Source organism: Leopardus geoffroyi, chromosome B1 (genome assembly GCF_018350155.1).
Source record: "Leopardus geoffroyi isolate Oge1 chromosome B1, O.geoffroyi_Oge1_pat1.0, whole genome shotgun sequence".
NCBI classification, from domain to species: Eukaryota; Metazoa; Chordata; class Mammalia; order Carnivora; family Felidae; genus Leopardus; species Leopardus geoffroyi.
In genome coordinates, this window is record NC_059327.1 from 79,806,714 (window position 1) to 79,878,802 (window position 72,089).

Here is a 72,089-nt window from a genome sequence, read left to right on the forward strand (position 1 = left end):
TCCTCTTGACAAAATATTATAGATGTTTGTTGTAGGGAACTTAGAACATTTGAGAAGATTCAAATTGAAAAATAATCTCCTTCACTCCAACCCCACCCCATGTTAACATTATGGGTTTCAATCTTTTACTTTATACATATATAGTAAATTTTACTAAACATTCATGAAAAGCTTCATACATTTAAGTCTGTTTTCTGATTCAATATATACACTAAAATTACATCAGTAGAATTTTTTTTTATAATTACCCTCCATAAAGCTATAACAATGTCCATTATTTCCAACTAGGTATGAGGGTACCTCTTTTCCTACATTTTTTTCATTGCAGGATATCATCAATTTAAAAAAAATGGAGGCTTTATAGGAGAAAAATGGTATTGCACTATAATTGCTATTTACTTGACCTTTGATTAGGTTGAATTTTAATCAGCCGTTTATTGGACATTTGTATTCCTTTGACCGTGTCTTATACTTATACCTCTAGTGGATAGCATAGTACCTGGAACTTAGTAGCTACAAAGTTAGATTAGTAGCTACTAAGTTAGATTAGTAGCTACTAATCTAATTCTGTCTTTATTGCTGTATTATTACTCTGACAAGAAGACTACTTACTCAGTTGGGAAGGTTTATTAATTTACTAAGGAGATCAAATTATCATTTGGAAAGGACTCAATATAGTTGTGTGTGAGGTGCAAGCAGAGGTTGAGAGAGGGGGAGGAGATGAGGTGAAGGCTAATACTTAAGCAAAGAGGAGAATTCAGCCAGGCAAAAGAGAAGTTGAAGGAATGAGGGAAAGTGTTTCAGTAAGAAGAAATTCCAAGTATAAGGTCCAAATAGTAATAGAGAATAGAGACTAGCTGAAGTGTATGGTTTGGGGTAGATGGGGATAGAGAGAATTTCAGCTGCACAGGGAAACAGAAACCAAATTATAATAGATTTTTTTTTTTTTTACTAAGGAGCTTGAACTTTATTTAGAGGACAACTTGGTAATAAGTATTAAAAGATAACAAACTGTGTGTTGCCTCAATTCAGGAATTCCACAATGAAGAATATATTACAAAGAAATAGAGATATAAATAATCATTGAATCATTAATTAGGACAGGGAAAAACTGCATGCAACTTAAATGTCCAATTGTAGAAGATAAGTGAAATAAATTATGCTCATTCTGTGAATTTTTATTGGGTATAAAATACATTTTGGAAAAATGTAATGGAAAAAAGTTTTTTTTTCCCCACATGCTCTTAAGGTAGCACATTATATGCAAAATATGATCCCAAAATTAAAAAAAAAACAACTATGTGGAATAGTTGGTAATTTAATATGTCATTTCTGAATAGTACAAAGAAATATAGCTTCTTCATTTTCTCTCAACTACTCTTAACTAATTTCATATTGCTCCTGGCCCCTTCATCTAGTTAGGCTCAGTGTAGCAGTGTGCATGTGTCTTACTTGATTGGCCTATTAAGTGTGATTTATTTTCTTCAGGTTAAAAAGAGGCTTTAAAAAAAACATTTATTGTTTATTTATTTATTTTTTGAGAGACAGAAGGAGCACATGTGAGTAGGGGATGGGTAGAGAAAGAAGGAGAGAGAGAGAATCCCAAGCAGGCTCCACACTGTCAGCATAGAGCCCAGTGGGGGGCTCAATCTCTTGAACCAAGAGGTCATGACCTGAGCTGAAATCAAGAGTGGGACACTCAACTGTTCAACCGACTGAGCTACCCAGGTGCTTCAGAGAGGTTTTTTATTTTAAAGACAGTCTTATTTGTGCAAATCTTTAACTTACCACAGTTCTTGCCCTTCCCCCTTCTCCTCAATGTATCTGGCCTCTAGGTGTATCTCCACAGATAAGACTTTTTGGCTAGAGAGGGTAGGCTTGGGTGTGTTTGCAGGGGTCTCTGGGTGGTCCTTTCAGTCACTTTTACCCTATTGTTGAGTGATGTTATGCCATTTTTCTTTGGCATTGGCTTCTTCTGATGAACCTGTTGCTGGTGTACTTGGTCCTGCCTGGTCATCAGGCCTGTGACCTGTCTGTTACTGTTGGTCATAAACTGTCCTTTGCCTCTGTTTTGAAGTCCTGGCCCTTGGAAATATCTATTTCCTGATTCTGGGTCTTTTCTGTGGCACCGGTCTTCCACCTTGGGTAGGAGTGTTAAAGAATATCTGCATTTCCTTCATACCACATACAACAGCAAAGAGATTTATCTATCCACTTCCCTCTGATGGTGCCGCACTACTGCTGTTGCACCATATTGGATGTGGTCCTAGGCTGAAGGCAGGACTTCTGAGAGAGTTTGCAGCCTCCCCTAGACAACACCTGGAAGAGTGGGCAGTAGCTTTGATGTTGTTACTCTTTGGTATTTATTTGAGTGTCTCTGTAGTTCATTTCCCATATCCCATGGAGGTTTGGAATTTGACCTCCTTGCTCTATTCCTTTCATGACTTCCTCTTTCTTCCAGAAGAAGAAGTATTTTCTTTTTCTCTTATTTTCCTTTCCAGTCTGGCTGAGAATTTCTCTGCATAATGTTATTTTTCAGGATGTTATGATGGGAAGCATGCAGAGAATCACGATTATTTATTTTATGTCTTTAGCTGCAAACTTTCGTGCAGGGGGCTCTTTTAAATACGTCACAAATATTACTTCATTTAGCCCTGATTGCAATTCCATGAGACAGATAATGTCATTAAGCCCATTTTACTACTGAACTGAGAGGCCCAGAGAAGTGCTGTAACCAGTCCATGTTTACATAGCTTGTAAGTGGTAGACAGTGTTGGAACTAAGGCACTCTGGGCTTGAGAGCCTCTACAACATCTACATCATGTTGCCTCACATTTGAAACAGTTTCATTTTAAGCTTCCTCATGTATAAAACTTCAAAAGTGACTATTTGCAAGATTATTCTCACATATAGGTATAAACACAGAGGAAAAAAAAAGACTGGAAGGATATAAATTAAAGATTTTAACAGCAGTTATCATTGAATATTGGGATTATTATAGCACAGGTGATTTTAATTTTACTTCTTGGTACTTCTGTAAATTTGTTGCAGTATGGATGACTTCCTGTATGTTCAGTAAAATAATACATTTATTAATAAGAATAAGATTATTTGTAAACATATTTATGCTGAAAAGACTAGGTTGATAAAAGGACTCTTTTTTTTTTTCATCAACTCATTCAATACTTACTGGAGGAATGTACTAGGGATTACACTATGACTAAGGTTGTGGAGGTGAAGAAAACATTGCACCTACTCCGAAAGAAATTATTTATAGTGAGGATTGAGAGGTAACAATAAGGAAAAATCTGTTGTAAGATGGCCGACAGGACTGATAGGGGAATCGCAGTCCCTGCCTGAAGACTCCCCTTCTGGGTTCTTCTTCCCACCCTGCTTGCTGCTGGCACCAAATTACTACTAATGAGGAATGCGAAGTAACAGACTATAAATTGTCCCCTCTGCTTATGACTGGGACTCAGACCTCTGGAGAATGATCTCCTCTGAGCCCACCGGTGTAAAATAAACCTGCCTTCCAAGATCTCCCAGTGCTGCTTGGTTCTTCTGCCGGGTGATCCAGACCAGTTTCTGTAACAATAAATGGACAGTTATGATACAGCATTCTAAGAACTACTACAAGCTTGAGCACAAAGTAAGAAATGTATATGAGACACAACCCAGTTTTGAGGAATTGGTGAATGTTGAAATCTGAGAGTGGAGGAATGTGGGGAGGGGAAAGGAAAGTGCATCTAGCTAGAAATACCAGCATGTGCCGAGGTCCTGATATATATGTGTGTGTGTGTGTGTGTGTGTACATATATATACATGTGTGTGTATACGTACATGTATATATATACATATATACATGTATATATACACACATATATACATATATATATACATATACATATATATGTACATATATACATATATGTGTATATATATATACATGTACGTATACACACACACACACACACACTCAAGGAATTGAATGCTACTGTTTGGCTAAAAATCAAATAAATTATTTGGAGTGGTCAGAGAAAAAACAGGAAAGCAGGTTTAATTGTAAGAATGTAACAGGTGATTTTGGCAAGAATGAATTCAGTAGAATTTGAAGGCAAATGAAACTTTGAAACATGATGTTATAGAGGAGGGAGTTTATCCATTTTAAAGGAGGATTTTGAGGGAAGGCCATGTGGCAATGGTGACAATTCAATGGCCATGTGGCAATTCAACAGTTTTTGAATCGGCATGAATATTCGCACAAAACAGATGTAGAAACTAAGATAATAAGACCAAAATCCCACAGGCAACATTTTCAACAAAACTAGATGACCAGAGAGCCCCAAACTCCAAAATATGGCAAAACAGGCTATGCTTAAAAGTGCAGAAGGAAACTGAGAGCTAGGAACTTTTGAAATCAATAACAAATGCTCACCCTTGAAAGAAAGGGGCTCCCCTCACAAGTGGTAGGGAACTCAGGCAATCTGGGAAAACCAGCTCAAACTGGGAGTTTGGGCTTTGTAAATCCCAATGTGTGTGTGAGATTAGGGAGACACAAAGACTTGACATTGCTGTCAGCCTGTGAAGGCTTGAAACCTGTCAAAGTTCCTTTCCAGAACAAAACCCTGTTGAAAAGGTGCTGTAGGAAGTAGAATCAAACTGACACTAAAGACAAAGGAAAAAAGATTCTGATGAGTGATCAAACTGATACTAAAGACAAAGAAAAAGACTCCGATGAGAGTAGGAAGAGAGAAAGGAAAGCAGATTTCAGAAAGTACTGTGGGCATATGTCGAATTATCAGTCTTAATGATAGAACTGTGGGCCCTGTAACCACAAAACTAAGAAAGCTTTTTTGGTTCACCCTACTCCCCTAATGAGGGGGCTCCCCCTGGGAGCTCAGGAATACTTATTGTGCTTAAACATGAACAACACAAAATGACTGTGGTGAAGTCCTACACAAACTACTGTAAGAGAAAAAAAGAGAATAATGAGTAGAGTAGTATTCCCAAGGACATTGTAGATAAAAACCGTATCTCTAATATTTAAAATAAAGTTAAAATAAAGTTCTACTTCTGGACGTGCTTTTCCCTATTCCTCCTGGTAAGTACAGCTAAAAATCTTGGACCTTATATATAAAACAAACATTAAAAGCCACTGAAAGATGGAGAGCAAAAGGCAGACTTACTTGGGAACTTGGGAATTGAGAATTGGGTCTGAAAAGCCAGCAACCTAGAAATGCTACTGAATGCAGACAGAGTCCCATAAAAGCAGTATCTTTCTATCCAAAAGTCCAGGAAAGGGGTCGTCTATGAAATCAGACAACTTGTAGACATTAACTGCTCTCTATTCCAGTCCAACACCATACAAAAACTATGGTTCCCTGCCGCCCACACCAGCAAAGGTGGAATGGGGGGAGCTTAGAGTTTCATCTTGACAAGGCTAGAACAAGGTAGCCCATCAATCCCACCGGAGTGATGTCAGAGAAGTAGGGACTTTTATCCTGTCAGACTTATGATAAAGCCCCGTGGTGTCAGTGGAGACCGCACAGAGAGCTGGAGCTCCCACCCTAGCAGCTGGTGATGAGGAGACTCTCCCCACTGCAGGTGTCAGTTGAGGCTAAGTGGAAACTTAGACTTCTGCCTCCACCTGGCAGAAATGCAGCAGTGCCAACTTTCCCTTGACCTTCCTGAGAAGTTTTAGAGGAAAAAAAATTACCTAAAACAGAAGATTTAATAAAATACAGTTCTAGGGGCACCTGGGGGCTCAGTTGGTTAAGTGTCCGTCTGACTTGAATCATGATCTCACGGGTTTGTGGTTTGAGCCCTGCATCGGGCTCTGTGTTGACAGCTTGGAGCCTGGAGCCTGCTTCAGATTCTGTGTCTTCCTCTCTCTCTTTGCTCCTTCCCTGCTTGCACTTTGGCTCTGTCTCTCTCAAAAAATAAATAGATAAATAAAAATATATATATACAAAATTTTATAACACAGTAGGAAAATGTTTAAGTTCTTAATTCAAAATCACCCATCATACCAAGAACTAGGAAGTTCTCAAACTGAATGAAAAAGACAATCAATAGATGTCAACACCAAGATGACAGAATGTTAGATTATCTAACAAAGATTTTAAAGCAGCTACAATAAAAATGCTAAAACAAGCAATTATGAACATTCTTGAAACCAGTGAAAAAGTGAAAAGCCTCAGTAAAGAACTAGAATGTCTCAGCAAAGAAATATAAGATATAAAGGAGAATCAAAGGGAAATTTAGAGCTGAAAAATACAATAACCAAAATAAAAAGTTCAGTGGATGGATTCAACAGCAGAATGGATGGGACAGAGGAAAGAATCTGTAAACTAGAAGAAAAAGAGAAATGGCCCAATGTAAACAACAGAGAAAAATGAAACTTAATTTTCCCAGCTTTATTGAGATATGATTGACAATTAAAAATTGAATATATTTAAGGTGTGCAATGTAGTGTGGTGTTTTGATATAAGTATGTCGTGTAATCATTACCACAATAGGTTGATTAACGTATTTATCATCTTACATAGTTAACTGTGTGTGTGTGTGTGTGTGTGTGTGTGTGTGTGTGTGGTAAGAACAAGTAAGATGTACGCTCAGTAAATTTCAAGTGTAGAATACATTATTATTAGCTGTGCTGCCATGATGTACATTGGATTTCTAGAACTTATTTCTCTTATAACTGAAAGGTTATACCCTTTGACCAATATCTCTTTCCCTCTCTTGCCCCCAGCCCCTGGCAACCACTATTTAACTGTTCTCTAAGTTTGACTTTTAAAACTTCCACATAAGTGATACCATGCAATATTTGTTTTTCTGTGTTTGGCTTATTTCACTTAGTAATACCCTCTAAATTCATCCACATTGTTGTAAATTGCAGACTTTCCTTCTTTTTTAGGAGGAATAACATTCAGTGTGTGTGTGTGTGTGTGTACCATGAATTCTTTATCCATTTATTCATTGATGGGTATTTAGTTTGTTTCTGTATATTAGCTATCATGAATAATGTTGCAATGAGCAAGGAGGTAGAAATATCTCCTTGAGATCCTGTTTTCATTTTTGATTTTTTTAATTAAAAATTTGTTTTAATGTTTATTTAGTTTTTAGAGAGGGAGAGACAGAGCCTGAGCAGGGGAGGGGCAGAGAGAGAGAGTGAGACACAGAATCAGAAGCATGCTCCAGGCTCTGAGTTGTCAGCACAGAGCCTGATGCGGGGCTTGAACTCACGAATGATGAGATCATGACCTGAGCTGAAGTCAGACGCTCAACCAGCTGAGCCACCCAGGCTATTGTTGCCTTTGCTTTTGATGTCATTTTTAAGAAATCACTGCCAAGACCAATGTCAAGGAGCTTATTCCCTGTTTTCTTTATCCTGCTTGATCAAGTTACTGTTGAAGCTCTTTGCTATGGTCCGGGTGTTTGGCATCCACCCCCCATTCATATGTTGAAATCTTAGTACCCAATGTAATGATATTATGAGGTAGGATCTTAAAAAGGTAAGTAGTAGGCCATGAGGGTGAAACCATTATGGATGGAATTAATGCCCTTATAAAAGAGGGTCCAGAGAGCTACCTTGCCCCTTCCACCATGTGAGGACACAGCAAGAAGTCAGCAGTCTGGAAAGAAGGCCTTCTCTAGAACCAACTATGTTGGCACTATAATCTTGGACTTTCAGCCTCCAGATATGTGAGAAATAAATTACTGTTATTAATAAGCTATCCAGTCTGTAATGTTTTGTTATAGTTGTCCAAACAGAATAAGACATTCTATATCACATTTTTCATTTTATTCTTCAGCTTCATAATTTTTGTTTGGTTTATTTTTATGATTTCTTATTTATTTCTTTGTTGAATGTCTCATCTTGTTCATGTCTTATGTTCTTGAGTTTGTTGAGTTGTCTATGTTCTCTTAAATCTTACTGAGTTCCTTATGATAACTATCTGGAAATTCTTTTTCAAGTAACTTGTAGATCTCCATTTCTTTGGAGTAAGTTATTGGAAAATTATTGTGTCTCTTTGGTGGTATCATATTTCCTTGCTTTTCCATGTTTCTGGTGACCTTGTGTTAATATATGATTTGAGGGTGCAGTCACCTCTTCCAGCCCTTTTGGAATGGCTTTGGTGGGAAAAATTAGGAGTTGCTGCAAGCATGCTGTCCAGATAGAGTGTAGAGTCTCTGGTTCCATTGTGAGAGGTGAAGTCTCCATGTAGCTCTGACAGTTGAGAATGACAGAGGTTCAAAACTGAAGAGGTCCTTGATGGTCAATGTACATGTCTTCAGCAGTAGTTGTGTCTAGGACTGAAGGGGTCCTTGGTGGCAAAGTCTACTAGGTTCTTCCTGTTCCCCTCTCCCTCCCCATGGGAGGAAGTTCTAACCAAGGAGATTCCTCTTGGCATTGGGTCCGTACAGAAGGTACACTTTGTTTTTTATTTTTATTATTTTAAGTAGGCTTCACCCCAGCATGGAGCCCAGCATGGGGCCTGAACTCATGACCCTGAGATTAAGACCTGAGCTGAGATCAAGAGTCAGATGCTTAACTGACTGAGCCACCCAGGTGCCCCCAGAAAGTACACTTTAAAAAAGGGACTAGGAAAAAAATAAAACACAAAAAGGACCAGAGCCTTAGGGACCTGTGTGACTAAAAGAAAAGATTTCTGTCACCAGAGTCCCAGAAGGAAAGGAAAAAGAGGGTGGAGTTAAAAAAATATTCAAAGACTAATGGATAATAATAATAATAATAATGATGATGATGATGATGATGATGATAATAATAGCTGAAGACTTCCCAAATTTGTTGAGTGGCATAAATCTACAGATTTGAGAAGCTGAATGATCCCAAACAGGATAAACCTAAACAAATCTATGACAAGTTACATCATATTAAAATTCTGAATACTAAAAAGAAAGCAGTTTGAAGCACCAGAGAAAAATTTCAAACGATTCTGGATTTTGACTAGAAACAATGGATTCCAAAAGTAAGTAATATGGATTCCATATTATCAGATGCTGAAAGAAAGAACTGCCAACCCAGAATTCTTTTTTTCAGGAATGAAGGGGAAATCAAGACATTCTCAGATGAAGGAAAACTAAGAATTTGTCATCAGCATAACTATCTTAAAATGGAAGTTCTCTGAACAGAAACAATATGATAAAAGAATGAACCTTAGAAAGTCAGGAAGTAAGAACACAGTTAAAATATGAGTAAATAAAATAGACTTTCCTTCTGTTGTTAAATTTTCTAAATTATGTATGGTGGTTAAAACAAAAATTATGACACCCATGTGGTTCTAAATGAATGTAGAAGAATTACTTAGGATAATTATTTTGTAAATGGAGAAGAGTAAAGGGACATAATGGAAGGTAAGGCATCTATACTTCAGACAAAGAAGTGATGATATCTATGGATTGTAATTTTATGTATTATAAATATGTATACAAAATAACATACATGCATACATAATTAATGTAATATCTAGATAATATCTCTGGATAATTACATAGCTGGATAATTACATAGCTAGATAGATAATATAATAGTGGGGCACCTGGGTGGCTCAGCCAGTGAAGTATCTGACTTGGCTCAGGTCATGATCTCACAGCTCATGAGTTTGAGCCCTGAGTCGGGCTCTGTGCTGACAGTTCAGAGCCTGGAGCCTGCTTTGGACTCTGTGTCTCCCTCTCTCTCTGCCCCTTCCCTTCCCCCACCAAATAAAGAAACATTAAAAAAATTCAAAAAAAAAGATAATGTAATAGAGCAACCACTAAAAAAAACTGTACAAAGAGATATTTTAAAAAGTATAGGTAATTCAAAATGGATTCTTAAAAAATGTTTAAGTAGTAGACAGGAAAGTAGAAACAAGAAAATGGAGAGAAAAAAAAAACAGAGAAAATAAACAGAGAAGAAATATTTAAGTGACAGATTTAAGCCCTAGCAATAATTATATTAAGTATAAATGGCCTAATATGTCAATTAAATGAAAAGGATTGACTGATTGGATTAACAAACATGACCCAACTATATTCTATTAGAAATTCAATTATAACCATATATGCAGATGGAAAGTAAAAAGATAGAAAAAAAAAACATATCATGCAAGCATTTATCAAAGGAAAGCCAAATGGCTGCATTAATATCAAGTAAATTTGACTTTAGAACAAAGAAAAATATTAGAGACAGAAAAGGATATTATATAATGATAAAAAAGCCAATTCACCAAGAAGAAGCCAAAACCCAAGGTATCATTAAGGATACATTCTTTTCTGGGACACCTGGGTGGCTCAGTCAGTTGAGCATCTGACTGTTGGTTTTGGCTCAGGTCATGGTCTTGTGGTTCACAGCATCAAGTTCTCTGTTGGGGTCTGTGCTGACAGCATGGAGCCTGCGTGGGATTCTCTCTCCTCTCTCTTTCTGCCCCTCCTCTGCTTGTGCATGCACTCTCTCTCTAAAAATAAATAAACTTAAAGAAAATGGCTTTAGAAAAAAAGAAAAAAATGATATTTTCTTTTCTGTCATCCTACACATCTAATGCATCCTGTTTATTATATCCTGTTTATTATTATATATTAAATATATTGATTTTTCTTCATTTTTTTTCTAGAATCACTTAAGTCCAAAATGCTGTCATCTTCTACCCAGATTTCTATACTATCCTCTTTATTGACCTCCTTGTTTACACTCTTCTCCTACAAGAACTAAGGAAGCTTTTAAAATTATAAATCAACTTGTAATTTTTCTGTTTAAATGGCTTTTCATAAAATTTGAATATAATAAAATATTTCAGTAGCATAAAATCCCAACCGCTTTCCAGGTCCAAAAAGCCCTATGCAATTGGATCTCTCCCTGACTTTCCAAACCCTATTTCCTACCTCTCTCCTATCTTCTCATTACACTTTATCCATAGTGGTATCCTTTTTAGGCTAAATAAGTGATTAATAGAATGGAAGAAAAGATAGAAGTATTTTGGGGTATTTTGAGTATTTTGAGATAGGTGAACAAGTAAAGTGAGAGGGCAGAGGAAGAAAACATGAAAACTAGGAGATTATGGTGGGGGGGGAGAGATGTTTGCAATTCATATATTTTTGTCATGGGGCAGTGTTAGGTGAAAACAAGTTTCAAGAGTGTTGCCTATATGTGGATGGTGACTCATGAGGAGTGCTATTGAGAAGTTATTGGAATTGAGGATGTTAATAAAAACAGAGGCTAGAGTGTTGGGATGCGTTAACTACATGGACATTGCTTTTTCCCAGTATGATGACAGGAAATGGAGTAAAGAAAAAAAAAATGATGGGTACTCATGAAAATGAAGTTTATGGTTGGTATCTTTACACCAAAGGTTTTTCTGCCTATAGAATTGAGAGATGTCATTCAAATTAGTGAATGGTCTCTAAAAACAAAACAAAAAAAGGCTGGAGAAATATTGATCAAGTCTGAGTTTCCAACTTTTCTGTTTTAAGATTTGATGCAGGCCATGCCCTGCTATTAGCACTACTCTTCAATTGTCTTTTATTCAATGTTCATTGTTTGCATTCTGAGATAGGTGCTTTGGGGGATAATAAAATAGTCCCTGATTCTAAGGATCTAGATGTCCTAGATCAGGGAGAGTGCCAGCACGCTTGGGTGAGGACCCTCCTAAGTTTGCAAACATCTCAGACTTCTTATTGTATCCTTACATGGAAGAAGGGGTTGGATAGCTTTGTGTGGTCACTTTTATAAGAGCACTAATCCCATTCATGAGGTCTCTGCCCTTATGACCTAATTAGCTCCTAAAGGTCCCACTTCCTACTTCCTAATACCATCACCTTGGGGTTTGGATTTCAATATATGAGTTTTGGGAGGGATTCAGATCATAGCACCACTCTATTTTCTGTTTGTATGAATTTGGCTATCCTGGGTATTTCATATAAATGAAATAAAAATAGGTGACCTCTTGAGGCTTCTTTCACTTGGCATAATATTTTCAAGATTCATCCATGTTGTATCTGAATCAGTACTTCATTCCTTTTTATGGCTAATAACATTTCATTGTATGGACTGGTAAGGTAGGATTTATTTCTGCTAGTTTGCAATTTGTTTTCTACATGTTTTATGCATTTTTTTTTATTCCTTTATTCTTCCTTTATTGTTTTTTGGTTAAATAGGGGTCTTCTAGTGTACCATTTTAATTCTCTTTTCATTTATTTTACTATTCTTTTGAGTTAGTTCCTTTGGTATTGCCCTGAGAATTACAATTAACACATGTAACAATCTAGTTTGGATCAATACTAACTTAATTACAGTAGCATGTCACAATTTTTTTTTGTTGCTGTCTAATTGTGACCCCTTCCCCTTATTTGTACTACTATTTTTATCCAGATTACATCTTTTTACACTGTGTGCCTCTCAACACAGATTTACAATTGTTACTTTATGCAGTTTTCTTTTAAATCATACATTAGGAAAACTAAAAACAAAAAGATTGTACTTTTATATTTATCTATGTAATTACCTTTACCAGTATTCTTTCTTTCTTCATGTGGATTTGAGTTACTCTCTCATGTCTTTTAATTTCAGCTTGAAGGACTCTAGTATTTGCAAGTAATGAATTCTTTTTTTTTTTAATTTTTTTTAATGTTTACTTCTGAGAGACAGAGAGAGACAGAGCACGAGCAGGGGAGGGGCAGAGAGAGAGGGAGACACAGAATCTGAGTCAGGCCCCAGGCTCTGAGCTGTCGGCACAGAGCCCAATGCAGGGCTCGAACCCATGAGTTGTGAGATCATGACCTGAGCTGAAGTCACACACCCAACCGACTGAGCCACCCAGGCACTCTGCAAGTAATGAATTCTTTCAGCTTTTCTTCACGTGGAAATGTATAATATCTCCTTTAGTTTTGAAGGATAGTTTTGCTGGGTGTAGATTTCTTGGTTGGCAGTCTTTCTTTGAGCACTTAAAAAAAATTTTTTTTTAATGTTTATTTTTGAGAGAGAGAGAGAGGAACAGAGTGCAAGGGTTAGAGAGAGAGGGAGACACAGAATCTGAATCAGGCTCCAGGCTCTGAGCTGTCAGTACAGTGCCTGAAGTGGGGCTCCAACTCACAGACCAGGAGATAATGACCTGAGCTGAAGTCAGACACGTAACCAACTGAGCCACCCAGGTGCCCTGTTTCTTTGAGCACTTTTAATATGTCATTCCCATTGTCTTCTGGTCTTCATGGTTTCTGATAATTGGCTGCGAATATTACTGGTATTGTTTGTATGTGATTAGCAATTTTGCTCTTGCTCTTTTCAAGATTTTCTCTTTCTTTATCTCTTTCAACAAGTTGATTGTGATATGTGTAGGTGTGGCTTTCTTTGAGTTTATCCTGCTTGGATGTCATTGAGCTTCTTGTGAGAGTAGATTTTTAATCATGTTTATGAGATTTTTACCATTATTTTTTCAAATAATCTTTCCTCCCCTTTCTTTTTCTCCTTTCCTTATTGGTTTCCTGATATGTATATGTTGATATACTTGATATTGTCTCCTAAGCTTCTGAGGTTCTGTTCATTTTTCCTCTTTTATTTATTTTTATTTTTTATTATTTTTATTCCTGTTCCTCATACTGAATAATCTCAACCAACTATATTCAAGTTTGCTGATTTTTTTCTTCCCCCTTGGTCAAATTTGCTGCTGAGTCTCATTAGGAAATATTTCATTTCAATTATTGTATCCTTTTTTTAAAAATTTATTTATTTTAATAGAAGGAGAAGCAGAGAGAGACAGAGAGAGAGAATTCCAAGTAGGCTCTGCACTGTCAGCACAGAGCCTGACATGGTGCTTGATCTCATGAACTGTGAGATCATGACCTGAGCCAAACCAAGAGTCAGGCGCTTAACCCACTAAGCCACTCAGGTGCCCCAATTATTATATCCTTAACTCTAGAATTTGTGTGGGTGTATGTTTAAAATAATTTCTTTCTTTTTAGTTCTACTTTGTGTTTGGTGACATCATTCTTTTGCTTTCCTTTGTTCTTCAAGCATATTTTTCTTTACTTGTTTGAACATAATTCAAATAACTTCCTAAAAGTCATTGTGTAGTAAGTCCAGTGTCTGGTCTTCCTTGGGGACAATATTTTTGTTGATTGCTTCCTTTCCTGTGTATAGGCCCTATTTTCTTGTTTCTTTTCTCATCTAGTAATTTTTTTTGGAAACTGTACATTTGTTAAGATTTAATTTTTTTTAATTTTTAAATTTTTTAATTTTTTATTAAAAAATTTAAGTTTACGTATTTATTTTGACAGAGAGTGAGCATGAATGAGGAAGGAGCAGAGAGTGAGGGAGAGAGAGAATCAGAAGCAGGCTCTGTGCACTGTCAGTGTGGGCCCTGATCTCAGGAACCTTGAGATCATGACCTGAGATGAAGTCAAGAGTCCGCTGCTTAACTGACTGAGCCTCTCAGGCACTCCAAGATTTTATTTTAACGTAATCTCTATACCGAATGTGGAGCTTGAACTCAAAACAGATTATGAGTCACATGCTGTACTAAGCCAGCCAGGTGCCCTGAAAACTATATTTTAAATATATAATATGGTTACTCTAGGAATCAGATTCTCCTCCTTCCCCATGGTTGTTTATTTTCTTAGTGTCTTTTCTGAACTAATTCTATAAAGTCTGTATTTTTTGTCATGTATGGTCACGAAAGTCTTTATTTGGTTACCTTAATAGCTAATGATTAGACAGAATTTTTTTTTTTTAGAGAAAGAGTGAATAGGGGAGAGGGACAGAAGGAGAGAGAGAATCTTTTTTTTGTTTTGTTTTTTGTTTTTGTTTTTTTTTTAATTTATTTTTGAGAGAGAGAGCATGAGCAGGGGATGGGCAAAGAGAGAGACACAGAATCTGAAGCAGGCTCTAGGCTTTAGGACCTTCTCAGATCTTTCCTGAGCATGTTACAGTGTTGGATATATACATAGGCCTATGCATTGTGTGGGCTTCTAGATTCTCAGAAGTATGTTGGGAGATTTTCAGTGCCCCTATGGGCATCTTGTATCGCAGCATTTCATTTTGTTTATTAAAACTGTTATCCATTGCTTCATACAGCCATAAAGTTAATTAATTCTCTCTAATTGTTTTTGACAGAAACTCCTAGGGAAAAAGTTTGTACACTGAGTTAGCTCTGAGTCAGGGAAAAAAACACAACCTTGAGTGTGGAGATTTCCATGGAACCATGAGACAGGGCAAATAATGACAATGCTCGGGAAATGAGGCTTTAAAGGAGTTCCACTCTCGTTTTCCCCCTCTGGTGGCTATCAGGCTATTGGTCTGTGCTGTGATTGCAGGTTGTCGGTTTTCACCATGATTGCAGGCTTTGGTTTTTAAAGCTCTCTCAGAGCTACAGAGAGGAAGATCAGAATAGGACAGGAGAAAATGCTTCAAAGGATATTCTTTTTTTTTTAACTAAAATTCAGCATTTTTTCTTGAATAAAATGCACCCTGGATTGCTGTAGACCTTTGGTTAATTTCCAGAATTCCAAAAAAGTTGATTCTGACAATTTTTGCTATTTTTTTATTGTTACTTTTATGAGGGAGAGAATTTTATGCTACTGTGCTACATTATTTTATGCTTTACTGTGCTATTTTTGCTGACATCATCCTTCCAAAGATCTTATTGTATAGACTATATAACATGCTCTGATTGGTGTTCATTTGAAAATCTATGTGTAACATATTACATTCTCTAAGATTATTTTCTTCAGCTGATTCTTTAAGACAAAGAGTCAGGGGGCCGCTTAGTTAAGCATCCAACTTCAGCTCAGGTCATGATCTCACGGTCCATGAGTTCGAACCCTGTGTCGGGCTCTGTGCTGGCAGCTTGGAGCCTGGAGCCTGCTTCAGATTCTGTGTCTCCCTCTCTCACTGCCCTTCCCACACTTGCACTCTGTCTCTCTCTCAAAAATAGACATTGAAAAAAAAAAGACAAAGAGTCAGAAGAATGCAGTTATTGGGAAATGTGTGCTATGTCCATAATGATCAATAAGATGTAGAAGACTACTGAAAGAAAATTGAATGTTTTTATTCAGTTTTCAAAAGTAAAGTGAATGAATATCTGGAAAACTATTTCAAGCAGTTCTGGTTTCTATTTGTTACGAAGTCAATAATGGTAGTAGAGATACGCACATAATATAAAATTGGAGCCTTTTAAGAAAAAGGCTGCAGAAAAGAAAATTTATCTTTGATTAATGAATTTATAGAAGTTGTTTTCTCAAAGGCTAATACAGGCTAAAAATATAAACAGAAGTGAAAGTTATATTAAAATTTTCCTGCCTTTTGTTGTTATTGCTTTAAGAAAACTGAACAGAGCGGTAGCAATGAATTAAAATTTAGAAATTGCTTCATACCTGAATATAAAATATGGCAAAATTTAGATTTAGTAGGATTTGGCCCAGTTTGATACATTGTTTAATCAGAAGAACCATGATTTGACCAAGAGTATGAGGGAATTCCTGTTTCTACAAATTTTTTTCCATTAGCAGGCCAAGATTTTATGGGCTATAAATTGAATAAAAATTAGAAATTACTTTATTGCTAATTAAAAGGAGATATTCAAATCCTAGGTCCAATACTTTAGCAATGATCCAGGCCCCTTACAAGATTTGACTTTCCCCAAGAATCATAGGAAATTGTGATGTTCTAAGTCTGACTCTGTGATCTAAATCTGAACTGCTTTTAGTTGTTGAAAATGAATTTTGGCCTTTTTGTTTAATTTTGGTCAGCTGTGTTTTGTATTATTTTATGTATGCATGCATGCATTTTGAGAGACAAAAATTGGCAATATTTTTAAGTTTCTACTTTTTGTTACAATTAGACCCCTCAACTTAAGAGTTCTAAAATAAATTAATGTCAGCATGAAGGATGAAAATGTAGCGGGTCACATGCACTTAAAGTTTATTATGCTAGGTTGGGTATGGTTGAAATTATCCATTAAAAAGTAAAACAAAGAAGACTACACTGTGCATGGTGCCTCCCACTTGGAGGACTAGGGAAGATATACATGGACAAGGCTGGTGGCAGTGAGGCCATTAAAGGAATGGAAGAATGGAAGAGAGATGTTTAAGAAGGTGAAAACCCAACATTTGTAATCTCTTTTTTCTCTGCCTAATATAGTTCACCTAGATTGTAAAATTTTATGGCTTTCTGCCATAAAGGTAAAACAACAGCAACAACAACAACAACAACAACAACAACAAAACACCACCCAAACAACAACAACAACAACAACAACACACCACCCAAACCACAAAACCCTCTTTAAGTTATAGGTGGTTTTGAGAATACTAGTTGCTGTTTTGGGTCAAGAGTAATCAAATAGAGCTCTATGTTGCCAATGTTCTTTGAAGGTGGTGAAGCTGTCAAATGTTTACTTGATGTCTCTGGACCACTTTAAGTTGGGAAGCCCAGGTATATGACACAGGAGAAGGAAAGAAATTGTCATTGGAGTATATACAAGCTTTTGCAGGCAGGGGAAATTCAGACCTGACCTTGAATAGCTCCAGAGAGTGGTGTTTTAAAAACATCTTGAAGGTTGAAGGGCGCCTGGGTGGCTCAGTCAGTTGAGTGTCCGACTCTTGATTTCAGGTCAAGTCATGATCTTACGGTTAGTCAGATTGTGCCCCGCATTGGGCTCTGTGCTGACAGTGTGGAGCCTGTCTTCCTCTCACCTTTTGCCCCTCCCCCACTCATTCTCTCTCTCCCCCCAAAATAAATAAACTTAAAAAAATTGTTTAAAAACATCCTGAAGGTTGATATATAAGAAAAGGAAACTTGGCAGAAGTTATTAGAAGTTTTGGGTCCATAAAAAAGACTGGTAGAGGGAAATTTATGCAACTGGGTGTGTGTGTTTCCTGGTTGGGAATTTTTATAACTAGGGATAAAGCCGTTTTACCTTTATTTGAAGGTAGACTGGGGGCCCAGAATGAAAGAAGATACCAGGAGAGAAATAATTTTAACTGTATTCCTGAGATAGAGAGGATCGTCCCTGTCTTCGTCTGTTCATTCCTTCATTCCTTCCTTTTCCCTCCCTCCCTCCCTCCTTCCTTCCCCTGTTTCCTCTCTTTTTCCTTCTTTCAACTTGTTGAGCACATGCTGTCCTAGTGATATACTTATACATAACTTACTATCATCCAGTATGTGTTTACTACTATGGTAGATGTTTCAGAGTGCAGTAGGAGGGACTATGCGTGACTGGGGAATGTACTGTTACGTGAAAAAAGGACGGGGTTTGGAGTCAGAAAAATCTGGGTGACATTTAGATTCTACATCTTCCTAGTTATGTAGCCTTTAATGAGTTATCTCTAACATTTTTTATCTGTTCATTTTGGAACATCAGTATTGAGTACTTACTATATACACAGTACAGGATGCATATTATTTTAGTTGATCTTTACAAGAGCACTGTGAAAAAGAAATTTTATCCTCTTTTTACTGATAAAAAAATGGAGGAGGAAGTTCTGTCCCTTTTCCAAGGACACACAGCTGTTTTATTATTAAAATACGGTAAGGCCAACAGATCAAATGATGATTGCTGTTGAGAACATAGTTCCTCATACTCACAGATCCCAAGAGGAAGGGGCCCACCACACCAGGGCAGGGGTGGGGATAGGGTGGTGGGGCACCTGGGGAAGCACTGGAGTCAGTCAGGAGATGGAGGGAAAGGAGGAAACTGTAGGCAAGAGCCTTTCTTGCCATTTTCATCAGAGAAACAGTAGAGGCAGGCGAAACAGGTTTAGGATTGGCTAGTTTGAGTAATTCTAGTGGGCTTTGGAGTTTGTGTACTACTCTGAGTTGTTTTGGTACCTGGCCCTGGGAATGATTAGGGAGTGGTTAAGGGTGTGGACCCTGGGTGGTTGGTTTGCATTTGAAAAGCATACTGTTGTTTACTGTCTCTAGGAATTGGCTAACCTTGGGAAGGAGGGGCACCTGGGTGGCTCAGTCAGTTAGGTGTCCAGCTTCGGCTCAGGTCATGATCTCATGGTCCATGAGTTTGAGCCCTGGGTTGGCCTCTGTGCTGACAGCTTGGAGCCTAGCGCCTGCTTCAGAATCAGTATCTCCCTCTCTTTCTGCCCCTACCCTGCTCATGCTCTATCTGTCTCTCAAAAAAAAAAAAAAAAAAAACATTAAAAAAATCCAGCATTGAGACAGAACTCGAGAACACCGTGCAGCAGAGATCACAGAGAAAAGCAGAACTCTTTGACAGTGAAAAGCCAGTTTGCTGTGGTTGCTCCCACTACAGTGGGATATACAGTGGAAATCAGTAATTACGGATGGGATCAGTCAGGTAAGTTTGTGAAATTCTACCTTACCTAAACTGCAGTTCAAGTCCCTGCTGAGAATGTGCAGGTGCATTTCACAGAAAGGTCCTTTGATCTTTGGTAAAGAATCTAAATGGGAAGAATGAGTCCATGATTGTGAACAATCTCTTGAAACCCGTCTCTGTGGAAAGCAGATCAAAAAAAGATACAGTTCTTAAGTAGAAAGAAAGCAGAAAACATGCAATAGGACTGCCTTGACTTAGGTTGAAAAAGAACGCAAAGAGAAAGAAAAGCCCTCCCATGATGCTGAAACAGCGAGAGACTGATGAACGTTCTAAAGAAAGTTTATGAAGATCGAGATGAATGAAGCGAACCATTAATACAGCCTGGGTAGAATCGAGAGAGAAGCAAGCCAAAGGAGACACAGAATTTTGAGGCTTTAAAGTCATTTTTGGGAATTGTGATGTGGAAATATTGATGTTTCTAATAAGGAGGTGTTGGTGAGCTGTGCAGATAAATTTGACAGATGACTACTTACCCAGCCTTCTTCTAAGTAAAGACACTGAATTCTCTCATTTCCTCCTGGAGGATTTATTTAAATAAAATAGGCTTATTAAACATTTCCTCCAAAGATGGTTTCCTCAGTAATCTGGGCATTTTGTTCAAGAAACAGTAACATTGCATTCTTCTGTGAGATGTAAAAAAGCAAGGCTTGTGGCAAGATAATGCTACATTGTGTGTATTTTTGTTCAGCAAGACTTAGAAAACAAAAGTTATTGTTTGCCTATAAGTTCCTGATATCAGCTCCCACCAAATGTAAGAATAAGTAAAAATAAAACCTGACTTTTTGCATAAATTGCAAATTTGAAAAAAAAATTTCTTGAAGTAAAAGGAAGTTTCTTGCCCTGCTTCTTTTGAGGTCGCTTTAGGCCAGCGCAGATAGATTTAGCCCTTAGAGGGAAGGTGAGCAGGGAAGCTGGAGCCCTGTTGCACCTTTGTTCTACTTGGTTGCTCCCTATTTCCTCTGTCACAGCGGCTGCGCTGTCCTGTGTCCAGATGTTGTCCATTTAGTGGACAACCCTTGTCCAGATGTTGGAAGGTAAGCATGATGCAGGAATTAAGAAATGGGACCTCACTTACACCGTACCTTGGGGACAGAACTGCTAGTTCTGAAAAGCTAGTGCTTTTTCTGAATTCAGGAACCATCACCCCAGAATTGGCTTACAGACAAAAATAACTAGGGGAACCTGTTTTTCATTAACTCAACAAATTAATTGCCTCTTTACACATGTAGTTCTGAATTGTTTACTAATATATGACATTCCTGAAATTTCACAAGCTCTCTTTAAATAGCACACTGTTATTTTCAAGCACTGTTGAAGAACTCTGAAAATCCATTGTTGCTTATGAAAATAGATTCTATATTATTTGCCGCAACTTGATTTGCTTTATGTGAGTATAGCTTAAATCCACGTTTAGTTGAAGAGGACTTTATTGGCAATACAAACCCTAGTAAATAGTGATTTTTTTTCTAGTTTTAATTCATAAAGTAGTAAGTTTATACCATTTTTATGAGTGTGAAAATAAATATGTTGTTTTTTTGAAATACATGCCACTTGATTTTTTTGAAGATATCTTTCGCTAGAAAATTTGGAATCTCTACAATGAAAACTGCAGGAAAATGAATATATTTTCCCTTACGATGATAAAAGGTAGATTTTAGAATGGAAATAGCAGGGTTTCACTAAATGAATCTTGGCTAGAAGATGGAGAAGATTTTCCAAGATGACGATGATTAAAGACAAATATCAGAGTCAATACAACAGACTCTTAAAATGAAATCAGGTTCTTAGGGCAACAGAAACATTTGAACGCTAGAGTCAAGGATTGACAACCAGTGTGGTGTGAGTTACATTTATTCTTTGAGGTTGAAATATCTGATTTCAGTCAAGAGTCACTATTGTTTAGAACAAATTCTGTTTTGCTAACATCACTCCCTTAGTATTTAATCAAAGAAAGGCCAGAAGAAAATTTGCTTTTTTGCAATATTCTCTTGTAGGAACCACTTTAGAAGGGACTCAGCATCCTGTCTTACAGAGAATTCACTTGGTGGGTGATAGGACTTGTAAGCTGAAAAAAACAATTGTCTTGCTGTACTAAAGTGACTGTTCCCTTTAAATACATTTGAATGATGATTTACTCCAAGAATATACTTGAAGTGTAGCTGAATTTTGTGTTGGCACATCGCCCTCTTTGGAAAGATTGCAATTAAGGGCCGATCCTCCATCCATAGACTGCCTCAAACATTTGCTTCAGTTTTAAGCCCAACTTGAGTCTCATTTAAGATTGGAGTTGTTGGGCTGAGTTTGGGTACTGTCTTCCTCACATGTATGGTTTTGCTGGTGGTTTAGTGTTTCCAGAATATGGATGGACTTCTATCTGGAAAGAGAATATTCGCCTTGATTTTTTGGATCCAGCAGACTGAGAAAAAAGAGGAAAAATGGGAGCGATTCAGACAGATTGGTGCAAGGGGAACTTGCTTCTCATTACTCATTGCCTGACTCCCAGGATTAGGCTATTCTATTGTTTTCTGTTTTAGACCACGATGGTCTTTATAAACTTAAGACATATGTGGTAATTCTTTGTAGTCCCTCAGAAACATCCAACTAAAAGGTTTTAATCAACCTCCAGAAGTTTTAGAAATGTTCTTGTGTAGTTTTACATTACGTGGGTCAGTGAACAGGGAATCTCAGTTTGGAGTATCTCTCTTGATGACGAGGGCCTCTCAAACCAATCCCAGTGTTTTGTTTCTCATTTGGATGCCTTTGATTCTGTAAGGACAATTCATATTTATGCTCTAGATAATAAAATCATGTATTAGAATCCTCCCAAAGGTATCTGACCTTCAGGGGTACTGAAGTGTCCTCCTTCATTGCAATTAGCTACACATCTGTGATACGTGCCTTCAGCTTTGGAACTTAGAGAATGACAGAGATGTTGCCTAGGGGCAGCACTGACCACCTAGTGAGAGAGATAATATAAATGCTGTGGATCTGTAGGTTAATGTTGAACCTTCTGTGGAGACTGACAGGGACCACAGCATCAATGGCCACTCTCCCTCGGTAACTGCAGCCCAACTCCACCCTAACATCCTCCTGAGGGGTCCTGGGAAGAAGAACATAACTTGGGGGACATTTTGGATTAGGAACCTCATCCAAGGAAAGCTCACCTATTCTTACTTTGGCAAAGTTGGGAAGATGCACTAATATGACCTGACTCCCTACCCTGCCCCCTTTTTTCATGGTGTTCTCATTTGTTATTCTCTCCAGATTTCCTCTCCTGTGACATTAAATCCTGCCATTCTGGCACCCACTAATTTTTTCATGCTGTTCGACACACAGGAACTTTGTTCTGAGGGACATTAGTGTCCAATGTCACCCTGACTGGTGAACCTGTTCTTTCACCCCTTTAAATCTTACTTTTACTAGGTTGGTTAAGTACACTTGATGTGTATGATTCAGTAAACACAGAGTTTGTTAATGCCTCTACCTTGTTAGATCTTTCAAGTCATTCAGAACAGTGCGAACAATAGGGTTTAGAACTCGGGAGGCTAGTGATGCAATAAATCCAAATTGCATTTCCTTGTGCTTCATTCAGATAGAAATAAGTGGATTCGTGTGGTCAGTGATACTTTTCTGCCTTGTATGGTGCAGTCATTTGAGGGGAATATTGTCCTCCCTATAAACGTATGTACTCTCTCTGAGTGCATGAGAAGGCATACATAATTTCTAGACAGAATGCTGTTTCAGTTTTTATTATGCCTTTCCCCATAGCTAACCTATTGTTTTAAGACAAAGAGAAGACTAGCCGTACTATTTTGAAAGACATTTTCACAGGCATTGCTCTTGGGAATGTAAATTGGTACAAAATTTCTGGAAGGCCATTCAGCAATATATTTTCAAAGCCTTAAAAAGCTCATACTCTTTGAACTCAATAATTTCACTGTTTTGAATTTACTCTAAAGAGAAAAAAAATCACAAATATGCAGAAAGATTTATATTCCAGGGTTGTTCATGTCAGAATTAATAAGGGTGAAACATTGGATACCCTCTATGTGTCCAACAATTGAGAATGATTAAATAAATTATGGCACATATATATGATGAAATATGTTTATGCATTTAAAGTCCTATTTATATGTCAAAACTCAAAAGAATAACCAACTCCTAATAATAGTTATTTCTTGGTAGTGTGTGGGAAAATTTTATTTCTTTCATTCTATGTTTACTTACTTTACAGCTTTTTCTGTCTTGAGTATTTATTGGTTTTTAAGTGAGGAAATTAGTGTAAAAATTAAAATAAGGAAGGGGCGCCTGGGTGGCGCAGTCGGTTGGGCGTCCGACTTCAGCCAGGTCACGATCTCGCGGTCTGTGAGTTCGAGCCCCACGTCAGGCTCTGGGCTGATGGCTCAGAGCCTGGAGCCTGTTTCCGATTCTGTGTCTCCCTCTCTCTCTGCCCCTCCCCCGTTCATGCTCTGTCTCTCTCCCAAAAATAAATAAAAACGTTGAAAAAAAAAATTAAAAAAAAAATTAAAATAAGGAAAAGTTTTTGTTCTAATTATTCTCAATCAGAACCATTAACTACATTACTAACTTGAATTTTTCAGGGATTGATTTTTCATCTTTTTGATTATCTAAGAATTTTATTTCTTTTTCTTTTTTCATTCCTAAGCTCAGCTTCTATTGATCTCACTATTTATTAGCCCTGTGATTCAAAGTGAATGAATAAGGACAAGAGAAAGCAGATTTCCAGAACTTTCCTATGGGCTGGATTTGAATATAGCCTGGATATGAATATAGCCTGGATAATAAGAAGTAAGGAAAAATCTGTTTGCTAATAACAACTTTTTTAAATGATTTGTTTTTGTAGAGGTTAAGTGTTGATGTTTTATGAGCACCAGCAGCAAAGCTTCTGACTGGCTTCTGGTTCTTTGTCTTTTCTAAAAGAGAATGTAGGAGCAGAATATGTGTGGGCAGAATATCAAAATGGCTTTCTTCTAGGTAAGGGTAACTACCAGAGGGCTTCTTCTTCCTGGAGGAGCCCAAGGGAGAAGAGCTGTTGACTTGACACAAGGGCTTATATATGTATGTATGTGTGTGTGTGTGTGTGTGTGTGTGTGTACTTTTTTTTTCCCCTAGCCTCTAACCTAGTCTCTTCTAAAAGTTTCTCAGCCACATATTTGATATGCTTGAATATTTAAAAGATTTCAATTATAGAGTCATGAGCAAGAAATTTACTTCAACTATCTGCTCCATATGATGATGATGGTGGGCTTGAAAGTTATATCCATATGTTTGGTGGAAAGAATCAAGTTCTTACACATGTATAGTCTACTTGGTAGGTATACAGAATGTTCTGTTTCTATATTAACATAGTCAATAACTTGGGCCTTTTTATATTTTGTTGTTAGCCTAGAACAATGGAAAAGGAAATATAACATTATACAAGGGCACATGCATCCCAGTTTTGGCTTTTTATCTTTTTAAATGTCTGATGGTTAGAAACTTTTCCTTTAATGACCTTTATGTAAGCTGAAATGAGTTTATTTGCATCTCGTTAATTAGCCCGAGAAGTTGTTCTTGATTGCTGTAGTGCTCAAAGCTTAAAATTGTTTTATTAAAGTTGGAGAGTTTGAAAAGAGCCTTTCAACTTCTCCTTCGTCACCACACTCTTCAATTATGATTACATCGAATCTATGCTGGATGAACAAACTTTTAGGCATTTATAGGGAAATGAAATTATTCTAGGAAAAGCACTCTGGCCCATCAAGGTCCATTCAGGTACCATGTCTTAAAAGTACATTGGCCACTACATCAGATCCATAATGAGACAAAGCTCATGCACTCAGGGCAAGCATTGACTCCATTCTGAGTGAGTACATTGCTGTAATAAATTTTAGAAAGCATTTAGATTGCTTATTATTGAGTAGTCTGTGTTGGGATGATTTGCAAGAGGCCTCTGGAATGTGGGTAGCTTCTTATGCATTCACTCAGAAACATAAATGTTTTCTTTTCTTTTCTTTTTCTAATTAAGAAAGTAAGTGATACTCATTGTAGAAAATTTGGAAAATCTACACAGGTTCTAAAAAGGAAAGTGAAAATTGCCTGCAATCCCTAAACATAGAGGTAAATATTGTTAGTATTCTGTTTTTTTCTAGTCCCTTTCCCCCTGCATATTTTTATGTTTAACATAGTTGAGATTTTTAAGTATTATGGTTTGCTTTTTTTTTTTTCATAAACATTATATCATGATTATTTCCTTTAGCTTTAAAAATTCTTCAGAAATCTGTTTTGGATGTGTACTATTTCATTAGAGAACCTTAAGAATTCCCTATTTTTGCACGCTTGGATTGTTAGTAGGTGTTAATTATTATAAATAATGATGTATTGAACATCTTGTGCATACATTTTTGCTCATGCACTTAACTAGTTCTTTAGGGCAGAATTTTTGAAGTGGAATTCATGATACATTTAAATGGTACATTTTCAAAGTTTTAAATTCTTATCATCTCAGCTATAATATGTGTATTTCTCTTTTATAGCAAATCAGATTTATTTACTGGGAAATGATGAGGCTGAAAGTGGAATGACTGTAAAAGCTTATCACATAAGAATTTAGACTTTGTTCTGAGCTCCTGGTTAGCCAAAATGGTGCAGACTCTTGGCCACGTCACTTCAGCTGTCTATGCCTTAATTTCCTCCTGTAGATTAAATAATACCACTCTTTTTCTTGTTGCCTTTTTATACAGTCTTCAAGTAGGCTAATTGACAAGAATTTGTAAAGTACTTTGAAAATGTTGAAAGTGCTATGGAAGAGAAAAAACAATGACAACCTGGTGGTTTATTTTGCGTTCGTGTACCACAGTCAGATGTTTGGACCTCTAGTTGTTAGAGGCTTGGCTAGGAAAGCAGGAGACAATGAGACTGGCCAAAGTAGCACTAACTGTTCAGTATAATTTCAAAGGTATGCTAAGAGAAAGAAAGCTCAGCCAAGAATTTATGACTCGGTCAGAGGCAAAGTTGAGAGCTATCACCTGCTTCAAGGAGGACAGCTTTGGATGAGTTCATATATATGCATGGCACACTGCTGCAGTCTAACTTTATGACTTTTAATGACTCCGACCACCTAATCACTTGTGAAAGGATGTGCTGGAGTTTGCCTTCACTCAGCTTGACAAGGTGATGGGAGGCATATATCTTCCTTACATGAAAACACTTGTCAGTTGCATCATATTTGGTAAGACAAGCACCAATGTCACCTTGGGGGGAAAGAAAAGTAACTCAGCTGACATCCAATGCATATGAGTTTCCAATATGCTGCAACATAGCCTAATTTCAAGTGAAATATGCAAATACACCCTATTTTGTCTGTAGTTTTTATTTTCCTGATGCTTTCTCTAAGTGCCACATCTTCTGCTGATGGAAACATTGTGTAACTTCTTCTGAGCTGATGCATATTTAAATACGCAAGGCGAAGAATTTTCAGCCTTTGAGTAGAAGCAACATGGCAAACCAAATGCAAATCTCTCAGTCACCTGTTCTTGTTTGGTTTGTTTTTATTTTATTTTTGGGCTCAGACTGCCCTTATATAACCAGTTCGCTTTAGTTCAAACTGCTGAGTTTTAGATTTTTTATGGGTAGTAGGTCATTCGAGTGAAGTTGGGCTTATTAGGGTTTAGGACTAAGCTACGTGGGCAGCAGAGATTTGACTGAGGGCAATTGTGATAATGAAGAAAAAAAAAAAGATTGAGGAGTTAGATCACAAATTCATGTCTCTTTTTTATTCCTTTCACTAAACTTTAAAGAAGAATATTAAACCAAGTATGTTTTGTGATTCCCCATGATGGGTTTGTAAATTTATTTGGTTTAATTTTTAGAGGACTTCTGCATTTGGGCAGCCTACCCAAAGAAATCTAGGTATAAATGCATCCAAGGGACAAAAGTGGATCAGGTGAATGTCCCAAATCAGAACAGTGGATTTGCCACTTTCAGAGGGGTAGAGTCCTGTTTCTAGGGAAAGGAGAAGGTTAAATTGAAAATGGGGCCGCTGTTGAAAAGGCTTCAGTGGGAGCTTTGTCTATAACAAAGGAGAAAGGCATCAAGGTATTTTAGTGTGACTGCATTGTTGATTGCTAGAATAGTGTCCTGTTGAAAACAAAGAAGTCCTTTGCAGACCATTAGACTTTCCCTAAGAGAGTGACCTTGTGTTGTAAGAAGATGAGTGTCCTCTCTTTTTACCTTAGAGGTCCTGTTCTGCCACAGAGTTAAATATGAATTTTCCAGGTTATTGGTAAACACATTAAGTTAAGATTCCTGCAGTGAGCTTCTTCTGTTTTGACTATTTATACATTTACTACAACTGGCATTCTCTTACAACAAGCCGGTCAGCTCTTGCAAATATAGGGATCAAAGGTTCCGTGTTATTTTACATACATGTCTCCTTCAGTTGCTGCTAGCCACATATATTTGATCATTACTGAGTGGCTAGAGTGAACCCTTTCTCCAGTTGAGTTGTGGAATAGAATTTTGCCTATTTTGGAAGGAAAAATTGCTGAGGGTTTGCTCTTATGTGTAGAGCAAACAAAAGTTGTTTTCAATTTGATATAACTTTATTTAGATTCCACTGTTTCCCATCATGGAGGAATGAGGCCAGGGATGTGCTGAGCCAAGTTATTTTCCCACCCAAGAAACAAAAGAGCCCATCATCAGCATCTGATTCTTCGTTTGCTGAGTCTATCCACTACTAATGAAAACCGTCGATGGTTACTTTAAATGTTTTTTGGAGGTCAAGGAATAAAGAGCCAGCTGCCTATAATTGTCCCCATGGTAGCGTGAGATAAACACACAGACAGTGATGTGATGTGGTTCCGTGTACAGTGCTGCGTACTTAGAGGAAGGGAGTTTACGTATACTCAGATGAAAACACATCCAGTGTCAGAAGGCCCATGTGAAACACTGTCTTAGAAAATAATAGGTAAAAATTACATTTGCTTTTTCACTATAATTCAATAAGGGACAAAATGTCAAGTTTGCATTTGTGGCCATCCACAGTAATGTATTTTTCTTAAAACCACTAATCAGAACACATGAGAGAAAGCCATATAGTTTACCATGTTAATGAAAACACAGCTCTTTAGAGTTGGTAGGCCATGTTGAAAATTTTCATTTTAAATTTCAAGCCTTTGTTTTTTCCAGAAACTCAACATTCATGACTATGTGATGTTCTTTGTCCTTTTTTTTTTTACACTATTGTTACTATTTCTCTTTCAAGAGTTGGCTAAAGTTGTTTTCCAGTGATCACCCAATTATAAGTTTGGTTTCTTAAAAATGAGAAGTCATTTGAGAATGAAATAAGCAAGCATTACTATTAATCTGAAATAAAACACATGTTAGGAAAGAAACTTTCTCTCTTCATGCACTTGTCTCTCACGAGATAGCTAGGAAAAATGATCTACTTTCGCGTTTATTATTGTGTAGCTCCTTCCACATTTGGTCCATCGGTTACAGGTTCCCTGCTCTTGCTATTGTTCAGTGGTGGAAGAGGCAAACAAAGGAAACGCACTGAATTGTCACATGACTGTTTGGGGTAGTCATGAGCAACGTTTTCTTCTTGTATGAAACAATAACATTTAAATTTTGTGGTTATGTATCATGAGTGTCTGACAGCAGAAACCATTGTGATTGGCAGGCAGTAGATTAAATTTATGGGTTTTAGGCTTTTTTTTTTTCTTAATAAGGATACCTTGAGAAAGTCCAAGGGAAATGAAAGTCAGTTTTGTCATCTCACACAGATTTCAAAGGCAGGGGGCTACACTAGGGCTTGAAAGGTCTATATTACACTGCTGCTGTCTAGCCATACTTGACAATGAGACATACTGTATTTGCTCACGGTGCTGGAGTTTATCATGCAAGAAGAGTAATTATATTTGAATTGTGTCAGCCAGCCACCCTAAAATGAAGGAACGTCAACGAATGTTGCTCCAAGGAGAAGGAGATGATTAGTTATAATTATACTCAGTGTCCAAGAAAAATGCTTCATTCCCTCATTCTGTTGCAAAGGGGAGAGGGAAAAAAAAGAAAAACCCAACAAAAAATTTTCAGTACTTCTCAGTATTTTTTAAAACTTTTAAGGTGGCCATTTATTGTAGAAATTTCAGATAAGCTTTCTGGTGTGACCATTTAACTATCTGAGAACCTGCTTGGTATGTGCACATTTTTTAGTGTTAAAAAATAGGTAATATGTAATACATCTCTTAGATTTTTCTTCCTCACAATTCATAGACCATCTCCTAACGGGGAAATATTAGGCAATAGGAAGTAAATTTCTTAATTCACCTACCTGTGGTTTCATCTACATAGGACCAAGCCATAAAATATGGCTTTGCGGCCACTTACAAATATGGTGATTTGATTTATACGTCTTGTCAAACAAACTGTTTGAGACGATGGGTTGAATACCCTGGGTTTTGCTACTTTTGTGTGTGTGGTCAGTGAATTGTTACCTAAACTTTGCTTTCATTTCCTAAAAATACACATTTTAAAGTTTACGTGTCATTGGGGCCTTTTTAGTTGGTGTGTTTTGCTGTATATTCATTTTGATTGTATAGCTTCCCGTAACTAGTTTAAAGCGGGAATTTTATAGGTATTAATTTGTTGGTCAGTTCTCATAGTGGTTGATGTCTATAATTTCTTATGTGTAACTTTTTTCTCAATTCAGCAATTTTTTATAATGTTGAGATAATGATATGGTTGATGGACATGGATTATCCTTCAAATAAGTTATTATTCTCCTTATAAGAATTCACTTCATTTATAATTATTGACATTTGTGTGATTCCAGTAACTTCTCAAGGCACTCTCATATAACCAATGTTACAAGTAATGATAAAATGAGTAGAGATAATGGATTTAAAAAGGGATGATGTTCCCAAGATGTATTTGCTGAAAAAACAAATTAGTACTAGCCATTTTTATATATTATTTAATTCAACTTCCTTACCAGTGAAGACCTAGGTCAATACATTTTAAATATTGCTTCTATTATGTAAGTAATATAATGTATCAGATATTGTAACTATAATTATTTAATCAACATGTACATATTTTCACTGGAAGTAGAAATAACAGTGAAGTATTTCCAAAGATAGTAGAATGATAAAAGTCACAGAGACTCTCTAGTTTCCATATTAGCATCTGGTTGGGTAACTATTATGAGTCACTCAGAATGACTTTGATTAGTTGCTTTTAACAAGGTGGTTTACATTTCACAGAATTTTGTAAACTTTTATCAGACAACATACAGTGTAGCTATTTCTGATTGATATAAAGTGAACTGGGACATGACCTTGTTTTCACTCAGATCAAACCCCACTCTTTCACCCTAAACAGCTAGAGAGAATTGAGGCAGAATTTATATATAAATAATTGCTTTTCTTCTCCGCTTGCTCAATCCACAGACACTGTAGCAAAGCAGTGAAATTGCTACCTGATGTAACTGCCTGTTGCAGGAATTGGTGGCTATCTACGGGATAACCCTGATTCCAGAAGTTAGATCCAAACATGCTGTGTGAGCGCTGTTACTGTGATGAACTGTTCAGATGGACTTTACTTACCGTGATTTTTTCTTTTTTCTTCCCCCCATGTGTTTTAATGTAATCAGACCCATAAATAGATTTTGCAAATGAAAAATTTCAGTGTAAGATTTTTAAGATTTCCAAATTGTACTTGACTGTAAATACTACGGCTTAAGGATATCACCAGTCTATAATTTTTTGTTGTCTTTTACAATGTCACAGATGAATTTTATCTTTTTAAAAAAATTTTTTAAAAATTTTAATGTTTATTTTCAAGAGAGAGAGAGAGAGAGAGAGAGAGAGAGACAGACAGACAAAGTGCGAGCAGGGGAGGGGCAGAGAGAGGGAGACACAGAATCCGAAGCAGGCTCCAGGCTCTGAGCTGTCAGCACAGAGCCCAGCAAGGAGCTCGAATTTACGAACCACGAGATCATGACCTGAGTCTAAGTGACACTTAACTGACTGAGCCACCCAGGCACCCCTTAAATTTTTTTAAAGTTTATTTTTTTGAGAAAGAGAGAGAGTGAGAGAGCATGTGAGTATGGGGGAGGGAGAGAGAAGGAGAGACAGAGAATCCCAAGTAGGCTCCTGCTGTCAGTGCAGAGCCCAACACAGGGCTCTGTCTCACGTGACCGGAGCCAGACTCAAGAATTGGACGTTGGTAACTGACTGACCCACCCAGGCACCTGGATGAGTTTTATCTTTAGATATGACTAGTTATTTGAATATATTGGTTTATCCTAACATCAATAACTATGGCTCCAAACCCCATTTAAAAATGTTTTTGTCAAGCCCACAGAATTGAGTCAGCCATGGTCCTCATTCATGGCTCCCTCTGTCAGAGGTTGGCTGGTACAAGCCTCTGTTGTTTCATTTTGTTTTCCCATGTGATTCCCCAATCTCCACTCCTATTCTCTTGCCCCATAGACACTTGCTCCAATGTTCTTAATGTACATTCTTCCAATTCATGTCTCATATATGTGTGTATGTATAGAAGCACACATAAAATTATACATGTAGACAAATTTAAGTACACCCTTCAAAATATAGAGTATTGTTTTGAACACAGTTTAACATTTATATAAATGGCATTATACTATAAATTTCAAATTTACTGTAAAAATTTAAAATTATGTTTAATTATGTTTTTGAATCGTTTCTATGTTGCTAAGTGTAAGTCTGGCTTATGAGTTCTGCCTCTGATTTTGTACTCCGTCGTATGCATATTTGATATTTTATCATTCCCTAGAAGTGGATACTGTTGTTTCCCCCTCTATTTGCAACCATAAACAGTACTTCTGGGAGTAGTCCTATACATATGATGTTGTGGACCTGAGAGGATATATATTCGAAGGGTTGCGGGATGGGGGCATATGTCCATTTCCTTTCAATAAAGCACTTTAACATCTAAATTTTGTGTGACGAATGAACGAATGCTAATTTACATTTTGGGATCATTTAGAATCTTCCCACCCCACTTGCTTCGGCTTCAAAGTCAGGTTCATGGATGTCTTGAAAAGGAAAAATTTGTTACTAATTTCCCTTTTTGCATCAGCTAATCAGCTAGCAGCATAAGTGGCTTCAATATATTGTCCCTTTCTTAACACTAAGGAATAAAATTGTTGGGGCCTTATATTAAATTGTGGAAAATATTTATTCTAGCATTAATCATTAAGTCTACTTTTGCAAGTTGATGTTTATTTTTTCGTGGTTCTACATTTACTTAGATGACTAATAAAATAACTTCAATTATATATTGACCGTTTGAATACTTTTCTTTTGCCTGTTCATATAGCAAACATGAGCAAAAGAGTGTCCAGAGTGCACAGTTATGCCTTGTGTATGTGTGTGTGTGTATGAGTGTGTGTGTACCTGCCTTAGCTCTTCATTTCCTGAGCTTGTCCTTATCAGAATTTATTCCTTACTTTACATACGTATATTGTCTGTCACCCAAATTCAATAAGCAATGCAAAATAAGAGCTTCAGAAAAGCGATGTTTGATGACTCTTGTTTGCTGAATACTTTTGTCGAATCCCGTTGCCCGAAGAGCCCCTGTTTCAGTGAGTCCTAGCTGTGTTGTGGAGCATCTTTTGTTTACTGGAAATAAAGACCTTGTACAAGTTACCTTTCCATCCAGGTGGAGGGGTCTGTTTTTGCAGGATAAGCAGTGACTAGAAAGCTAAACTGAGAACCTCTGATCAGTTTCTTATGGGGAATTGTGTAAATTTATAAAATGACTTTTAGTGCTGCTTTCTTTTATGTTTTCTTTTCCTGTCTTTGCTAGTATATCTGTGCTCTGAATAGCAAGAAGTGCCATAACCGTGACTATCAAGGAAATATGTTATTTAGCTTGGTCATGAGAAAGCTGCTGTGGTTGTTTAGGCAAAACCTGCCTGACCCTTTGTTAACTTAGGAGATTTGGTTATAATTTCAAACACCATTTTTTCCCTCTATGTAGTAGGAAAAAAGTGAACTCTTACACATTTGGCTGTAGCACAGATGTATTGATAGCCCTCTGTTCTAACCTTAAGCATTGATAGAGACGGTGATTTCTTTTTTTATTTCCATTGTGACTTTTCTTTGTGTATTTTTAAAAATTAGCTGACATTAACACTGATCTATGTAACAATGATTGAACACCCCCCCTTTTTAAGAACTAAATATTTGAACAGATTTCACAGCAGTAATAAAAACCAAACTCTTTAACTTTTAATGTACATCTTTTAAGGATTCTGAACACCCACCCTATTTGGAATTGAAAAGTCCTTTCTGGCTTGTATTGGGGCTGGGCATGGTTATTAATTCATTAGGGAATGGTGGATCCACTCTTCAGCTCTTCTGCCTTTCTTTGGTCCTGGGAGCCAAGGGGAGAGAGGAGGAGGGGTGGAGGGGGAAAGACAGTGAAAGGAAGGAGGAGACAGGGAGACAAAGCCTGAGAGGGAGACGATGACATTAGAGGTGACACATAGCTATCATGAGCTTCCTCAGTCTGAGGGGAAGAATAATGAAGGGTTTTCCCTGCCTTCTACAGCCCGAGGACAACCCTATGGCCACAGCACCTTTTCTAATCCCATTTTCTGTGTGCTGCATGTCATAATCTGTAAGGCACTGGTTCCAAGTGAAAACACTGAATCCAAACAGTGACTGGGTCTTGTATTTATTTGCACTTTAAAACTACGGTGTGTGGGGAAAACTTTCTCTTAAAAAAAAAAAAAAAAAGAGAGAAGGGCAGCGACAGAACAGCACCATGAATATGTTGACATTTAAGTAGAGTCACTGGACCAGTAAGCCTTCAGATTTTAGTCCTCTGATTTATAGTAACATTTTGCCAATGAGAGAAAAACACATAGTCTCTTTCAAAGTTTTAATAAAAATCTCGTCTCTTTGTTTCTTGCAATTGAAGGCCCTGTGTGACAATTAGCAGCTGTCCTAGAGTCTGGCTGACACTAGGCACCCCAATGCCAACAGAATCCTGGAAGACTACAGCAACAAGGCTCTGGGTGGGAATGAGGCAGAACAATTTTCCTAGATGCAGGGACCTGGGCAGCATGCGAAAAGTAGCAGGGTTCCATACCGCACGTTGTTTTAGGCACAAAGATAATTGGTAATAACCAAGTAAGAAGAACCTGTATACGCGCACGTTGAAATAGCCACTTGCCAACTTTCCTTGACTGGTGAGTAGAACAGTCAGTGGGCTAAATGATTTTATCATTCTGTAAGGAGAGAGTTGATGGTTTAAAAGTGTGAAAAAGTCTGTGTGTCTATTTTGAAGATATGAATAGTATTTGTAAACTTCCTGGGAATTTGGGGCAAAGAGGGCCAGATAGGAACTAGAGAGAGGAGAGGATTCCTTAGCGTGACAGCCGGGAGGGAAGGGGCAAAGCAAGGAAATTGGAAGACAGGCAGATTTGCGGGGATAGCATTTGCCTCTGCCTATCTGCTAAGGAGTGTTGTAGCAGACCTTAAGAAAGAGAAACTATTGGAAAGAGCCTAATCTAGCCATTTTATAAATGCCAGTTAATCATTATATTTTGATGATATAGAAAAATGGTGTGATTGTGGTTGAAAAAAAATCATTATTTAGACCTTTTGTCATTTTAATTCTATGGACGATATGTTCACTATTTTACTCCTTCAAAGTTTGGCCATTGGAGATGTATTAAGAATTTATGAAAACATTTTATTATGAGATTGCATTTACTTTTTGCAGACAAAAAGCAAAAACAGTATCTGAGCTGATTTTGAGTTGGTTGACCTATTAGAAATAGATTGTGACAAAGGGTTAATAATATTAAGTATCTTTCAATGAAATAGTTTAAAATTTTTAAAATGCTGGAGGAAAAGCTTTTAAATGAATATTAATTTAGCTTTAGAAGTTGTCCTTATCCCATTGAACTTCCTTCATTTCCTTGTGGCTAATTTGGGTGTACATAATTTCTTTCTTGGTTCACTTTCTAAGGCTACAGATTTACTCCCAAGCAATTAGGTAACAATTCCAGGGGAAAATACTTAGTTCACTTTTGATTTAATAGGACTTCTTGACTGAGGATTAGAGAATTGGTTTAAAAATCCACAAATGCAGGCTAAACATTTTATAGTAATTATGTCTATTGGAGCAGTAATATGAGTCCTCTACTTTTAAAAAATAATGAATAAGGATGTGTAGAAAAAAAAATCTGATCCAACCCATGGACATCTAATAACTTGGTCAAAAAGGTTGTTTGCTAGAATTCTATATGTATATTGTCTGGTTCCTGGAATTGAGTTATTATTAGATCTGTCCTATCAACTTGGAGGACTAATGGTAGGCCATCCTTATCCAAAACAAAACCATAATTTTATATCAACATTTTTTCACTTAGATTATAATTTAGCTTTCATATCTGATAGAATTTACTAGTTCCCATTAGAATATCATTATTTTTATTCTTCTCTATCTGGTAGTTATTTATAAAGAGAAAAAAAAGCATTACAGGGAGATCATTTCAGGTCATTTATCTTTGTGTGTGTTTAATGGAATTTTGGCTCATTTAGTACATCCTCATTTCAGAAGAATTAATGGAACCACCCCAGTGGATAAATAAGCAGAATCACTTGTGTGCTTTACTAAGGTAATTTCCTATTTTAAAAATGATAATATTCTATTAAGTTCTCTAGTCACTTCATCTCAATAATATGAATACTGTAATAGGTATAATTTTATAATTTCTGTTAAATTATGGATGCAGACTTTAGTTTCATTCCAGTATTGTCAGTAACTAGCTGTATGATTTTGGACAATTCACTTAATATTGTCGGACTTCACATTCCTTTTTTTTAAAAATTTTTTTATGTTTATTTTTGAAAGAGACAGAGTGTTAGCAGGGAGGGGGCAGAGACAGAGGGAGACACAGAATCCAAAGCAGGCTCCAGGCTCTGAGCTGTCTGCACAGAGCCTAACGCGGAGCTTAAACTCATGGACTGCGAGATCATGACCTGAGCTGAAGTCCAACGCTTAACCTACTGAGCCGCCAAGGCACCCCATTCAGATTCCTTATCTCTAAAATGAGGACAGAGGAGGAGGCACTCCAGGATCCTTTTTTTTTTATTCTAAAATTTCACGATACAGAAAGCATTTGCATGAACTTAGCTGAGTGTCTATGTAGAACAACCTAGTACTTTGATAGTACAATTGAATTAAATTGAATATTGGTTTTCTTTTCAGGCTCTCAGAAGTATTGTTGAAAAGAAAATTGAGATATCTCTAATGATTCTGAATACATTGGTCTAGCTTCGAATTACCTGATAGTTTCCTAAAAGCAAGAAAAGATACTGCATAATAGCTCACAGCATTTGTGAGCTCACACTCTTATTTGTTAGGAGTCTGTTGGTTGCAAGGGATAGAACTCCAACTCAAAGTGTCTTAAGCATAATAAGGGGAATATTTTGAAATCTACAGTCATCCATCCAAGAATGGATCAGCTTGAGGTATAGATAGATTCAGGGTTTCAAATGACATCCTTGGGGATTTGCTTTTGTATCCTTTCACCTTGCTTTTCTGTTGATTTATTTCTCAGGCAGGCAGGTTCTCAATGTGGTAGGAAAAGGAGCACCAAGAATATATCCTTTTGAATTTTGATTAAAAGGAAGAAAGACTGTCACAACAAGATTACATACATCAAATCTGATCAAATACTCCTCTGACTGACTTTCATTAGGTCATGTGCTCATCCATTCATTATGGTTGGAATAAAGAGGGAGTATTCTGATTGGCCAGCTGTGATTATAGCATCACCATGTGGCCACAGGCAGGTTCACCCCACCTGAATTACAAGAAATGGGCTTTCCAGAGGAAAGTAGGATTCTGTTATTAGAAGTACCATGGACATGCTGAAAAGACACAGCAAAATAACAAATCTAACACAAGGCTTTAGATTGGGCAGTTGAAAAATTTTAGCCAAGTGAATAATTTGTCAACACAGTTAAAAACAAAAAATAAAAAAACAAAAAAAACCCCCAAACAACTAGTAGTTGAATGACTTCAAGTTTTTCTTTAAACCATTCAATCAGGCAGATGTCAGGACCCTTCCTGAACTAATTTAAAATTGATCTGCCCAAGGATTCAGAAACTTTGCTTTATTCATGCATTTATTTCATTCTGTTAATAATTTATAGTGGTGAATCTTTGTGTTTCTCCAAGGTATTCAAGATGGGCACCTTGATTTTTTTGCTCATTAACACTTTCATGCTTCCAATATTGCTGCTCTGTTCCTATCTTATACAAGAGAGAGTAGATTTGAAATTATTTTCAGCATATTTAGGGTATTTTTCAAAAGCAAAGGATAAGATGTCATTCAGACTTCTGTTTCTTTATGTGACATATGTGATTTAAACTTTTCCATTTGGCACCCATTCAGTATTAATTGAACTTTATTCTTTTTATATTTTATTTTTTATTTTTGGGAGAGAAGGAGACAGAGCACAAGCAAGGGAGGGGGCAGAGAGAGAGGGAGACACAGAATCCAAAGCAGGCTCTAGCCTCTGAGCTGTCAGTACAGAGCCTGATGCGGGGCTGAAATTTGTGAACCGTGAGATCATGACCTGAGCCAAAGTCAGACGCTTAACCAGCTGAGGCACGCAAATGACTGTTGAACTTTATTCTTAATTACAGGAATGTTTTGAGTCATATATTGTGTAGACGTCAAGGCAACATTTACTTTTGTCATTTATTATAAAAATCTTCTTGGGGGAGAATCTCATTCAATTATTATTAGTTATTAATAATTAGAACTAGAGATCTTTTAATTGGCAAAAAGTTTTATTTAACAATTTAAACAATATAATTAGACTAAAATTTTTTATTGATGCTATCTCACTGAGTAATGTTCATGACAGCACAGTACAAAAGAAAGAATGTAGGAGTGCCTGGGTGGCTCAGTCGGCTAAGCATCTGACTCTTGATCCTGGCTGGGGTTATCATCTCATCGTTCGTGAATTCAAGCCCCATGTGGAGCTCTGTGCTGACGGCGTGGAGCCTGCTTGGAATTCTCTTTCCCTCCCTCTCTGCTGCTACCCCACTCATGAGCGCGCAGGCTCTCTCTCTCTCTCTCAAAATAAATAAATAAACTTAAAAAAAAATTAAAAAAGAACTGGTAAGAAAGAATGTATACTTTTGCAACACATGGAATTGGTTCCAAACCCAGTTCTTGGAATCACTGGTTCTGTGGCTCTAGGGAAGTACTTAATATCTCTGTTCCTCATCTTTATTTGTAAAATGGGAGGAATCACAATCCTCCTTTACAGTACCTGTATCAATATTACAAAAAGGACAGTAGGTTATCATTCCTAGCATAATGCTCAAAATTTAATAAATATTATTTAGTTGTTCCTTCTTTTATTTTTATTTCCTTCTCCCCCTCCTTCTTCCCTTCTTCTCCTTCCATCGTCTCAAACCTAGCTAAATAGTCACTCGATCAATGTTTTGCCACCTCTTTTAATTAAAGCATAAATATATTTAATTGAAGAAATAATTGATTAAATATCACTTTATTTAAGAGTAAAAAAGCCCACATTGGATAATAAAAGATGTGTAGGTGTGTCCTTATGATGAATTAAGAATGATCTGCTTTCGGGGCACCCTGGGTGGCTCAGTCGGTTGGGCTTTTGACTTCAGCTCAGGTCATGATCTCTTGGTCCATGAGTTTGAGCCCCGCATTGGACTCTGTGCTGCTAGCTCAGAGCCTGGAGCCTGCTTCAGATCCTGTCTCCCTTTCTGTCCCTCCCTTCCCTACTCATGTTCTGTCTCTCTCTGTCTCTCAAAAATGAATAAATATTAAAAACAAAACAAAACAAAACAAAAAGGTCTGGTTTAAACCGTATGCCCTTAAGTGAATTCTGCGTTTCTCCCCTGCACAGAAAAGTAAGTCAAACAAAATTATTATATTGTTGAACATTTACAGACTAATGATTAATTATATGTTTGCAGTCTAATCTAGCTAGAAGGAAGGGTAAAAAAGAGTCTAGTAAATTGCTGGAAGTCTTAAATAAATAGATTTTAGCCTCACTTTCTTTGAATTCTTGCTATACATTTGACATTGAAAAAGCTGCAGGAAATGAGAGAATGTGTATATCTGGGCCTTGGAAGTGGAAATATTCCTTATATAGAGAATATTCTGCTAACAGAATCAACCCTGGTATATAGCAAATACTCAGTATATTTAGTTCCTACTACAAAGTTTTGAATTGTTAAAAAAAATCTTTTTGTTGATGATATTTTATTATTATAGAAGGTCATGATTTTGTCCTGAACCTTTTTTTGATACGAAAAAAAGTGAAAATAGTAGTTCTTTATTTTTTCCTGAAAGGCATTTTAAAGAAATATTCCAAATGATGCACTGCATTTTTATAGATTATAAGAAGTTATTGAATTTTAAGCAATTAAACAGAACCAAGGTGATTTCAAGGGAGTTGTCTCCTCTGGAACAGTAAAAATCGCTTCCTAGACAATGGCATCAAAAGTCAGGCTTCCATGAAGGGATGGAAACTCAGCAATTGCTGGCCGCTGGGCAGTGGGTAGGAACTGTACATTGGGCTTTTAATTGCTGTTTTGCTCTAGGTCATGCCTTGCTGTTTCAATTAAATCTCTGGCATCAAGGATCCCTTGTCCCCTTCTTCTTGCATTTGATCACCTAATGGAAAGAAGCCTATATTCCTCAGGGAAATAACTTGGGGCAGTGTGAATCAATCTCTCTGTCGTTCTTTTTCTCTCTCCTTTGTAAAATCTAATTTTAGTGTTATTATAGCAAATCACATGTAAAAAAGGAGTAGAACTGGTGTTCATTTCTCTGCTCCTCATTATTGCTCTCAATGCAAAGTTTTGAACAAGCGAGAGGAAAAGAGTTGATTTAATCCTAACAGTTTTAAGTGTATATATCGGGAGAAGTTAAGTGTAAGTATAAGTCTGGAAAGCACCAGGATGTATTTAGCCCCAGCTTCTGCTATTGAGTAAAAACTTTCATTTTGAAAAAACAAAAGAAAAAAAACCCCCCAAAACCTTGAATTTTCAAATTAGTAACCCACCTTATTTTAATTATGTGGACTCACAGTGGGCACGCGTACTAGCCTCAAGACACCTGCAATTTAGCACAGCAGGTGAGAAGTGTACATAAATAACTCTAATGTTAGGTGGAAGGTGATAAATTATTATAACAGGAGAGTTGTATTGACAGGTTCTGGGAATTCAGAGAAAGGAGAGATTTTTTTTTCTATTAAAACATGAAGCAGGGGACAGTAAAGTATTAAGAAGAAACACAATCAAGAGGCTGATGATCTTTGAGCAAAACTATGAAGGTTAACTAAGATGTTAAAAATACAGTTAAATTAAGGGTGCGTGGGTAGCTTAGTCAGTTGAGCGTCTGACTTTGGCTCAAGTCGTGATCTCACTGTGAGTTCCAGCCCCACATTGGACTCTCTCTCTACCGTCAGGGCAGAGCCCGCTTCAGATCCTCTGTTCCCCTCTCTCTCTCCCTCTCCCCTGGTTACTTGCGTGTGCACTCTCTCTGTCTTTCTCAAAAATAAACGTGAAAAACAATTTAAAAATACAGTAAAATTTCAAGTAATTTGTAATATCTGGGTAGAATTTATAATATTTCACAGCTATTGGGATGTGAGAAAAGACCATCCATCTTTATATAACTATTATGAATCTAGTTAAGTTAATCAAAATTATTTCCAAACAGTTTTATAGAGGCTGTGTATGTTTTTATTGAGTAAAGGTAAAACAGTCTATGTGTGTGCATTTGTGTGGGTGAGTATGTGTTACAGAAGTCAGTGTATGGGTCTGATGATCAGAGTCTATTCCAGTTATTATCTTCATGAGGAATTTTAATCTTTGCCTGTTCCAGCAGTTTGCTAATTAAAACTGTAGCCATCATGGTCTCCTGTTCTTTGAAGTTAAGCAAGTAAATGCTATGTTACTAGGTGTGCCTGGGAAGGTGTAGATATGGAGATATTTTTACCATGTGGCACATGAGTAGTTAATTTATTTAAGCTGATATCATTAAAATACTATTCGTAAGCGATTTGATATTTAGAAAAAAATAGATCATGTATCACAGCGATTTTAAATAACATACAATTCTGCTCTCTCCATTTTGACTCCCAAGAAGTCACATTTTGTCCTAAAAGATTAAAATTGGGTTTACAACTTGTAGTTATGGATTTTCAAAAATATGAAATTAAGCAAATAGATTAATTACTTCTTACCTGAGGCCAAAAAAAGAAAAAAAAAACAACCCCAAAAAGAATGCATCATCGTCTTGGAGTGGTGTCAAGGGTAACAATACGCTGGCTGCTTTTGAAAGAACAAGTAACTTTCAAATTTGTGGTTTGGAAAAACAACTGGTGTGTTGAGTTTAATTAACCAGAGTGTAATTCGTGATTAATACCACTGGAATTTCACTTGAACAATGTGACAATGAGCAGGTAATGGCAATTGTGAAAAGAAATGATGAGTGAAAAATGCATTGTTTCTAGCCTTATAGCTTTGAGGTAGTTAGAATTCAGAGAGGTTTCATTCATGCCCACAATTCCATTGAGACTACAGATGTGGCCAAGTTACTCTTGGGATCTTTATTTTCCTTAAAAGTTGAATGGGAAGAATAATATCTATTGCTTGGGGTTGTTTAAGGATAAATGAAACAGACCATGTGAATTGCCAGGTATATAATTTGACACTCTATAAATTATAAGTTTTATTATTGCTGCTGTGTATTTTTTCACAAGGAATTTTGAGGCCATCTTGGATCCTTAAGAGTATTTGCTGATGCTAAACTAAAAGAAGAAAAAATTCAGAAAAGTCAGTGTTATTACCAAGGATGTTGTGAAACAAAATTTCACTCATTTCTGACAGCGCAAATTGGAACATCTCTTTTGCTTTAGCAGTTGCTATCTATTGTGACCCTACTGCAAGTACAAAAATGCACTATTTTAAAAGTGTGGGGTAGGAAACTGAGTGGGTAGAAAGGGCTTTTGGTGATTCATTGGGAAAAAGGGAGCCCAGGGGAGTCAGGAAATACCTTTCTGTTAAACACTGGAAAAAGCTAGAGAAAAGAGAGAGAAAAAAAATGCAACTTGCATTGAATTAAAACATTTCCTCCCACTTATGGTCTGTGTTGACAGCATAACCTAACTATTTGCAGAAGGCAGCAACCACAGCAGATGGTGGTACAAGCACCTGGGATATTAGCAGGCAGAAACCCAGAAAGACTGTTTCTGTGGTGAAGGTTTTTCAGCCCGAATCTGGGGTTCAAGGTCCTGCGTGCCATGGGGAGGAGTGAAAACACATCCTGATGAAAATTCTTCCAGAGTCAGCACATTCAGGAAATTTCATTGAGGCCAGCACCAGTAAATAGTAACAACGTCACATTGTCACAGGAGGAGACCAACTAGTTTTCCAAGCAGATGCCATCTCAAGTTTATGCGGACCCCACACATCCATATGTGGCTTGTGCCATCTAGGCTTTCTGATACATTTCTCATCCTCCCTTCTTGGCATGTCCTTTATTTTAAACATTCCCGGGGGTGCCTGGGTGGCTCAGTCAGTTAAGCATCCCACTTTGGCTCATGTCATGATCTCACTGTTTGTGGGTTCTAGCCCTACTTTGGGCTCTGTGCGGACAGCTCAGAGCCTGGAGCCTGCTTTGGATTCTGTGTCTCCCTCTCTCTCTGTCCCTCCCCTACTGATGTTCTGTCTCTCTCTCTCTCAAAAAGAAACATCCAAAAACAATTTTTTTAAACATTCCCAGGACATTGGGCAAAGCTAATGTGAGGGATATACTATCTCCCAACATTACACCAAACTAATTATCTCAGAGAAAGAAAAAAATGACCCCTGATAGAGGTATCAGAGCAATAGATCCAGAAGATGTTCATGTACTTTTCCCAGGATCCAGCAGTCCTAGAGTCACATTACTAGACCTGGAAAATATCCAGAAAATAGCATAATAAAATAATAAATATAAAATAAAATGATAATTTCAAAGTTAAGCATTTTTTTTTAACTTTTTTTTTTTTTTTTTTTTTGAGACAGAGAGAGACAGAGCATGAACGGGGCAGGGGCAGAGAGAGAGGGAGACACAGAATCCAAAACAGGCTCCAGGCTCCGAGCCGTCAGCACAGAGCCCGACGCGGGGCTCGAACTCACGGACTGTGAGATCGTGACCTGAGCTGAAGTCGGATGCCTAACCGACTGAGCCACCCAGGCGCCCCCAAAGTTAAGCATTTTAAGGTAATGTACATGCCCCAAGGGAGAAAATACTTAAGTAAATTAGTAGAATATTAAGTAATATTAGTAGAATTAGTAAACTAATAAAAATTATACATGTGAAAAATACTTGCCAATATCATGTAATGTTATGTGGGAAAAATGTGTGTGATAAGTGTCACAATATGAAAACCATGCATTTATAAAAACAAGGGAATATACAAGAAATGGTATTACTTATTTATACTAGGCAATATGCTAATGGGATATTTTTTTTATGTTAATTTTAAAATAAAAACTTGTTGATGCAGAATTTTTTTTCTTTTAAGATAAACTCTTTAATAAGCCTGTGTCTTTGAGAATGGGAAAGAGGAAGAGGAGAATTCAGTTGTGAACATGATGAACTCTTCAGGTCAAGTTCCTAAATGTAGGATTCATTTTAAACTGAATTATAATTAAATAAACTAGATACATTGCACTGATTTTAAGATTAAAGATAGATAAAAACTTCAAGACACATGAAAGTAAAAAATCTCACTGCCACACTGACCAGACGTATTCGTTTATGTCATAGTAGAAACAGGAATTGTAGAAATTGGAAATGCACAGTATCCCTCATCCAGTGTTTCTGTGGAAATTTTGTATCTTTCTGTGTTTCCAAAATTATGATGTCTACCTCAGCATTGTTTTACTGTGTTGGTCTTCTTCCCTCATTTATTAAAACTCAAAATGGTAGGAAAAAACAATGTCAAAAGATTGTGCTTCTTAAGGAATATCCACCAGCCTTTAAGGAAAATATATTTTCTAAGTCAAAAGATCACAGATAATCAAACAGAAAATTGGAGGTTGATACCTGATGCCACCAACCATCATGAGTGTGCAAGGGAACAGTTCATCCTTCTGATCACACTTATCGTACTTCCTTTTCATTTAGAATACACACACTTGAAAAGTCCTCCTTTTTCAAATTGTCCCTTCTCTGATACTTTTCCAATCATCTATGAAAGCATTTTTTTTTTTTCTTTTTGTAAAGAGAGTGGACCAGGGACCTCTTCATTTAATCCTGTTGAAGACATTTCCAAGAAGCCTAAATAATTAGGCACAAGATCTGAGAATTTGCCTAAATTAAGGCTTGCAAAGAATCCTACGATCCAGCCACTCCTTCCTCTGTATATCGGCCTATCTTCTAATGGGTTATAAACTCTGATACTTAATATTGGCAATTTTCTCTTATTGAAAGCAATGCTTTGAAACCCAAAGACCCTTGAAACACAGACAAGAGTTAAAAATCTACTGTATACTGTAGAGCCTATAGTTAACAATACTATATTGCATACTTAAAAATTTGCGAAGAGGGTAGATCTTATATTAAGATTCTTACACAAAATAATAATGAAGAGGGTGGGAAAAAAAACTTTGGGGTGTGATGGATATATTTATGGCATAGATTGTGATGATGGTTCATGGGTGTATACTTACCTCTAAGCTCATCAAGTTGTGTAAATTAAAGAGGTGCAGCTTTTTGTAAGTCAACCATACCTCAATAAAGTGGTTAAAAAACACAAGTATTAGGATATTGGGTTCATTCATTTTTTTAAAAAAATGAGATTTGAATATGTCCACTGTATTGAGAATGTTTCTTACAATTTTCCATTCCTGCCTCCTGACTTAATGGGGAAGTACACTCATAAATATTCAGAGACAGATGCATTGCACGCACACAAACTTTTAAAAAGTTAACTTATAAATAAATGTATTCAAACTTGTAAAGGCATGCATACTTCATGGAAGACTATGTTAAGGCTATTTTTAATAATTCAGGTACTTCAAGGCAGCCATCTAATAGAACTCAGGTCAAAATTTTTTATTTTAAAATGTAAAATATGTTGGGAGATTTCCACACTAGTTTCAACCATGAAATTAAGTGGTATCCAAAAGCAAATCATACAACGAGTCTTATAAAAAAAATGCAGTATACCCCTTTCTATGTTTCAGTATCATTTATTTTCTTCTTTGGAATCTGTGGTCTAGGAATATTATTTATTTTACATTTACAGCTAGCTAAGACTTGCATTTTCCCTATCAAATGAGAAGCAACAGACAGAGGCAGTGGTAATGCTGATGTGAGTTGAATCAATATTATTAATTAGATGAATTAACATTTATGTATATCTAATGTTTTTCAAAAAACATTTACAAGCTAAACTGGTCTTAAAGAATGAATACTTTTATTTCAGTAGAAATAAACTACCAAACCTATGCTTGGATTATTCCTGGACTGTCTTCAAAGCATGTGAAGTTTGGCTGAAAAATATAGAAAAACAATTAGTTGTCTCTGAATTGAAACTTAAATAAGGTTGAAGGAATGGAATGGTTGCTGTTGAGGGCAGTTTCAAGGGACTGACTAATGTCCTAAATCCTGTGGTAAACACATACTATACAGTCAAGATTTAAGGGTGTCTATTATATTGGATAAAAGATCAGTGTCCTATTTCCAAACTCCACAGCATTTAAAAATTTGTTTTGGTTTAGGCCTGTTTCATAGAAGGGAAGTCTTTAGTTTATTTTGAGTTTGGGGACAGATTCTAGTAATCCAAATTAGTATCTCATCTTCATAATACGTAAAAATTTGAGACCCAGCCATTAAGCTCTAAGCCAGACTCCTGGCTTAGAGTAGACTCCTCATGCAGGACACAGTTTCTCCTTCGCCTGCTTGGAGATGTCACCTCTTTATGCACTAAATATGAAACTCATAAATAATTTGAGTTTTTCCTCAAAGTTGTTTGAACTTACCTACCTAGAGTCAGGAATGAGATAGTAGAAGTTAATTCACTCTTGCTATTGTTCTCTGGATGCGTGACACCCACAGAATCATTCTTTATTTGAAGGTTCAGATCAGTTCAACTAGATTTGTCAGGTGGCCGCTCTTCTGTACTGTGTGTTCCAGATACTTGTGATTGCAAAATCATAGGTAGGAACTCTTGGCGAAGACTCAAAAGCCCCACAGCCTTCTGAATTGGGTTCAAATTCTTTTTTGTTGAGTTTTGGCAGACATTCATAATATTTACTCAGGAGGTATCTCCTGTGTGTGATTTTGTTTGCTCATAGTTCTAATTTTGTATGATCTTGTCATTGCAGGATAACATGCTTTCATGAGCTGAAGTTTTCTTCGGCACATACGATATTCTTTTTTCTTAATGGTATATAGGGCACTTCAGATGTCCTAAGAATTTCTTGATTTTCCTTTCTAGTTGCCATAATTGGGTTACTTTTCATTGTTACAATGGAATCAGAGGAAAATCCACAAATGAACCAAAGGCAAAACTGGGGTATTTTATTTTACTTTTTGAAAACTGAGTGTTCTCATTTCTTTGGTTCTTTGGTGCTCAGTTGCTGATTATTGTTGACTGAATTGTAGGCTGAACCTGATATTTCTAAAGGGCTGAATTCTATATATAAACATTCTGCAAAGTGCATCATGGTTAGTAATTGGATCTGTCCCATCACTGATACATATAAAGCTCTAAGAATAAGAGTAGTCAGTGCATACTAAGTACCGAATACATTCTACCTACTATTATTGAACCCCTCTCACCTTGTGGTTGATTATGATCTTTGTGATCATTTTCCTGAATAGAGAATATGGGTGCCATTAAATGTAGGCAGCTTGGGTTTGTTCACTGATGTATTCCAAACATTTAGCAACGAGTCTGGCAGAGAGTAGATGCTCAACATTTTGTGGAATGAAACAGCCTGAGACTGGTTTCAGTCAGGCTGCTCTCCTACCAGCCCAGCCTTTGACTTCAACCTGATCCCATTAGGTTTGTAAGTATGATGGTGTTGTCAAACATATTCTAGGAAGATGCTGTTGACTCTCTTCTATTTTCTTTTTTTCTTTTTTTTAATTTTTATTTTTATTTTTGGGACAGAGAGAGACAGAGCATGAACGGGGGAGGGGCAGAGAGAGAGGGAGACACAGAATCGGAAACAGGCTCCAGGCTCTGAGCCATCAGCCCAGAACCCGACGCGGGGCTCGAACTCCCGGACCGCGAGATCGTGACCTGGCTGAAGTCGGCCGCTTAACTGACTGCGCCACCCAGGCGCCCCACTCTCTTCTATTTTCTGAGGAGCCATGACAATAGGTGCTTCTTTGATTGAAAGTCACGGTCAGGAGAGTTCCTGGACCCTTGCTTTTTTGTGGGCAAAGAGCATGAAAACTTTACCCTTGATAGGAATTCTAGTCAAGTCTTCCATTTTGGCTTATTTTGGCTACATTTTATTAAAGCTCTTTGCTTCTGGGAGCTTTTCTTTGAGAGATTATCTTGGTGGGGGGAAATTACAACAAAAGAGGCACACATTTTAGTTCATTTTTAAAATTTATCATTTTAATAACAGATGGCTGACACTTAGAGATAATGACAAAATATTAAAGGATTTAATATATCTGGAATCTATTCCAGAGCAAAGCTAGGAGCTTTTATCTTTCCGATGATGGCAAATGAAGAGAAATTAAAAGTCATTTCAGGACAGATCTCTTTTGTAATTTGAGGTGAAAAGACTTTTCTGGTTCATATAGTGTATGCTTTATTGTAACCCCTCAGGAATTAACTTGCTGAATATTAAGAGGAAAGCACAGCTGATTTGGCTTGCCTCATCAAAGTACAAATCTCCTATTTCCTTTGTGTTGCATCTCAGCCGAACATGCTTCAGTTGGATGGATTTTTTTTAATTCTAATTATTTCAAAAGTTTCCAAATTCTGGTTACTCTTGAGATTTATGCTGCCTTTAAAGTTTAAGGAGTGTTGGAGTTGTTTAGTGTCCTAGATAAATCCTGGATTTATTTCATTTCACCTCTTATAATCCCCTATGGTTATTTCTACTGTTACACATTTGCCAATTATTGTCCCCATTTTAAAGTGAAGCTTTTATTTATGACTCAATGAGTAAACAGTATTAGTTTGATAATTTATATCATGGTGTATTGCACCATGATGGCATCTCTTTCCTGCTCCTTAAATAGTTTGTATTAATCACCAATTTTAACGTTCTTTGACCAGAGTCATTAAGATTGGTAGATTTGCCATTTTAATCCTTATTCTTTCCTATCTCTTAATGCTCTATGCTCCCATTGCTCTGTTGTTCTTTTTTTTTTCCTCTCTGAATTTATTATCCAATTTGTCTTTTTTTTTAAAACAGGAGAAAGTGTTTATTTTTATTTATTTATTTTTTAAATATAATTTATTATCAAGTTAGCTACCATACAGTGTATACAGTGTGCTCTTGGCTTTGGGGTAGATTCCCATGATGCATCACTCACATACAACACCCAGTGCTCATCCCAACAAGTGCCCTCCTCAGTGCCCATCACCCATTTTCCCCTCTCCTCTGCCCCTGTCCTTATTGACTATGCCTCCTTATTAGCAGTGATCCTATTGTATTAGTATATATCGCACAGAGATTGTAAGTTACTTGAAGATATGAACCATGCCTTTTTAACCGTATGTCTAGCATATGGCTTATAGTAAGTACTTAGTATATTTTTATTGAAGAAATAAAAGTAAAATGTGGCAAGGTAGTATTTGTTATTTAAGTCACAGAATCTACAGCGTAGTATGGAGAGGAATAGCTATTACAAATATATGTGGATAATATATTTTTAAATATAAGAACTATATAAATATAAAACTCATACTTCTCTAGTAGACAATTAAACACAAACTGGTCTTGTCTTGCTTTCAAGAAGGACAGGCTTAACAAATTTTATTTGAAACTCTTAACTTTCATATTATGGGACCCTCTTATTGATGAGACTAACTTAAACTGAGGTCCTTGTAACATCATATTGAAAATACTCTTTAAGTTTAAGGCTGAGCCACTTTTTACTGAATGTTGTATCTTTAAAAAAATTGTTAATGTTTTTATTTATTTTTGGGAGAGAGAGACAGTATGAGTGGGGGAGGGGCAGAGAGAGGGACACAGAATCCGAAGGAGGCTCCAGGCTCTGAGCTGTCAGCGAAGAGCCCATCGCGGGGCCCGAACTCGTGAACTGCGAGATTATGACCTGAGCCAAAGTTGGACGCCCAACTGACTGATCCACCCAGGCGCCCCACTGAATATTGTATCTTTTGTTTATTAGCTAGTATTATGATAGGGTCCTTGTAGTTTCATTCCATGCAAATGCATTCTATATGCTTTCTTGATAAGCATTCTACGAAATTATTATTATCATTATTATTATTTTAAAAATTCATTAAAAAATGAGTTCCTTGATTAGGAGGATCTGGACTTAAATTTTGTGACAAGAATTACTTTTTCTGTGTAATGATGCAGGACACCCACAATACTTCCTAAGTGTATTTACAAAGTTATGTATAGTTTCCAGAGCCTAAAGAACTAAACAAATGCCAGGTATTAAAAATAAGTTAGCAGGGGCACCTGGGTGGCTCAGTCAGTTAAGCGTCCGACTTCGGCTCAGGTCATGATCTCACGGTTCCTGGGTTCGAGCCCTGCATCAGGCTCTGTGCTGACAGCTCCGAGCCTGGAGCCTGCCTCTGATTCTGTGTCTCCTTCTCTCTCTGCCCCTCCCCTGATCATGCTGTCTCTGTCTCTCAAAAATAAATAAAAATGTAAAAAAAAATAAGTTAGCAGTTTTCACTTTTACCTAGGATGTAGAAACCTGGAGAGAATGCTTCTCGCGCCTACCCTAACAGGGAGAAAAAGTCAGATACACTCCAAAATCATGGCTCTTTTTGACTCCGTTAGAGAGCTGAGGTCACAATATAACCTAAATTCCAAAGAGTGACAAGTCCATGAAATATGAACTATCAACTACCAGAGGAAGACAGGGATGCCACACAAGCAGGTCAGAATGCGTCAGCTAAAATTTTAGGCAAGTACACAAGGCCAAGTGTGGGCTAGCATGACAATTTGAAATGAATTCTCACTAGCAAGATCTTTTCTATTCACCTTCATTGGTGCTCATGAGGGCAGGACAGGAGACTGTAGGGACCACTCCTCTCAGGGGCACAAGAATGCAGGAAGCGATCTGGGGCTTCTGGGGGAAGAACTTAAAGCCTCTCCCTTCCTGATCTCTCCTTCCCTATGAATAAAAAGGATACGCCACTGAGGAGGGGCAGCAAACACTGTCACTCACAGGGCCCAAAGAACCATTCTGGCTAGGAAAAGAGTAGAAGGAAAAAAAAAAAAAAACTTTATCCCTGTGGGAAAACGGGAAAGCAACCTGGCTTCTGAAATCCATAGTGGGACCAAGCACTGGTCTGCTACCATAGGGAGGCAGGAAACTTTGGCCCAAGATGAATCCAGGTGCAGGGCAGAGTTTGGCTGCCAGAGGAAGGAAGGCAGAAATACTGAAAAGCTCGACCTGAAGTTCCACTGATACAGGGCCTGCCCAAGATTGAAGCTCAGTCAGTGAGAGAGGGACCTTCTCTTCAAAGCTAGCACTCAGTATGGAGCAATAGTCATCTACAGCTGGGCGGTGTGGCAAGAGCATGGAGAACGCCCCCGCCTACCTGTGCATGTAACATGTAGCAATGGGTTACATGTAGCAATGAAACATGGACATTGAGAAAACTGCCTGGCCACTCTAATCCCAAACTAAGCACAAGGCAATTGCCTCCCATCGCTAGAGGAATTTTAAACCTATGGTGCACTGCATTGAATCTAGACATAGCTCACTGCTGACTAGATTAACTCACTGTCTTACTCACATGACCTGACAGAAGAGGGAAATAATATTAGTTACCTCAGCCTCTATTGTCTCACACATGATGACTGACATCAAAATGACAAGACAGTCAAAAAAGCAAGACAGTACAACTCACTCAAGAGATAAGGGAACCAGAAGTTCCAGATGCAGAGATGAGTGAGATGTTAGGACAATCGGGCAAGGACTTTTATTCTAACAATTATGTTAAAGGAGCTAGTGGGAAAGGTTCACACCATGCATATACAAATGAGAAATTTAGAAGAAAGATGACACTAAGAATGGGCTATTTATAAACAAATTCAAAAAAACAACAAAAAAATTAGAATGAAGAACATCTTTGACAGCTTTATCAATAGGCTTGATACAGCTGAGGAAAGAATGAGTGAACTTGTAGATAAGTCTGTAAGAAAACTTACAGAAATTATCCAAACTGAAACACAGTGTGGGGAAGAAAGGTGTTTAAAATAAACAAAACAAAAGATAACATCCAAGCATTGCCACACAGTATTAAATGGTCTAATATATATGTAATTGGAGTCCTAGAAGAGAATACAGAGAGAACGAGGCAGAAGAAATATTTGGAGAGAAAAAAGTTTGAGAATTTTCCCAAAACAATGAAAGGTAACCAACTGCAGATCAAGAAGCTCAGAGAATTGCAAGCAGAATACCTAAAACAAACAAAAAAATTAAAAAGAAAACACACTTTGAAACATTATAACCACAAATAAACAGATAAAAAGATTGTAACTTTGAATAAGCTAAAAACCATTAAATAGGCTTCTTGTTAGAAACTATGAAATCCAAAGATAATGGAGCACTTGAAAGTACTGAAAGCCAGAGGCAGCTGGGTGGTTCAGTCTGTCAAGTGTTCGACTCTTGATTTTTGGCTCAGGTCATGAACTCAAGGTTCGTGAGTTTGAGCCCCAAGTTGGGCTCTGCACTGACAGCGTGGTGCCTGTTTGAGATTCTCTCTCTCCCTCTCTCTCTCTGCCCCTTCCCTGCTTATTCTCTCTCTTTTAAATATATAAACTAAAAAAATAATAAAGTACTGAAAGACAAAACCTATCAACTCAGAATCTGATGTCCAGTGAAAACACCTTCCAAAGAATAAAGGTTAAAGATTGTTTTCATCCAAAAGTTTTAAATAAAAAATGAGAGAATTCATTGCCAGTGAACCTGCCCTATAAGAAATATTAAAGAGAGTTCTTCATGCAGAAAAAGTATAAAATCAGGTGGGGACTTAGATTCATCAAAAAATAAAGAGTGGCAATTATTAAAAATGAAGGTGAATAAAAGATACATTTTTAACCTATTTTTAATCACTCTAAGAGGTAGTTGATAATATAAAGCAAAAGTAGTGAAAATGTATTTGACATATATCATATACCTAAAATAAAATAAGAAAACAAAAGTACAAGTTATAGGAGAGAAGAACTGGAAATATATTGTTGTAAGGTTCTTATACTGTGAAGAAGCAATATTATTATTATTATTTTTTAATTCTTTAAATGTTTATTAATTGAGAGAGAGACAGAGAAAATGAGTGAAGAAGAGGCAGAAAGAAGGAGAGAAATAAACCCCAGCAGGCTCCATGCAGTGGAGCCTCACATGGGGCTCAACGTCACAAACCATGAGATCATGACGTGAGCAGAAATGAAGAGTTGGATGCTTAACTGACTGAACAACCCAGGTGCCCCAAGAAGCAACATTATTTTAAAACAGACTATGGTAAGTTAAAGATGTATAGTGTCAACTTTAGGGCAACCATGAATTAAAATTAAATTAAGAATTAAAATCTTTAGGAAGGGGCTGTAACTAATATTTGAACTAAAAACAAAACAAAAAAAAAATAAATAATACATAATCTAAATGACCTCAAAAAAGAGAAGAAAAGAACATCTTGAAAATAGAAAACAACTAGAAAGGTAGTAGACTTAAACCCACCATATCAATAATTACCTTAGGGGTGCCGGAGTGGCTCAGGTCATGATCTCATGGCTTGTGAGTTCAAGCCCTGCATTAGGCTTTGTACTGACAGCTCTGTGCTACTCCTCCCCTGCTTGCACTCTCTTTCTAAAAAATAAATAAACATAATAATAATAACCTTAAAAGTTATCTATTTTTTTCTAAATATTCTGATTAAAAGGCAGAGGTTGTCAGGTTAGATAATAATATAAGATGCAACTATATACTTAACATGTCTCCAGAGGCAAGGGAAACAACAGCAAAAATGAACTATTGGAACCTCATCAAAATAAAAAGCTTCTGTACAGCAAAGGAAACAACCAGCAATACTTAAACGCAGCTGACAGAATGGGAGAAGATATTTGCAAATGACATATCAGATAAAGGGTTAGTATCCAAAATCTATAAAGAATTTGTGAAACTCAACACCCAAAAAACAAATAATCCAGTGAAGAAATGGGCAAAAGAAATGAGTACACACTTCTCCAAAGAAGACATCCAAATGGCCAACTAACACATGAAAAAATGCTCAACATCACTCATCATCAGGGAAATACACATCAAAACCACACTCAGATACCACCTCACACCTGTCAGAATGGCTAACATTAGCAACTCAGGCAACAACAAATGTTGGCAAGGATGCGGAGAAAGAGGATTTCTTTTGCACTGCTGGTGGGAATGCAGACTGGCACAGCCACTCTGGAAAACAGTAGGGAGGTTCCTCAAAAAACTAAAAATAGAACTACCCTACAACCCAGCAATTGCACTACTAGGTATTTATCCAAGGGATACAGGTATGCTGTTTCGAAGGAGCATATGCACCCCAATGTTTATACAGCACTATCAACAATAGCCAAAGTATGGAGAGAGCCCAAATGTCCATTGATGAATGAATGGATAAAGCAGATGTGGTGTGTGTGTATATACATATATATACATACATACACATACACAATGGAGTACTACTTGGCGATCAAAAAGAATGAAATCTTGCCATTTGCAACTATGTGGATGGAACTAGAGGGTATTATGCTAAGCTAAATTAGGCAGAGAAAGACAAATGCCATATGACTTCACTCATATGAGGACTTTAAGATACAAAACATATGACCATAAGGGAAGGGAAACAAAAATAATATAAAAACAGGGAGGGGACAAAAACATAAGACACTCTTAAATATGGAGAACAAACAGAGGGTTACTGGAGGGGTTGTGGGGGGGGGGATGGACTAAATGGGTAAGGGACATTAAGGAATCTACTCCTGAAATCATTTTTGCACTATATGCTAACTAACTTGGATGTAAATTAAAAAACTAAATTAAATAAAAATTTAAAAAAAGAGATGCAACTATATACTCCCTACAAGAAACTAATATGGAAACAAATATCTGTTAAAAGCAGAAGGATGAAGAAATATATACCACACAAACACAAATCAAAAGAAAGTGAGATATCACCTCACCCCTCTCAGAATGGCTAAAATTAACAATTCAGGAAACAACTGGTGTTGGTGAAGATGCGGAGAAAGGGGAACCCTCTCACAGTGTTGATGGGAATGCAAACTGGTGCAGCCACTCTAGAAAACAATATGCAGGTTCCTCAAAAATTAAAAATAGAAGTATCCTACAACCCAGCAATTGTACTATTAGGTATTTACCCAAAGGATACAAAAATGCTGATTTGAAGGGCCACATGCACCCCAGTGTTTATAGCAGTGCTACTGACAATAGCCAAATTATGGAAAGAGCCCAAATGTCCATTGTTTGACGAATGGATAAAGAGCTCATGTGTATATATGTATGTATATATATATACATATACATATATATGTATAATGTAAGTGAAATAAGTATATATGTATATTTATGTATATATATACATATATATGTATAATGTAAGCAAAATAAGTATTTTGGGATGGATTAAATGGGTGATGGACATTAAGGAGGGCAGTTGTTGGGTTGGAATGAGTGCTGTGTGTTATATGTAAGGGATGAATCACTAAATTCTACCCCTGAAACCAATACTATACTCTATGTTAACTAGAATTTAAATAGTAGATAAATAAAGTAACCATGTTAAAATCAAACAAAATAGACTTTGCCCAAGAAATATTATCCAGGATTAAGAGGAACATTTCATATTGATGAGCTGTTGATTTATGAAGACTTAACAACTTTATGTGTGTATTTGAAGCACAGTATGACTTCAAAATGCATAAAGCAAAACTGATAGGCATAAAAAAATCCATAATTACAGTTGGAGATACTCTTCTCTTTGTAATCAGTGAAGTAGAGAAAGCATTGATAAGAATGTAGAAGATGTAAATAGCACTATTCACCAGTGGGACCTAATTGACATTTAACATTCATCAAAGTAGACCATCTTCTGGGCCATAAAATGAATCTCAGAAATTTTGCTGAATTGAAATCTGGAAAAGTATATTTTCTGACCATCCAAGAGTTAAACTGGAAAATAATAACCAAAAGATACCTGGATAAGTACAGATTTTATGATTAAACAACACACTTCTACATAGCTCAGGAGTCAAAGAGGAAGTCACAAGGGAAATTATAAAATATCTGGAATAGAATAAATAAGAAAATATAACAGTAAATATTAGGGATGCACTTAAGTGCATAATATAGTAAAAGGAAATGACCAAAAGGAAATTTATATCATTAATTCTTATATTAAAAAGAAGCTTTGCATCAATATTCCAAGTTTTCGTCTTCAGAAACTAGAAAAAATAGCAGATTAAACATAAATCATGCTGAATGAAGCCAAGTTAGACCCCCCCCCCAAAAAAAAAGAAAAAGAAAAAAAGAAAAACAAAAAGAAAAAAAATACAGTAAAGTAAGTAAGAGGTAAAGTGATCTAAAGTTCAAAGAAATAACAGTGGAAATCTTAACTGAGGTATGTTATGTTTCTTGCTTTTGGTTTTTTGTTTGTTTTTGTTTTTGTTTGTTTTTGTTTTTTTGTTTGGTGGAGAGAGAATGGGAGAGAGATGGGTACTTAAAAAGCTGACAGTAATATCTATGTGGAAATTTATGAAAGAGCCTAGAATAGGCAAGACACTCTTAAAGAAGAGGTTACTTTGGCCTAGGTAATTTAGCAAGTTTTCTGAGGAAGATGCAAATTGAGTTGGGCCTTGAAGAATGATAGATAAGGCTTTAAACATGTGGAAATTACAGGGGAGGACATTCTAGTCACAAACAAAATATAGTCTTTGGAGAACAATAATAAGACTGGAATGGAATAGAAGGTTTTTTATATTGAGAGAAGGAGGAGGAAGATGGCTATAAGGACCATATGCAAATGCCTTATGCAGGAGGTTGGTATTTATCCCGTTGGGCAATGGAAGTGAGTCTATAAGGTGATGCAAGGGATAACATGGTGTCGGTGCCTAATGCAGAGAAGAGTGAGGAAGTAGGAAGGATGCTAGTGGTGTATCTAATGTTGAGATGGTAAGTGTGGGAACCTTCCTTAGAAAGTAGAGATGAACATTACCAATATTGTGAATAGGTCATTGAAGGTGGAAGTGAGTAAGGTAGGTCAAAGATAACCAAGATTTTAACTTGGAGTAACCAGGGGAAAGATGGGAAATCTTTAGTAGCAAGAGTAACCTAGGAAGAAGTTTTGGAGAAAATAAATTTGGAACATGCCAGACTTAAGGAATGAGGAATACAGTCCAAGTAGAAATGTTCCAGTGGCCATTGGGTGAAGTGTTAGCTGGAGCTCCTCATGACTGGAGATGTTTATGTATATGAATGAAACTAGTGATGTTTGAAGGTGAAATTACAGATGAGCTCTTTGTTTTTTTTTTTTTCAATATATGAAATTTATTGTCAAATTGGTTTCCATGCAACACCCAATGCTCATCCCACAAGGTGCCCTCCTCAATACCCATCACCCACCCTCCCCTCCCTCCCACACCCCATCAACCCTCAGTTTGTTCTCAGTTTATTTAAAAAAAAAATGTTTTTTTTCAACGTTTATTTATTTTTGGGACAGAGAGAGACAGAGCATGAACGGGGGAGGGGCAGAGAGAGAGGGAGACACAGAATCGGAAACAGGCTCCAGGCTCTGAGCCATCAGCCCAGAGCCTGACGCGGGGCTCGAACTCACGGACCGCGAGATTGTGACCTGGCTGAGGTCGGACGCTTAACCGACTGCGCCACCCAGGCACCCCTGTTCTCAGTTTTTAAGAGTCTCTTATGCTTTGGCTCTCTCCCACTCTAACCTCTTTTTTTTTTTCCTTCCCCTCCCCCATGGGTTTCTGTTAAGTTTCTCAGGATCCACATAAGAGTGAAACCATATGGTATCTGTCTTTCTCTGTATGGCTTATTTCACTTAGCATCACACTCTCCAGTTCCATCCACGTTGCTGCAAAGGGCCATATTTCGTTCTTTCTCATTGCCATGTAGTACTCCATTGTGTATATAAACCACAATTTCTTTATCCATTCATCAGTTGATGGACATTTAGGCTCTTTCCATAATTTGGCTATTGTTGAAAGTGCTGCTATAAACATTGGGGTACAAGTGCCCCTATGCATCAGTACTCCTGTATCCCTTTGGTAAATTCCTAGCAGTGCTATTGCTGGGTCATAGGGTAGGTCTATTTTTAATTTTCTGAGGAACCTCCACACTGTTTTCCAGAGCGGCTGCACCAGTTTGCATTCCCACCAACAGTGCAAGAGGGTTCCCGTTTCTCCACATCCTCTCCAGCATCTATAGTCTCCTGATTTGTTCATTTTGGCCACTCTGACTGGCGTGAGGTGATATCTGAGTGTGGTTTTGATTTGTATTTCCCTGATAAGGAGCGACGTTGAGCATCTTTTCATGTGCCTGTTGGCCATCCGGATGTCTTCTTGAGAGACATGTCTATTCATGTTTTCTGCCCATTTCTTCACTGGGTTATTTGTTTTTCGGGTGTGGAGTTTGGTGAGCTCTTTATAGATTTGGGATACTAGCCCTTTGTCTGATATGTCATTTGCAAATATCTTTTCCCATTCCGTTGGTTGCCTTTTAGTTTTGTTGGTTGTTTCCTTTGCTGTGCAGAAGCTTTTTATCTTCATAAGGTCCCAGTAATTCATTTTTGCTTAATTCCCTTGCCTTTGGGGATGTGTCACGTAAGAGATTGCTACGGCTGAGGTCAGAGAGGTCTTTTCCTGCTTTCTCCTCTAGGGTTTTGATGGTTTCCTGTCTCACATTCAGGTCCTTTATCCATTTTGAGTTTATTTTTGTGAATGGTGTGAGAAAGTGGTCTAGTTTCAACCTTCTGCATGTTGCTGTCCAGTTCTCCCAGCACCATTTGTTAAAGAGGCTGTCTTTTTTCCATTGGATGTTCTTTCCTGCTTTGTGAAAGATGAGTTGGCCATATGTTTGTGGGTCTAGTTCTGGGGTTTCTATTCTATTCCATTGGTCTATGTGTCTGTTTTTGTGCCAATACCATGCTGTCTTGATGATGACAGCTTTGTAGTAGAGGCTAAAGTCTGGGATTGTGATGCCTCCTGCTTTGGTCTTCTTCAAAATTACTTTGGCTATTCGGGGTCTTTTGTGGTTCCATATGAATTTTAGGATTGCTTGTTCTAGTTTCGAGAAGAATGCTGGTGCAATTTTGATTGGGATTGCATTGAATGTGTAGATAGCTTTGGGTAGTATTGATATTTTGACAGTATTTATTCTTCCAATCCATGAGCAGGGAATGTCTTTCCATTTCTTTATATCTTCTTCAGTTACCTTCATAAGCTTTCTATAGTTTTCAGCATATAGATCTTTTACATCTTTGGTTAGATTTATTCCTAGGTATTTTATACTTCTTGGTGCAATTGTGAATGGGATCAGTTTCTTTATTTGTCTTTCTGTTGCTTCATTGTTAGTGTATAAGAATGCAACTGATTTCTGTACATTGATTTTGTATCCTGCAACGTTGCTGAATTCATGTATCGGTTCTAGCAGACTTTTGGTGGAGTCTATTGGATTTTCCATGTATAATATCATGTCATCTGCAAAAAGCGAAAGCTTGACTTCATCTTTGCCAATTTTGATGGCTTTGATTTCCTTTTGTTGTCTGATTGCTGATGCTAGAACTTCCAACACTATGTTAAACAACAGCGGTGAGAGTGGGCATCCCTGTCGTGTTCCTGATCTCAGGGAAAAAGCTCTCAGTTTTTCCCCATTGAGGATGATGTTAGCTGTGGGCTTTTCATAAATGGCTTTTATGATCTTTAAGTATGTTCCTTCTATCCCGACTTTCTCGAGGTTTTTATTAAGAAAGGGTGCTGAATTTTGTCAAAGGCCTTTTCTGCATCGATTGACAGGATCATAAGGTTCTTCTCTTTTTTTTTTGTTAATGTGATGTATCACGTTGATTGATTTGCAAATGTTGAACCAGCCCTGCATCCCAGGAATGAATCCCACTTGATCATGGTGAATAATTCTTTTTATATGCCGTTGAATTCGATTCGCTAGTATCTTATTGAGAATTTTTGCATCCATATTCATCAGGGATATTGGCCTGTAGTTCCCTTTTTTACTGGGTCTCTGTCTGGTTTAGGAATCAAAGTAATACTGGCTTCATAGAATGAGTCTGGAAGTTTTCCTTCCCTTTCTATTTCTTGGACTAGCTTGAGAAGGATAGGTATTATCTCTGCTTTAAATATCTGGTAGAACTCCCCTGGGAAGCCATCTGGTCCTGGACTCTTATTTGTTGGGAGATTTTTGATAACCGATTCAATTTCTTCGCTGGTTATGGGTCTGTTCAAGCTTTCTATTTCCTCCTGATTGAGTTTTGGAAGAGTGTGGGTGTTTAGGAATTTGTCCATTTCTTCCAGGTTGTCCAATTTGTTGGCATATAATTTTTCATAGTATTCCCTGATAATTGTTTGTATCTCTGAGGGATTGGTTGTAATAATTCCATTTTCATTCATGATTTTATCTATTTGGATCATCTCCCTTTTCTTTTTGAGAAGCCTGGCTAGAGGTTTGTCAATTTTGTTTATTTTTTCAAAAAACCAACTCTTGGTTTCGTTGATCTGCTCTACAGTTTTTTTAGACTCTATATTGTTTATTTCTGCTCTGATATTTATTATTTCTCTTCTTCTGTTGGGTTTTGGGGTCCTTTGCTGTTCTGCTTCTATTTCCTTTAGGTGTGCTGTTAGATTTTGTATTTGGGATTTTTCTTGTTTCTTGAGATAGGCCTGGATTGCAATGTATTTTCCTCTCAGGACTGCCTTCGCTGCATCCCAAAGCATTTGGATTGTTGTATTTTCATTTTCATTTGTTTCCATATATTTTTAAATTTCTTCTCTAATTGCCTGGTTGACCCACAGATGAGCTCTTTGGATAAGCACTTACAATGATAGAGGCTGGGGACTGACTCTGGGAACACCCACATTTAGGAAGTGGAAAGAATACAAGAGGCAGTAAGAGAATCTGGGACAAGGTGATTAGAAACATGTGAAAACCAGAAGAGACTGTTTTGTTGTTGTTTTTTATGACTGGCTTTCAAGAAGAGGTGTTGCTAACAGTTTGAGTTGCTACAAATTAGAAAGAATGAAGGCAAGACAATTACTTTTCCAGTTTGTGGTCAGCAGATCATGGATAGCATTCCTACCCTGTATTTTTTCTTTTTAAGATTTTGTTTGTTTTTAGAGAAAGAGAGCATGTGTGTGAGAGAGAGTGGAGGAGGGGCAGAGAGAGAGGGGAGAGAGAATCTCAAGCCAAGTTACAAGCTCATTGCAGAGCCCTCTGCGGAGCTCAATCTCATGACCTTGAGATCATGATCTGAGCTGAAATCAAGAGTTGGATGCTTAACAGACTGAGCCACCCAAGGTGTCCCAAGACACTTACCATATTATCTCATTAACTTTTCTCTGGCTTGGTTGTCTCTTGAGGACTGGGCTATGGCAACTTTTACCCCCTTCTCAGCTTCTAGTATTACCAGATAGCACCTACATGGTTTGTCTGGATCTGCCCCAACGAGGTTCCCAGTCCAGAGGGTCACCAAAGCCATTCCTTCTGGGACAAGAAGGCCACCCTACTGGTCACCAAGTCCAAGATTTCTCTTGTCAGAATTTTGGCATAATACAAGGGACATAAATTTGCCCATAAGGTTTCTTTTATGAAGATTTTTGCGGCCTAAGTGGAATGATGTTAAACAATGACTCTCATGCATTGCCTCACAAAATAGAAAATTAAGTTCTTCTCGTGGAAATGAATACCAGCTTATGCTTTCCAACTCCCTCCACCCTGATCTATAGTAGGTCTTTCAAGGGAATTTGAATATTTTGTTTGGGTTCTATTATTTAAGGCTGTATAGCCTAAAGAAGAAAAGTATAAGATAGTATCATCTTTCTTATTTTCCTTCTAGATGTGAAAATTAACTGTCATTCAGAAGTATTCCTTTTGAGGCCATAATGCTATTTACAAATGGATTCTAACCCACTCCCTCAGAAGGAATTTTCTGACAACCCGTGATAACAGCTGCATTAATTGCTTTCTTTCTCCACACCTCCAGTCTTTGCTTCTCTACTACCAAATATGAATAGGGCTGGCTTAAAAATAGAGCAGCTGATGATGTTTTGCTAGTGGATTTAAAGTAGAGGGTGTTCATCCTTAGTGTTAAAGATATAATGGCCCTGTGGAAATTTGGAAATACTACTCCTTCAGGGAAGTGTATAGCTCCTGAGATAAAAATTGCATTTTTTTAAGTTTTTATTTTATTTTGAGAGAGTGTGAGTGAGGGAGGGGCAGAGAGAGAGGGAAAGAGAGAGAATCCCAAGCTAGCTCCATACTGTCAGCAGCTATTGGGACATTACCCAATGCAGGGCATTGGGACAATACCCAATGCAGGGCTGGAACTCATGAGCCCTGGAACAGGGCTGGAACAATGAGATCATGACCTAGCCGAAATCAAGAGTCAGCTACTTAACCATCTGACACATCCAGGTGCTCCAAAAATTATATTTTAAAGGGTTTCACACCAGCCACTTCTTTCTGAGCTTACTGCTTTCATGTAATTAAGGCATTGCAAAATCCAGCCTATATTAGCCAGTGCACACTAATGGTATGATTATTTCCCACCTTCTTCCAGTAAGGCTTCTGGCTTACTAGGTTGGATTCTATCACGTTATTTTTTAAATTTTTATTTTTTAATTTTTTTAATGTTCTTATTTATTTTTGAGAGAGAGAGAGTGAGCGAGCCAGCAGGGGAGGGGAGGGACAGAGAGAGAGGGAGACACAGAATCCAAAGCAGACTCCAGGCTCCAAGCTGTCAACACAGAGCCTGATGCATGGCTTGAACCCACGAACCATGAGATTGTGACCTGAGCCGAAGTTGGACTCTCAACCAACTGAGCCACCTAGGTGCCCCAGATTCTATCAAGTTATTACTAACAGCTCTACAATCTGTTTTCCCACCTCACAACTAATATCACTGTATTCCCAGCCTGTGATATGAGCTTCTTTGGTGCCTGATGCACTGGCATATATTAAAAGTTTTATGATGGTAGTACCATCGCCAGTACCACTTTCTCAAGTGGACAGATAGGGCTAAGTTGTGGTACATTTGTAAATGAGCTCTCAAATCTCAGTGACTTGGTCAGTAAAGGTTTTTTCTCACATCACTGTCTAGAGCATTTGAGATTGCTGTCCTTTATCTTGTGATGCATCCATATTCAGCACATGGTCTCCATGTGCCTTCATGGACGGCCATGTTGCACTTTATGAAACAGGCAAGAAAGTGGTATGTTTCATCCCTCTCCATGTCCTTGGCTCAAACTGAGTCACTTGGGAACACTGGGAACTGTAGGGAACTATAGGGAGCACTAGGAATTTTATTCTTCCTTTTTTTTTGGAGTAAAAAGATCTACCCAATCTTGCCATAATATGAATCTGAATATATCATTGTTTTAAACTGTGAATAGCCTTTTTAAAAAACAAACAAACAAACAAACAAACAAACAAACAAGGGCCTACTGGCATTCTGACATAGACTATGGAACTCTGTAATTCAACTTTATGATTTGACCAAGAGCATTAGATCACCAGAGAAAACTTGTGTTCAGAGGAATCAGAATCTCAGACATCATCTGTTTATGCAAGGCACCTTCTAAACAAGAAAAAAATATTTAAGTGGATATAAAAACTTTAAAGTGTCTGTTCCAGCAAGAAAGAATCAGTATGTATGAATGTGTCTATCAGTGTGATTACTAACAAGTCATAATCTTTCTTTATTCTAAATACACACCCACTTTTCGAATAGATTTCTACAAAAATGAGGAATTTCCTTGAGTTAGTCAAAAATAAATGATTTGGCTACAGCATTAGATAGATATATTAAAGTGATGGCCTACCAAAATTTAGCTGCAATATGGTACTAATATTCAGAAGTTTTATTGTTACTGGGTATACTACTGAAGTTTTATTAAACATAAAAAAAATTTACAGTGGGAAGGTTAATTGTATCATTGGTATGGAAGGATAATTGTGTCAATATAATAATTGTAAAATGATGGTCAATGAAACATAAAAAAATCATCTTGTAAAAGCTTATATGCTAAACTAGCCATGCAGGTGGGGGAGTGCAGAATTCCATCAACTTTGTCTTCTGTTGGCTCTTTGGTTAAGAGCTTAGGGATAGTAGAAAAGTTAATTATTCTAACTGACTGAGGTGCCTGGAGTGATAACTAGCCTTCTCTAATGCCTATCCTCTATTTCTGTTTCCCATTCTCTCTCACTTTCATTGTGGATTTTTGCTTTCTTCTTTTTTTTAACGTTTATTTTTGAGGACAAGAGTGACAGAGCACAAGCTGGGGAGGGGCAGAGAGAGGGAGACACAGAATCTGAAGCAGTCTCCAGGCTCTGAGCAGTCAGCACAGAGCCAGATGTGAGGCTCGAACCACATCATGATCTGAGCTGAAGTCAAGATCATGAGATCTTGATCTGAGCTGAAGTCAAGAGTTGGATGCCTAACTGATTTAGCCATCCAGGCACCCCATGTGGATTTTTACTTTTCAAATTGAAGACCAGTAATTTTCATTTTAAATACATTTTCTTTGCTTCCTAACACCCCTCCAATAATGACACATTTTATAAGTGAACATTTCCCTAGAAGGATATTCAATTCCTACTGTATTTCTTTCTCCTCCCTCCTTTATTCCTCTTTTCTTTTCATGCAGGGCCACCTTGCTACCCTACTCCAGGGGAAGGTTTTAATATTGAATTCTATGTGAATGACATCTTTTATCATCATGCAGCTAAGCCATCTGCTCCCATCCAAATCTTAGTCTTATTAAAACAGTACTCTGCAAAACTATATGAAATCTTATTACCATAAAAGTGTAAATAAATCAGAAATGTCTAATATAGATATATTGGAGAGATATTAATATAGACAGAGATATTAATATAATTTTATGAAGTACACACATGATTAATTTTTACTTGTAACATGACCGTAATCTACCTGATGTCATTTTTCTCAGCAAGAGAATAAAATTGTAACCATTGACAGTATTATGGTTCTTGGCTTGTGGGTCATTACTATTATATCTTTACAGAGCGCCTCATATCTCATAGGCAAATCTACTAAAAGTTCATCAATATAGGTAGAGTCCTTTCTCCTTTGGAAGCCCCTTTCCCCACATGGCTCACCATGTCTAGAATCCTGTGAGTGATCGCATCACTAAGAATAACAGTAATTATTTTAAGAGCTATGAGTAGTGCCATTAGATAAATCTTTATTGAGATGACTGTGAAAATGGCTCCCATGTTTTCCTCCTTCTACACTTGCTTTATATTAGTGGCAGTTTCAGATGACTGATGTTGCTGCCTTTCCAAACAATTATGATATTTTTGTTTATAAGCTTGTTAAGATGGCATGCTGCCTGCTCTATTCAACTAAGATCATAGTATCTGAACTACCAGAGGAAGCATTTCAGAAAGTGGTTGTAGATGTATCCCAGGCTGCAAGTTCTTTGTGGAAATCATTGTCTTGGAAATTTTATTGGCTGGCGAGTTCTTGCTGTGTCTACCACATTGTCATAGTCGACTTCTTTTTTTTTTTTTTTTAAATGTTTTCTGGTGATTAAGCTAGAAGAACTCAGAGAATATTTGTTTACTTTAAATATATTCTGTGTTTTCCCTGTATCACAGATGATAATGAAACAAAAAAATCTGAAAAGAAAGGATTGTAAACATCTAATATCTTTCTTTTAAGTTTACTTTAGGTTCACCTTGATTTGTTTTTTAGGTCTGGAGCAATATGATTTGTGAATCCATAGCATAGCTCAATTTTGCTTCCTTAGATATTTGTGTTGGTGGGTATTTAAAACATTAGTGCAATAAGCAAATCTTACTTGAGTACCTACCATCTGAGTCCCTCTCTCTTAACAAGATTCACTATTTCCTTGAACTCTTCCTACTGATGGGTCTGTGTTGTTTTTTTCTGGCATGACAAAGTAGTGTAAAGGTTGACAGCCACCAATCCAAAGGGTGGCTCTTCGTGGACACTGAGAGATCAAACAGCGTAGGACTTGAATACAATAATTTTGGGCTAATTTTTTTTTAAATAATTACTTGAAATGATTTGCGCAGTGCCTTTAAGAGTTGGGAGTTGAATACAATCAAACAGCCATATTGCCTGTTCCTTCTTCTCCATGTCCCCTTTCCACCCTCCTTGCCCCAGTTTGGAGAGAGAAGAAAGTATGAGCATGATAAGGAGGAGGCATCAGAGAATGTAGAACTAGAAAACAAGGTGGGTAGGTGGCAGAGGGAGGATGATGAAGAATAGAAGAGAGTAGGAGAAGGAGTTAGGGAAGGTAACAGATACAGGTAATTTAACTGCTATACTAATACTAATTCTCTTCTAGGAAGACGAAGTGAGTTAACATTTAATGAACATCAATTTTTCTGTGCTACTGACATTTTAAACTAAAAAAAAAACGGTAATTCTTTTTCGAAGTAGGTTTTAGTATTCCCATTTAATGTGGGACAACTGAGGCTCAGAAAGAGTGTGGGATCTGTCTGAGGCCAGATGTACACACAATCAATATTTTCAAGGAGGTCTGTTTTACTCCAAAATCTGTGTACTTTCCCCTACCTTTATGCCAAGTGCTCGGAGAATTAAGAGATAAAAAGAAGGCTATAAGTAAATGGTTTGTTTATAAGTTATTTTCATAGCAGTAAAATTAAATAATGGATAAGATATAATCAACAATATAAGAATAATGCCTTTTAATAAATAATATTTATTTCTGGTCCTCTACCATGAAGAATCTGTAATGTTACCAAGGGAGTGCTTGAAAACATCTGCTTTCTTTTTAAGGCTGCATCTCCCTGGCAGATGCTGTGCTGGGTTCTTGGTGTGGGGAGATACTGATCCATGCAGTCCAGGTCTGTGGGGCATGACCCAGGGGTCTAAACTCCTCGTCCCACTTTCCTCTCCTCCCCCATCTAGTTACTTAATGGACACACACTGCCTTATCTCTTTACTGCAGTGTATAAATACCATCATTTTCCCTAAGTACCATGACTTGGGAAAAGTTGGGAAACACTGCCTTAAATATTCATAAAATAAATGTGAAATCCTAAAGACTGTTGGTGTGCCCTGAATCTGACAGAGACACCAGGATGGCCTGAGAGGATGAAGGCAGGCTGCCAGGTGCCCGGGTTATCTGCAAATTAAGGTGAATCCCATACTCATGCAATCATGACTGGTGAAGTGTAGCCTTGAGAAATAATAGAAACCTTCACACATCCCTCAGTAAAATATTTATTTGGAACTTCTTTCATAACACTTGGTGAGAAAGAAACATGAAGATAAGGGTGTGTGGCTGGATGGAGCCTCATGACAACTATTATCTACTACATTTTATCTGAGTTCCCTCTTAAAAGTAACTCTTTTAAACGTAGGGTTTTTTTTTTCTCTAGAACTCATGCCACCTTAAGTAAAGGTTTAATCTAATGTCATCATATAATAATCCTCTGATGAGCCACAAAAGTTACCACTTGCATGATATTTTCCCAAAGCTGTTCTATGATCACTTGCTCCACATGGCCAGATAAGATCATTCAGTTTGGTAGTAAGAAGCCATAGGCCCATCAGTGCATATTGTCTTCAGAAATTGTAATTCTGTGTGTGAGTACGTCCATAGGGCTGCACAATGCCTACCCTCTCATCTATGACCATTGGTTGTTACAGTCTTACATAACGAGGTCTGTAAAAGTGTCTCATTCTGGGGAAACAGTACAACCTTCATTTCGTGTAGATCCTCCTTCAAGAAGTGATTTGTCCCTTCTCCTTTCACGACCCACTGGTTGTCTTTTAAGAAATTATTAGCCAGGGTTGTTGTGATCTTCTGGCACAACACATTTAGTGAAATTAGTTCTTAGAAAAAAAACCTGAAAAAGGATTAAGTTCAGAGATGCCCCATGTTTATATGTTCTCATATGAAGACCAGCACTGATTAGGTCTAATTGACAATACTTTTCATAGCATACGTTCTTGTATTTTTGTGCTCAAGGAAAATTGTTACATGCCTAAGAAATTGCTATGTATTTCAGGTTCTAGACTATGAACATATTGTAGTACCATAGTACTACAAACAAAGCAAAGCAAAAAATCATAACCGATATTGACAGATTGTTATTATAGGCACATTTCTTGGGAGATCAGCTTGCAAGTATGTATAGTTTCAGATTCCCCAGTCACAAAAACCAAGAGGTTGGCTTACTGAGACAAGAGATATGTTTCAGCTTTCTCTTTTAGGTATCTTTAGGACTGAATAGTTACCTTTTAATTTCTAAAGCGACAAGTTTAATGGTGTGCTGGCCTGAAATATAACACAGTTCCCTGCTCCATAATTTGCTTTGGCTAAATGCAGGAGGTTGAGGTCCCTCCTTAAAAATGCACACATTTTACTATTAAACAAGCAGTCAGATCTATTAAAGCTGAAAGGATCAATCTATTGCTTTAGGTGCAATTGTCTGAAAAAGGGCTCTCTTCAAGGAGTGCAAAGTAGAACTACCTGGAGACACTCTTGCTGAATCTAAAAGTGATGTGACCTTGACTTCTGCAGGAATATATCCTGAGCCACATCTTCCAGCATATGGAATTGAGGGCTCATTTCCCAACAAGAGGGTTATTTTCATTGGGATTTGTTTTTTGGCCTTTGTCCCCTGTGTACCTTTCTGACGTGGAGTGCCTTGTGTTTAAATTAGTCTGTGCTTAAAGGGATGTGATAGAGAATGTGAGAGCATTTCTGGAATTCTTCGGAAGACTCTGGCTATTTGCAGGAACTATCCTGCCTCCAGCTTGATTGTTTTGGCTGACAGGTGCCGACTTTCCCAAGTTAGTGTTCAGTGTAACAAGGAGAGGTGCAACTCACGTCTGTCTTTAATGTTAGCAAAACCTGGATGTGTTAGCCTCACTTAATGATAACATCCCATGTGCTCACTGCTGCTTCATACCATGTGTGATTGACCTAGTTCTCATAACAAATTTTTGATCTGAGTCCTGATAGAATCATTTCACAGATGAAGAAACTGAGGCTTGGAGAAATTAGACAGCTGTCCCAGGTGACAGACCTAACACATATTGGAGGATCCAGTGCCCAGCCTCCTTGATAGAGCTTCAGCTTGCAAATTTTCAAGCTTCATAAATGTTTGGCATATTTGAAGATGCTGCATATAAACTCACCATTTATTTTTAAAATTTTTGTTTTTTACATTTATTTAGTTTTGAGAAACAGAGTGAGACAAAGCATGAGTGGGGGAGGGGCAGAGAGAGAAGGAGACAAAAGAATCGGAAGCAGGATCCAGGCTCTGAGCAAGCGGTGAGCACAGAGCCTGATGCGGGGCTCAAACCCACAAACTGTGAGATCATGACCTGAGCCGAAGTCGGACGCTCTACCGACTGAGCCGCCCAGGCACCCCTTAAACTCACCATTTATTAATTCTTCTGTGAAGCTCGCGATTCTTCTCTTTTTGGTAGTGGCTTTGTTTTGGTAGTGGCTTTAGAATGCTTTGATGCTCTGCTTACACAAATTAACCTACAGCTTTCCCCACAAGGATGCCATCTCTCTGCTCTGCCAGCCACACTTCCTCTCCTTCTTTCATGCTCAGTTCAGCTATTACCTTTATTATGGCACTTTTTCTGAATTCCCCAGATGGAATCACTCTCTGTGCTCTGAGGACGCTTTGCTCTTAACTCCTTCAGTGCACTTTTCAGGTTATTGCATAATTATTAGCGTTCATTCCTTCTTCCCTTCATTAGGCTTGAATCTACTTGAGGCAGCGGTATTATTTATTTATCTTACATTCTCAGCATGTAGCACAGTTGTGCATACACTCATAGATAGAGAAACGGTAGGGGGCCCAGGAAGATGGGGAAAATGAGAGGAATTACTGTCATTTAACAAGATGTTAGTAATGATACCTCATTTTTATTATCCAGAAAAGCACTTGAGTTAATAGTCTGTATTTCTTTGAAGAATTATTCGAAGAATAATTTGAAGAATTAGTGTGTAATTAATAGGGTGCAGGGTTTGTGGGGGCCTGAAGCTCATACAATTTTCAGACCCCCTTTTTAAAATCCTCTTAAAAATTAAAAATACAAAAGTATATAAAATGTAAGTATTTACTAGAAACAAGAAATCACAAGAAGTTAGAAATTAATAAATTCAGAGAAATACCACACATGTCATAAAATTCAGAAAAACAGTGTAATGTTCTGGTTAATGCACTGCCCTGCACACTTCTAGATTACTGTTTTCCTCTATGTTTTTTTTTTTTTTTTTTACTATATCCTTTTTTTTATCACCTCTGCATAAGACAGTAATTTTATAATATTTCCCATAGAGAGAATATTTTTTTCTTACCTCATTGATTAAAATCTACTTTTTATTATTAACAATGTAGCAAAAAATTGTTTCAGCTTTATACTTGTGCTAGGTAATGCCATGTAAATTGTTAGGATTGCTGTCAAATTTGAGAAGTGCTGTATCAAATTTCTTTCCGATATGAACTGTATGATTTGGAAGAGTTTTCCAAGGACTGGCTGTGCCTTCAGAAGATGCCATGAGACTTGGCAAAGCATGTAGTTAAAATCTATTCTTTTTATAACTTCAAAAGGTCATTGGACAAATTGATTCATCTTATCTGTCTTTGAATAGGAGTTCTTTTACTTGAAACTCCTCCATAGGTAACCTTGAAAATGTTAAATGCAGTTGGGAGGACCAGAGAATGAGGAGAATGGTGTTTCCCACCAGGGAGGTCTTGATGGACATGTAAGCAACCATTTCTCTATAGCACTGGCGAGAGAGAGAGTCCACATTTCAAGGGGGCAGGAGGACGTAGGCGGTGAGCAAAAATTGGAGACAGTGGGTATAGAATATATGTTGGAGACTTTTACAGAGTAAGAAGGTAAGATGGTAAAAGAAAGACCAGTAGGATTAAATAGCAAACTGAGAGGGAGGAGGCTGTTTGCATTTTTTTAGAAGAGTTGTTTGAAGTCAGACCTGGAACTTTGTTTAACCAGCTCTGTATTGTCTCTGCTGTAACTGCCATGGTGTGGTTTGTGGGAAAGTGTTAATCGAGCATCAGTCACCAACGTGTAGAAATGCCCCCTCCAATCACTCGGCATGCACCTGGCCTTCACTAAGTTTAGATATGCCAGGGTTTTAGTCATCCAGCTCATACTGTCTTTCTGGGGATATCAACTATACCTTCTGTCAATGTATCTCTTCATTTCTATGAGGGATTTTCATGACCGTTATCTCCTTGGAGCATCATAGTTGTTAAATAATTTACGAGTAAATAAGTTATTTTATGTCTTATAAGAAAGAAGTGAGATCTTAAAGTTTCATACCTTAAAGGTGTCCAGGTGGAAATTCAGAAGAGAAGACAGTTATCAACTCTGGGAACTGAAAAAAAGGAAACAGTACTGAAAGTTCCTTTCCCTACTTGGCCGTGTGGAGTTATAGGACCAATGAGGATATTTATGGGGAACTTTTAAGTATATTTTTCTGCACTATCCAGTGTATTTCCCTTCCCTACTCTGTGTCCTGTACAAAATGTTCAGAAAAACAGTATTTTTTGTTCTGATGTTTTTATATCAAAAGCTTCTCTAGGGGAATAATTATCACACTTTAGTATGAATTAGAATCTCTCAGATCGTGAGTCAAAATGAAGATTCAAATTCAGGAGAAGCTGCGTGGGATGGGGAGCTCAGAGGTGGCTGAGCCCCACGTGCAGGTGGACATGGGCCGTGGGTTGCAGGGGGAGGATAAAGAGCTGATATCTGGATGTCACCTGCTTTAGCAACCTCAGCCTTAGAGAGATTAAATGTACTTCGGTCTCTTAGAGCTGCTAATAGGAGGTGGCCCTGGAACTTGAACTTTAGTCTTCAGACCTTCAGTCCTACCCTGTCTTTGTAACTGTGGACTAAGAGATGACATCTGATATAGCTAAGATTGTGGAGCTTTAGAGCCAGACTCCCTGGGTGTAAATTCTAGTTTTCCCACTGGTGAGCTGTTAATATCTTGGGGAAAATATTTATTCTTTGTATGCCTCAGTTTCCTTATTGGAAGATAGGGATAACTTGTCCCAGGATGAAATGAGCAACTGTTGAGAAAGCCTAAGTAAGCACCAGGCAATCATTTGTAAAATAATTAAGAAACTTCTTTTTCATGGCCTGTGATGTAGAAGATAGTACTTTTATCTATCAGCTTGCCCTGAGT

The 72,089-nt window shown here is 37.3% G+C and overlaps 1 pseudogene; it reads left to right on the forward strand.

Moving 5' to 3' along the window:
• Positions 1–10,534: 10,534 nt before the first annotated feature.
• On the forward strand, positions 10,535–20,881 carry LOC123596387 (annotated as a pseudogene).
• The last annotated feature ends 51,208 nt before the right edge of the window (positions 20,882–72,089 follow it).